At 52.7% G+C, this 65,812-nt stretch overlaps 4 protein-coding genes and 1 pseudogene across 4 annotated transcripts; all 5 read left to right on the forward strand.

The window, feature by feature from the left end:
- Positions 1 to 3,096: 3,096 nt before the first annotated feature.
- IL1RN (interleukin 1 receptor antagonist) lies at positions 3,097 to 8,094 on the forward strand. Its single transcript, XM_004590740.4, has 4 exons — positions 3,097 to 3,296; positions 5,512 to 5,600; positions 6,545 to 6,657; positions 7,444 to 8,094. The coding sequence occupies exons 1-4, from the start codon at positions 3,181 to 3,183 to the stop codon at positions 7,657 to 7,659; spliced, it is 534 nt and encodes a 177-aa protein (XP_004590797.2). The 5' UTR covers positions 3,097 to 3,180; the 3' UTR covers positions 7,660 to 8,094.
- An 8,377-nt stretch (positions 8,095 to 16,471) lies between these two features.
- On the forward strand, positions 16,472 to 17,009 carry LOC101528243 (ubiquitin-like FUBI-ribosomal protein eS30 fusion protein). The gene has a single exon (XM_058667397.1). The coding sequence runs from the start codon at positions 16,573 to 16,575 to the stop codon at positions 16,966 to 16,968; it is 396 nt and encodes a 131-aa protein (XP_058523380.1). The 5' UTR covers positions 16,472 to 16,572; the 3' UTR covers positions 16,969 to 17,009.
- Positions 17,010 to 34,778: 17,769 nt separating this feature from the next.
- LOC131481053 (PH and SEC7 domain-containing protein 4-like) lies at positions 34,779 to 44,083 on the forward strand. Its single transcript, XM_058668318.1, has 3 exons — positions 34,779 to 34,911; positions 41,443 to 42,539; positions 43,844 to 44,083. The coding sequence occupies exons 2-3, from the start codon at positions 41,553 to 41,555 to the stop codon at positions 44,081 to 44,083; spliced, it is 1,227 nt and encodes a 408-aa protein (XP_058524301.1). The 5' UTR covers positions 34,779 to 34,911; positions 41,443 to 41,552.
- Positions 44,076 to 55,706, forward strand: LOC101533352 (PH and SEC7 domain-containing protein 4). The gene is made up of 14 exons (XM_058667638.1): positions 44,076 to 44,286; positions 44,714 to 45,101; positions 47,347 to 47,523; positions 47,960 to 48,040; positions 48,198 to 48,310; positions 48,528 to 48,586; positions 48,744 to 48,833; positions 49,545 to 49,588; positions 49,929 to 50,089; positions 51,126 to 51,196; positions 51,298 to 51,461; positions 51,870 to 52,014; positions 52,206 to 52,349; positions 53,657 to 55,706. Exons 2-14 carry the CDS (start codon positions 44,719 to 44,721, stop codon positions 53,912 to 53,914), a joined length of 1,890 nt encoding a protein of 629 aa, XP_058523621.1. The 5' UTR covers positions 44,076 to 44,286; positions 44,714 to 44,718; the 3' UTR covers positions 53,915 to 55,706.
- Positions 55,707 to 60,529: 4,823 nt separating this feature from the next.
- LOC118760728 (U6 spliceosomal RNA) lies at positions 60,530 to 60,629 on the forward strand (annotated as a pseudogene).
- The last annotated feature ends 5,183 nt before the right edge of the window (positions 60,630 to 65,812 follow it).

The following is a 65,812-nucleotide window of genomic DNA, read 5'->3' on the forward strand; positions in this document are numbered from 1 at the left end:
CCAGCAGTTCCAGCATCCCATATGGGTGCTGGTTCAAGCCTTGGCTACTCCACTTCTGAGCCAACTCCCTGTGATGTCATTGGAAAGCAGCAGAAGATGACCCAAGTGCTTGGGTCCCTGGACCCACATAGAGGATGGGGAAGAAGCTCCTGGCTCCTGGTTTCAGATCAGTTCAGCTCCACCATTGCAACCATTTAGGGATGAAAGATATATGTCTGTTTCTCTCTCTTTTTCAAATAAATAAATAAATCTTAAGAAATAAATGGAGATAGGAAGGAATGGAGGGAGGGAAAGAGAAGAAAGGAAGGAAGAAAAGATAGAAGCTAGATGTGTGGTCAGCACATAGGGGAGGGAATGTGGGTCAGTTCGCAGAGGAAAGAAGGTGGATCAGTATATAGGGAAAGAAGAGTATGTCGATATGCAAAACAGGAAATCCAGCAGTGCACAGCATTGAAGGGGCTGCAACAGTGTGACTGACCTGTCCCCTCTCCCACCCTACCAGGGTTAAAGAGGCATATGCATCCACCATGGTTGGAGATTTCCCACAAGCCAGGGTGAGGGCTCACTACATCACGTGCACTTTCTCTCTTCATCCTTGTTGCAACCCATGACATGACTTATACACTTAGCCCCATTAAACAGACAATGCAACTGCAACCAAGACAGGCTCCACACACTGACCGATGGTGTCCTCAATGATGTGGGAGGATTCAGATGCAAGCTGACCTGGCTTCCCAAACCTAACCTCAAGGACCCCCTTCTTGCCTACCTAAAAACATTGTGCTGGACCAATTCTCAGAGGAAACAGAGGGAAAAGGGCACGGACCCTGCATGATCTGAGAGCTTAGAGCTGCTGCTCTCCTGGAGAAATCTTCAAATCTGGATCATGGATTGGAGAAAGAAATACCTGGGAACCATGATACAAAATATGACCTTTGCTGGACCCCTGTCTGAGGAGGGGGACCCTGGATGGGCCCTTCCAGGCTGCTTGGGTGACCCATTTCTCTCCATCCTTGAGATAGGACTGACTTAAAGCCTGCAGCTAGTTGCAGAAGTAGCTGAAGAAAGACAAGCAGGGTCCTGGCTGCCTTCCCTGTCAGCAGGTATAATGACAACATGATGTGCCTGATGATTAATAACAGTTCCAGAAACTTGAAACCCCAAGTCAACACATTCTGGAAGTGGCAGATCACTCAGTAGGTTCCCATGCAGTGCCTACATCAGCCAGCCCTCACACAAACAAGTGAATAAACAGACGAACAGAATTCCCCCGGGTCTTGAAGGGAAGATGCTGCTTGCTGGATGGGTTTCAAAACAAGCCACTGGATCACCTTGTGAGGAGAGCCCAGGTGTGTGCTGCACGCCTGCCTTTCTCCTTGCCAATCGCCCATGGCATTGACACCATCTTTGGAGGAAAGTTCTGATTGCCATGAAAACGGAGCTCCTTAAAGATTTGGGAAATTTCTGTGGGGCGTTCCTCTCCTGAGACTTCATTTGCAGTCTCTGATATATATATACCTAACATAAATAGAATTCTAAGAAATTCTAAAAAGAAAGCCATACCTCGTTCCTTTTCTCTCCCTCCCTCAATCCCCCTCTTCCCTTCCTTTCTTTTGTTTCTTTAATCTTTGCAAAGATCCAGTTTCCATTTCCTTTATCATCACAGGCTGAATCCACCACTGACCGTAATGTCCAACAAGTAAAAAGTTGAAAGGCCCTTGTTCAGAGGAGTATGCAGCAGGGCTAAAATCAATACTCGAGTCACAACAGCCCATTTCATTAGTAGGCTTTTCATTTTCTTCTTTCCTTCCTTCCATCTTTCTCTCTCTTTCTTTCCTTCCTTCCTTCCTTCCTTCCTTCCTTCCTTCCTTCCTTCCTTCCTTCCTTCTTTCTTTCTTTCCTTTTGGTATTCTGGGTTAACGACCTCATTATGCAGCAGCCTCTGATTGGATAGCTGAGAACAGTCACACTCATTGGGATCAAGTGCTGTAGTGAGAAGATATACGCCCTGACATCTCCTTGCCATCCACTGCCTATGTGACCTTGAGCGGGTCCCTTCTCCTTCCTGGGTCTTTCTGGGTCCTCAGTAAAGCAGTGACTGCGTGGCCAAGGGTGATGGCTAAGTTCCCATCAGCTCCCAAACATCACAGTCTCTTCCACCGTGCTAGCACCACCCAACACAGCAATGATATGGGAACCCCCTCCAAACCTTCTCTATCCCTAACAGAGGAACATTGTGAGGACTGAAGTTGATGTCAGTGGGTGTCCACATGGCTAAGGAACTCTTCCTGCCCCCCTCCTGTCCTCCTTCTTTCTACCTGGTGGGAAGACATGACCATCAACATGTGGAGAAGCAACTTGTTCAGAGTCACATGGTGGAGTCATTGCTATTCACCTCACTATCCCCAGATCATAATGTCTTCCAGAGTTGTGGATTAGTGGGAAGGGAATTGTTTTGAATACACTCTTCAAGAAAGACTTAAGAGCAGAGGTCATGCAGACCCAGATTTCAGGCTGTGCCCTGGTCTCTTCCTGGTTTTGTGTGTAAAGTTGTATTGGCACAAGCACAGGTGAGCTTTGCTGGTTTACAACCCATCTCTGACTACTTTAACACAACAACAGCTACGTTAGGCAATCGTGACCAAGATGCCACAGCCCACAAATTCTAAAATATTTACTCTCTGGTATTTTACAGAATGTTCACATGCTCTCGGGGCACAGTCCAACAAGCTATCCCTTTTTCAAAAAGCAAATCATGACACAAGACTGTCCTGTGTGCTGGGAACCCTGTCATGGGGCCGTTTTCCAAAGGGGCATTTCCGTTTAAATCTGATGGAAAAATCAGGTCCTGGCACCTGTCACGCAAATGAGGGAACTTAGTTTCCATGTGCTGCTCTTCTTCCCAGGAACTCAAGGAAGGAGAAATACAAATCTTGATTTTGGGGAAATTGCACAGAGGAAAAAGGGGGAGGGGACCGGTTTCAACACTCGGTTGCGACACTCAGTGGGGTTGAAGGTGACAACAGCAAGGGTTGCTGTTTTTGGAAATGCGAGGGTATTTCCGCTTGTCAGGCTGGAACAGGACGACAGCAGCTTGGTCTGGGTGAGCGTTTACCTTCTTTATAAGCAGCGAGCCCGGGTCCACAATGGCAGTCCCCTACGCCTTGCTGTGGCAGCAGGATGAGAATCTCCAGGGGCACCCGCAGCCACCTAATCTCCCTACTCCTCTTCCTGTTCCATTCAGAGGCAGTCTGTCGCCCTTCTGGAAAAAGACCTTGCAAGATGCAAGCCTTCAGGTAAGGCTGCCCCACCTCCAGGATGTGGAACGGTGGATGGATGGGCCAGAGACGGAGAGCATCTCCATGCAGGGCCTTGAGAGCCGGGTTAGTCATAAAAGGATGTGTGTGATTGGAGAGGGGACTGCCACTGGCATGCCTTTTCAGGGCTTGTATTTCCAAATACCCCCAGATGTGGCAAGCATGACAGCATGCCTGGCTCACTCTCCTACAGGCTCTGGCAGTTCAAGAATGATAAGGCACATGCCAGGCAGTGGTGCTGGCATTCAGGCCTGGCAAAGAGGGACAGAGAGGGCATCCCCAAAAAGCCCAGGCCAACTATGTTGTCATGTTAGAGGATCTCACATGCCTGGGGTTCATAATAACTCATGGTATAACTTTATTGGCTGAATGAAGACTAAATGTCCAGAGAATCACAGTGTGCTCTAAACTGTAAAGTGGCCTGCAACAACCAGGATTTTAAAATCAGCTCAGAGACAAATGACAGGCTGTGACACAGGGAGAGCTGTGGGTGTCTGCCCTCTGCCTGTGCATGTCGGGATTGCAGTCACCTTGGGGCGCTGTGAGCTTCTCGTCTGAGGCTGCAGGTTGGGACTTGAGTGTGTGAGTGTGGGGGCAGGGAGGGGAAGGGGGTGTCATCCTAAGACAAGTTGCCCTCTTCCCAGCCATATTACTACCTGCTTCACAAAGTTCCCCCCCCCCCCATTGTTTGCTGGGGGCTCCAGGATATGCCCTGGAGGCCTTTGGCAAGGACATTGAGTCCTACAAGGTTCGGGTGGTAAGAATACTGACAAAGGCCCAATGCACATTCAGGCACAGTGCTTGTAGGCTTACGCAAAGTCCCTATGCAGCTCATGTACTGCCCAGGGCCACCCGAAGGTGCCATTAGCTACACTTCACAAGTGAAGGTCAGGGCAGGTTCTCTTGGACACTGGCAAGGGCTCTGCTGACTATAGCTCGCAGTTGCCAACTCCATTGTTAACCAGCAAGGCCCTGCCCAAAGAAGAAAGGATCGGGAGCCATCAGCAGGTTCCTGGGTGAGCAAAGGCTTGACTGCCCTTGCTGGGTGGACAAATTCACTCCAAGTGGCTCTGTGCAAGGAACTTTTGTTGTTGTTGTTGAAGATTTATCCATTTTTATTTGAAAAGCAGATGCACAGCAAGAAAGAGAGATAGAGAGATCTTCCATCTGCTGGTTCACCCCCCACCCTTGCAAATGATCATAATGGCAGGAGCTGAGCTGATCTGAAGCCAGGAACCAGGAGCTTCCTCCAGGTCTCCCACATGGGTGCAGGAACCCAAGAATTTGGGCCATCCTCTACTGCATTCCAGGCCATAAGCAGGGAGTTGAATTGTAAGTGGAAGAGCCCAATGCAATGGTTTAGTAGCTGAATCCTTGCCTTGCATGAGCCAGGTCCCACATAGGTGCTGGTTTGTATCCACTTCCCACCAGCTCTCTGCTGTGGCCTGGGAAAGCAAGGGGAGGATGGCCCAAAACCATATGACCCTACAACTGCATGGGAGATCTGGAAGAAGCTCCTGGCTCCTGGCTTCCGATTGGTTCAATTCTGGCCCTTGTAGCCCCTTGGGAAGCGAACCAGTGGGTGGAGGATCTTTCTGTATCTCCTTCTCTCTGTAAATCTGCCTTTCAAATAAAAAAATCTTTATTTTTTTTTAAATTTAACAAAATTAAAAATAAAAGGAAGTGGAGGAGCCAGGACGCAAACCAGTGGGATGGCCCCACATTGAAATTTCTAACGCTTGCACTGTGGTAGCCACTAGGATCGGGTGGCAACTTACATTGCATTTACATGAAGGAACATAGAAAAAAGCGAAAACCCCAATGTTTGGTCTCACCACCTCCATTTCAGGATCTTGGGAGACCTGTGTGCCTAGTGGTTTGCCATACTGGATAGGAGGTTTGTAAAGCATTTCTGTGTCTCAGGAGTTAAATGGGATTTTGTGCTCTAGGGCATGCCTCATTGAAACAGGTTACTCAAATCTGAGATGAGAGGCAAGGTGAAGAGAGGGATAGTGATAGGGCTGTCCTCACCAGCTGTGGGAATTAAGCCTGGGTCTTAACCAGCGAGGTGTGCTAAAATGCCAGCCCTCGAATAGAGCTGATTACAGACTGGGCAATCTCTGGGGAGCACAGGAAGACAGTGGGCACAGGGCTTGGCAGGCAGCAGTTGTCCATTATCCCTTTTGCCTTTCAGAATCTGGGATGTTAACCAGAAGACCTTCTACCTGAGAAATAGCCAGCTCGTGGCTGGTTACTTGCAAGGACCAAATGCCAAACTGGAAGGTGAGTGGCTGTTAGGAAAACCGGTGCTGTGTGGGTAATAGGTCACTCTGCCTAGGGTGTGGGTCTTTGCAGCCTCTCGCATCTTACTCCCTTGGGTAGTCTGTAACTCTGTTTGAAGCTGAAGACCCGACCACTAGAGGGCAGAACCTCAGGAGGGCAGGGCCACGAGGGAAAGACACGGGTCCCAGGGCCATGGCTGGGAGGTGCAGGAACCAGAAATCAAGATGGCCCCTTCCCATCGTCCTGTGTTGTTCAAGCCTTAGCCCCACCCCCAGGCTAACCCACCATACACAAGGCTGGGCTCTGCCCCTTACTGAACACATCGCAGTCACGTTCTGGTCTATGCTCTAAACAAAGCTGAATGAACTTGCACAGGCTCCACCCACTCAGACGCCTACTTTCAGCTTCAGTAAGGAGAAGGCAGTCGGATAGTGGGAACACATGGCATTCAAAACGCCATCACCTCTCCGTGCTCTCTGTCTTCCCACTCTTTCCCATCCCTGCTGGCAGCTCCCTGTCTCACTCTGCACGAGTCCCAGCCCTACTGCTGGTTTACTGGAGGTTCTCCTAATCGAGGTTTTCACTTCCACACGCCGACAGAGGCCGCTGAGGGTGAGAGGTGGGTTTGGGGTCTCCCAGGCTTCCCTGGAGCTGCATTCACGTCTTGGTGAACTGTGTTCCCTGTGCGTGGGTCTTGCTGACGGGGAACATGGGCGTCCCTGGCAGAGTGAGGCCGGGATAGAAATCCCATGGAGCAGAATCTAGGAAACGTGATTCTTTAGGTGGAACAAGATGCTGTGTTCATTTTGATCTTCTGGTTTGGATGGTCCTGTGCTCCTGGTTTTTGGTTGGAGTTGGGGAGACAGGAAACCAGCCAAGGTTTCTCCAACTTCTCTGCCTCCTTTCTCTTCATTCGCTTGACCCTCCCCTCTGCCCTTTCCCAGAAAAGATAGACGTGGTGCCCATTGAGCTTCGGACCATGTTCCTGGGCATCCACGGGGGGAAGCTGTGTCTATCCTGTGTGAAGTCTGGTGATGAGAGCAAGCTCCAGCTGGAGGTAAGAATTTGCGGCAGGCATCAAACCACCCCATAACCCAGTGGCTTAAAGCAGCCCCCATTTGCTCTTTCTGTTGCTTCTATGGGTTGGCCAGGGGTAGCTGGGCAGTTCTTCTCTGCCCCTGGAGCATGGTTGGATTACACCTGAGGCTTCCTTCTGCAGCAGGGAGCATGGCTGGCCCTGGGCTCCCTTTCCATGTGATCGCTCAGCATTCAAGGATGAGCTTGAGTTTCTTTACAGTGAGGTGGCTGGCTCCCAAGAGAGATGGTCCCCCAAAGACATGTGCAGGGCTTATTAAATTCTATTTGCCTCATCCTATGGGCTGAAGCCCGTCACATGGCCATCTGGTCTCAATATGAGAGGAGACTTGCAAAGGGTGGGAACACTAGGAGGGAGGGGTACCCAGAGGGCTTCACGGTGCCTCTCTCTTGCTCAAGACAGCTAACACACTTGCATTCGCCTTTCTAAAAATATTATTTTTTTTGCAAAGTCATCTGTTGGGATGTTTCTCTTCCACTCTTGGTCTACTTGACCTGATTAGTTGGTATCCCAACCAGACTCCAAGATTCCTGGATTCTGGGCAATAATAATGAGATGCCCAGTCCCAAGAAAAGATGGTTTTTTCTCAGCCACTTGATAGTCAGGAATGATCTCAAATGTGTGTGGCCATAACTGTGGCACTGCCGTTTCCCTCAACTCTTCCTGGAGGGCAACTGCCTATTGCATACTGACAGCCTGGCATGTCCCAGCCCCTCTGCGCTCACCTGGCCATCTCTTCATTTCCAGGAGGTTGACATCACTGACCTGGGCAAGAACAGTGAGCAGGACAAGCGCTTCATCTTCATCCGCTCGGACAATGGCCTTACCACCACCTTCGAGTCTTTCTCCTGCCCAGGCTGGTTCCTATGCACGGCGTTGGAAGCTGACCAGCCCGTCAGCCTCACCAACATGCTGAACGAATCTGTTGTGAATACCAAGTTCTACTTCCAGGAAGACCAGTAATGCAGTCCAGGCCTACTCCTCTCCACTTCCAGCCCCTCAGGGACTCCAGGAACCACCTCTCCACCCCTGAGGAGCAGCCTTTGCACGGTCAGCCACGGGAATGAGGCTCGAGAGCCCTGGACACGGCCTCCTCAGTGTCCAGCCTCCTCAGTGGACACCACCTCCAGGCTGTCTGCAGAACTGTCTCTTTAAAGCACACTTTGCATCTGGGCAGCCCCCTGTTCGCAATGCTTGCCCTTCTGTCTACCGTCTGGGAAAAGCCCAGACCACCTGCCTGGCCTTACACCCTCTGGGTCACTGTCCCAGCTGGCATGCCGCTGACCTGACAGGCCACTCACCAACCTCCTAAACAAGGGCCTCCCTCACCCTGATCCATAAACGGATGTTGGTTCCTGGGGAGGTGTTTAAAGGTCTATGAAAAATGGACTTCTTAGGTTTATTTTTTTATTCATTGTAAAGGAGAAGCTCTCGCTTGGAGTTGGGGCTTTTCTGGGAAGGTTGGGGAACTGCCACACTCCTGCATTGTGAAGTGATACCGTATCGCAAGTGGAAAACAGGGGAAACCTTCTTTTTTTCTTCTTTCTTTTTTTTTTTTTTTTTTTTTGCAATTCTTTTAGTGATGTTCAAAACTCTTTGAGTGAGCAGTGAGCTCACTCTGTCAACTCCTGCATTTTCTTCTGTTTTGGAGCATCTCTGAGCCCCTCTGCCCATGCCCTGACACCATTTTCATTCCACATCTTCCCAGCTGTGTGCAGCCTTCTCCATCCTGATGCCCACACCATGCAAGCTTGGCTCCCCAGGAGCTCGCTCCTGCTCTGCCGAGGTAGAACTCCAGGAAGTGTGCTTTGCCTGTGTTAACGATTCTGAAACTCCCTAAGAGATGGCCATGCTGTTGTCTGGCCCCAAGCTCTGGGGAAAGTGGAATAGGGCCAAGCACCTGGCCTGGCCCTGAAGAAGCACTCCCAGAATGTATGTTGTATGAATTGGGTGGAAAGTTTCCTGCCTCTGTGACTTCAGCTCTGTTTTACAATAAAACCTTCCAAGCACTTGCTGTGTTGGCTCTGTTCTTGGCCATGCGAGGCTCAGGGTATGGAATGCAGGGAAGATGGTGAGGCCAATGGGTCCTTCTCAACTGCTGGGCCAGGCCGTGGCTCCTTCTCCTCTGAGAGTCTTTGTCCTTATGGGTTTCTGTTTCCTTGGATAAGAGAGCAGACTTCCCTGCCAGGAAGCTGTGCAGCAAGCTTTGTCCACAACAGCCGCCATGCAACCATCTCAAAAGAACAGTACATGCACCTTGAATCTGCCTACAACACAGCATTTGATGGCAGAGCAACTGACTGTGGCAGCACTCAGCACAAACAGATGAATCTGGCAGACAAACATAGAACATGATTTCATGTACATGAAGTTGGAAACGGCCAACGTGGAGCTGGATATACAGACATATACAGACAGATGGGCCAACCTAGGGAGAAGCAAGGACAAGCCCACCCTAAAAGCTATGGGGCAGTTGGCTTCCAAGAGAGTGTCAAGCAGGAGCACTTGGGGGAGACCAAAGTCCAGGCATCAGCCTATTTCTTAATATATATATATATATATATATATATATATATTTCATATGTGTGCATATATATACACACACATTTGCTTATATACATATGATGGAAGCTTGAGTCTGGCCCTATAGGCAATCAGCCAACAAACAACAGTACAGCCCTTTCTCCTGCCCAAGCTCTGTTGCATTCTGGACTTGCACATTATACTCCTACAGTGAGGCTCCAGGGGACCCGTGCACCTGCAATTTGCTTTAGGCCAAGTCGTCTCCCACCTTGGAGCCTGTTCCTCTTGGGTTCAAGGGGAGTGGTGATTTAGAAGGGGTTTTTCAAACAGAGCTGCTGAATCACCTCTCTGAGGTCCTCAGAGGTGGGGATCCCAAGAAGGGGAAGGCTCAGCATCGTCAGGCTCCAACTCTCAGACCTGCGCCCACCTCTTGACCTTCCCTGCTTCACAAACTGGACTTCCCATAGGACTTGGTATGAAGAGGCAGTTCTATTGGTAAAAGCAAATGAGTGTAAGCAGCAGACTGCTAAAAGGCACCCAACTGCATGCTCAAAGTCTTGGTTGCTGTAAGGATGTGTAGAATGGCCAACACTTCTGAACCAACCTACCCTAAAGGGATGATACAGGACTGAAATGAGATGAGCAGATGACATGATGGATAAGTGCAAATGGCACAAGGCACATACAGGAGGCCTGGATGATTTTTGACAAAGGTGGCAAGAACATGCATTAGAAAAAAGAATTAATTGTTTTTTCAGGGGCTGGCCTAGTGGCTTTGCAAGCTAACCCTTTGCCTGAGCTGCTGGCATCCCAAATAGGCTGCTTCACTTCTGATCCAGCTCTCTGCCTATTGCCTGGGAAAGTGGTGGAAGATAGCCCAAGTCCTTGAACTCTTGTACCCACAGGGGATACCTGGATGGAGAACCTGGCTCCTAACTTTGGGGAGAGAATCAGCAGATGAAAAATCTCTCTCCTGTGTGTGTGTGTGTGTGTGTGTGTGTGTGTGTGTGTGTGTGTTTGCCTTCTTCTTTCTCTCTGTAAATCTGCCTTTCAAATAAAAATATAAATGTTTTCTTAAAAAATAGTGATTTCAACACATGATGTTAGTAAAACCAGACACATAAATATAGAAAAATAAAAGTAGATTCCAGCACTGGCACAGTGGCTCAACAGGCTAATCCTCTACCTGCAAGTGCTGACACCCCATACGGGTACCAATTTGTATCCCAGCTGCTTTACTTCCCATCTAGCTCCCTGTTTCTGGTCTGGGAAAGCAGTGGAGGATGGCCCAAACCCTTAGGACTGTGCACCTATCTGGGAGACCTGAAAGAGGCTCCTGACTCCTGGCTTCAGATGAGCTCAGCTCTGCCATTATGGTCATTTTGGGAGTGAACCAGCAGATGGAAGATCTCTCTGCCTGTCTTTCCTCTCTGTATACATGCCTTCCTGGCAAAAAAAATGAATTTCAAAAATACATATTTTTTCCATTCATCATATGCAAAAATCAACTCAAGATAGATCAAATGCCTAAATACAAGACCAGAAACTGTTAAATTACTAGAAGAAAATGTGGGGAAAACATTTGAGGACATTGATGTAGGTGATGTAGGGAGAGAGAGGAGGAGAAAGGGGGAGGAAGAGAAGAGGAGGGAGATGGGGGAGGGAGGAGGAGGGAGAGAGGGAGAAGATATGTGGAGAGGGAGGGTTTCTATTCGTTGGTTTACTCCCCAAATGTCTGCAATGGCTGGAAGTGAGCTGATCCAAAGCGAGGAGCCAGGAGCCTCTTCTGGGTCTCCCACGTGGGTGCAGGGTCCCAAGGCTTTGGGCCGTCCTCGACTGCTTCCCCAGGCCACAAGCAGGGAGCTGGATGGGAAGTGGGGCAGCTGCAGTTTGACTCCGCCCCATACAGATGTCGTCATGGTCTGCAGCTTTACCTGCTACTCCAGCACTGACCCTCTTCCCCAAGGCTATCTGAGGGAGGGAGGTTTCATGTCGAGCAAATTGGGAAAACAAGCTATGTCCCTCCGCTCCTTATTTGCAAAAACACCCCCAATTTACTACCTAAATTAACACAATTTACGTTAAATAGTAAAGAGAAGCGTGAAGCTGACAATCTGTTGTAACTAGTCTGTGAGGGAGAAAATAGGAAACCTCCTACCTGCAATCTAATTTAGCACATGCTCAAATCGTGCGGCTGGAGTGGTGCACAGTCTTTCCCAGAAGCGAACAGCATCTCTGGCCTTTGCACTGAGAGGTGCTCTCAGGGAGAAGGAAGCTGCTGGAGTCCACCAGGGGCTGAGGGACTTGACTCATTCTGTCTCCAGCTCCTTTGAAATGCCCATATGGGATACCAGTATCACACGTGGAGGCCTAATGTGCTATGCCACAATGCCAGTCCCTATGGTTAGATTTTTTTTTTAGATTTATTTATTTTTATTGGAAAGTCAGATATACAGAGAGGAGAAGAGACAGAGAGGAAGATCTTCCATCCACTGATTTACTCCCCAAGTGGCCGCAATGGCTGGAGCTGCACTGATCTGAAGCCAGGAGCCAGGAGCTTCATCCTGGTCTCCCACACGGGTGCAGGGTCCCAAGGCTTTGGGCCGTCTTCCCCTGCTTTCCAAGGCAACAAGCAGGGAGCTGGATGGGAAGCAGAGCAGCCAGGACATGAACCGGCGCCCAGACATGATTCATATATGTGGAGGACTTTAGCCACCAGGCTACCGCACCAGGCCATTGCTAGAAAGATCTTCTACCACTGTCCTTTTCTCTTTGTGAAGGCTGGCTCCAAGGACATCCCTACAGACAATCCCAATGTCACCAGTTCTGAAATAGGTTCTCCAGAACGATCACCATTTCCAGATATTACCACTAGGCGGCGCGTGTGTCCCCAGTTAGCACTCCATGCTACCTTCCATCCCTGAGTGAGAAGGTGTGACCTCTGCTCATCTGTTTCAGTGCTTTCTCTGGGCCATTAGCAAAGACCTGGACATCAGACAGGGAGATGGCCATCAGGCAGGACACAAACTGACATCCGTACGGGATGCAGGTGTTTAAGGAAGCAGCGTTATCTGCTTTGTTAAAATGCCATCCCCTATATATAGATTTTTATTAAGATTTATTTTTATTGCCAAGTCAGATATACAGAGAGGAGGAGAGACAGAGAGGAAGATCTTCTGTCCACTGGTTCACTCCCCAAGTGAGCGCAACGGCTGGAGCTGCGCTGATCCGAAGTCAGAAGCCAAGAGCTTCTTCCGGGTCTCCCACGCAGTTACAGGGACCCAAGGCTTTGGGCCATCCTCCCCTGCCACAAGCAGGGAGCTGGATGGGAAATGGGGTTGATGGGATTAGAACCAGTGCCCATATGGGATCCTGGCGTGTTCAAGGCGAGGACTTTAGCCACTAGGCTACTGTGCCGGGCCCCTACAAACACATTTTTAAAACAATAGTTCTGTGAGCTTTGATAAATGCATCCATTCATTTAACCTCCATCCCAATGATAATGTAGGACATGTTTCTATAACTCCTGAAAATTCTTTTGCATCTCTTTCTAATCAAACCAACCCTCTATCTAAGAGGTAAGCACAATTCCTGAGTGCTATTCCCACAGCTCGATGGTGCCCTGGTTCTAGCATCGTATAATCGGAGTCACACAGCGCACACTCTGGGTTTCTCCCCCCTCCATAATGCCTCGGAACGTCATCCACACCGTGGGAGATCAGCAGGATGTTGCTTTCTGTTGCTGAGTAGTATTCCAACCGATGGTACCATCATGGCAGCTTGTCCAGGGACTCGGGGGTTGTTCCCAGCTGTCGTCTGCGGCAGATACATCAGCTATTTGACACAGCTCTTTTTGTGGACATATTTTCTCCGTTTTCTTGGATACCTGCCAATGAGTGGAATGTCTGGGTGCATGTGTCATTTTACTGAGAACTGGCCAAGTTGCTTTCCAAAGTAGCAATGTCGTTATACATTCCCATCAGCAAAATTGAACACTCCACTTGTTCCGCGGTCTTTGTGCATTTGGTATTTCCAGTTTGGGCTGTTCTTGTGAGGAAAAAATTATTTAAAAAATTAGCTTTGCAGATCTTTTTTGCCATGCTGGAATCAGGCAGGAGTCTGGGTCAGAAATGACTCAGAAATCTCCCTTGGCCACATGAGCAGATTATACCTACTGCCAGACAACAGAAAGAGCCATAGAGAGGCAGCCTGAGAGATGGCCTACTGGGCTATACCTTAGTTGGACATGGTTTGACCAGCTGCGATTGGCTAGCACTCAGCTGCTTGTTACTAGTGTGGGTTACAGTGTGTTGACACGTCAAGCTAGGTTGCAGCTCACTATGCCTGGACAAGCCTTTAGAGCAAGCTTAACATTTTTCATGTACTGAGGCATCTGAAGGCCAAGACTTAAACTGGAAGACACGTACCTCACTCTGTTATGAATCTGCACTAATGTTGTATTTGAGCACATTGAAGGTGCTTGTTGGTCACCGTTTATCTTCTAGTATAGAGTAGCTGCTAAATGTTTTGGCCATTAAAGACTTATTTACTGAAGAAGATACAGAGATGCGGTTGAGAGAAAGAGAGAAAGAATATTTTCCCCCCACTGGCTCACTTCCCACATGCCCATCGCCAGATCTGGGCCAAGCTGAAGATAGGAGCCAGGGGCTCTACACTGGTCTGCCACTTGGGTTGCCAGGTCCAAGCATTTGGGCCCTCTTTTATTGCCTTCCCAAGTGCCTTAGCAGGGAGCTGGATCAAAAACAGAGTATCGGACCTGGCACAGTAACCTAGTGGCTAAAGTCCTCACCTTGAACACGCCAGGATCCCATATGAGCACCGGTTCTAATCCTGGCCACACTGATTCCCATCCAGCTCCCTGCTTCTGGCCTGGGAAAGCAGGGGAAGACGGCCCAAAGCCTTGGGATGCTGCATCCATGTGGGAGACCCAGAAGAAGCTCTTGGCTCCTGGCTTCAGATTGCCACAGTTCCGGCCATTGCGGTCCCTTGGGGAGTAAATCAGTGGATGGAAGATCTTCCTCTCTGTCTCTCCTCCTCTCTGTAAATCTGAGTTTCCAATAAAAAATAAAATGAATCTTATTTAAAAAGCTTCAAAAAAAAAAAAAAGCAGAGTAGCTGGGAGTGAACAGGATACTAGAATCACAGGTGGTGGTCCTTGGTCATTATTTTAATCAATTGCCTTATCCTTACTGATTTATGGGAATTGTATGTGTCCCAGACATGATTGTTTCATCCCACGCATTTTTATAAACATTCTCTTCCGAAATTTCTTTCTTCCTAATCTGTGATTGAAATATTCATTTTCTTAATAGGATTTTTTAAAGAACAGGATATTTTGATGAACAAAGCTTTAAAATTAGGGGGCTGATATCATGGTGTTGTACAGTATGCAGTATGGTCACTAGTTTACTCCTAGCTGACCACTTCCCAGCCGGCTCCCTGAGACTGGCCTGGGAAAGCAGCCAAGGATGGCTGAGAGCCTTGGGACCCTGCACCCGCGTGGGAGACCCAGAAGAAACCCCTGGCTCCTGGCTTCGGCTTGGCTCACCTCTGTCCCTCGAGTGCATTTGGGGAGTGAACTAGCCAATGGAAAATCTCTGTATCTCTCCTTCTTTCTGTAAATCTGCCTGAACATAAAAATAAGTGTTTGAAAAAGAATTTTAAAATTTTTAATGGGATCCAATTAATCAATCCCTGTTTTCCTTCCAAGAAATCTAACACAAAGTGCAAAGTTTTTTCCCCTGTTTTTTGCTAGATGTTATTTGTAGCTCTAGTTTTGTATTTGAGTCTGTGAGTCCTTTTTAGTTGATTTTTTAAAAAGATATAGTTAGGGCCTGGAGGCGTGGCCTAGCGGCTAAAGTCCTCACCTTGAACGCCCCGGGATCCCATATGGGCACTGGTTCTAATCCCGGCAGCTCCACTTCCCATCCAGCTCCCTGCTTGTGGCCTGGGAAAGCAATTGAGGATGGCCCAAAGCTTTGGGACCCTGCACCCGCGTGGGAGACCCGGAAGAGGTTCCTGGTTCCCAGCATTGGATTGGCGCGCACCGGCCTGTTGTGGCTCACTTGGGGAGTGAAACATCTGATGGAAGATCTTTCTCTGTCTCTCCTCCTCTCTGTATATCCGGCTTTGCAATAATAATAAATCTTAAAAAATAAAAAAAGGAAAGAAAGAAAATTTTTAAAAAAAGATATATTTAAAGTCAGAATGACAAAAAGAGATCTTCTGTGCACCGGTTTACTCCCCAGAGAGCAACAAGGGACAGAGCTGGAACTCGATTTCTGTTTCCCAGGTATTGGCAGGGGCCTAACTGCTCAGGCCAGCTGCTGCTGCCTTCCAAAGCACGGAGCTTGCTGGGGAGCGCAGCTGCTGCAACTCCAACCTGGGACCCCATGGGATGCTGGCATTATAAAAAAGCAGTGGTTTAATCCACTGGCTCACCACTCGCTCCCACTTTGAGTTGGCTTTTATATATTGTGTATATTCTGTATCCTTATTAATGCTTCGTGTACTTGTTTAGTTACTGAGAAAGCAGTTACGAAGCGTATGACCATGATCCTGGATTTTCTACTTCTCTCTTTGAGCCTGTCAATGTTTGCTTGATGTTTTAGAAATTCTGTCATTTGGTTCATACCTATTTAAAATTATGTCTTCTCAATAAATTTCTCCTTTGATCATTTAAAAGTGACCCATTTATTTCTGGGAATACCCTTATAAAAAAGCTACGTTGTTTATATTTTACTGCATTTTTTTCATTTATCCTTTGTTCTTTGTCTTTCCCCAGTTAGAATTTAAAAAAAAAGATTTACTTATTTTTATTGGAAATTCAGATATACAGAGAGGAGGAGAAACAGAGAATAAGATCTTCTATCTGCTAGTTCACTCCCCAAGTGGCTGCAACGGCTGGTGCTGAGTCAATCTGAAGCCAGGAGCCTTTTCCTGGTCTCCCATGTGGGTGCAGGGACCCAAGGCTTTGGGCCGTCCTCCACTGCTTTCCCAGGCCACAGGCAGGGAGCTGGACGGGAAGTGGGGCCGCTGGGATTAGAACCGGTATCCATATGGGATCCTGGCGTGTTTAAGGCAAGGGCTTAAGTCACTGAGCTACTGCGCTGTTCCAGGATTAGCTGTTTTAAATCATCTGTTTTTAAATCCTCTCCTAGATGTTTTTTCTCTTACTATTATAAAACTTCATGTATAACATAAGAATACATCTCCATGGTGCTTGCGCGCTCTCGATTCTTCCTCTTTCTCGGCTCCATCTTGGTGGCGGCGGCGGGAGGTTCCGCAGTTCGGATTTCACACACGCGCTGCCTTGCTTCGCCAGTCGCAGACATGCAGCTGTTCGTCCGAGTGCAGGAGCTCCACACCCTCGAGGTGACCGGCCAGGAGACGGTCGCCCAGATCAAGGCTCATGTGGCCTCCCTGGAGGGCATCGCCCCGGAGGACCAGGTCGTGCTGCTCGCGGGCACCCCGTTGGAGGATGACGCCGTCCTGGCCCAGTGCGGGGTGCAGGCCCTGAGCACGCTGGAGGTGGCCGGACGCATGCTGGGCGGTAAAGTCCACGGCTCCCTGGCCCGCGCGGGGAAAGTGCGAGGTCAGACTCCGAAGGTGGCCAAGCAGGAGAAGAAGAAGACTGGCCGGGCCAAGCGGCGCATGCAGTACAACCGGCGCTTCGTCAACGTGGTGCCCACCTTCGGCAAGAAGAAGGGCCCTAATGCCAACTCTTAGAGTACCCCGCAACCCTGGCACTAATAAAACTGCTTCGCCCACTCAAAAAAAAAAAAAAAAAAAAAAGAATACATCTCCATTTATATCCCCCCTTATGTGATTTATACGTTGTTATACTAGGGTATTTCAAAACTTTGTGAGAATGAAATTTAAAGATAATCAACATTTTAATGAATTTTTTGCAGCTCTCCCATATATTTTGCCTCTACCTAGGTTATTTATCGCCAAATATTCTACTATTTTTGCCCTAAATAATCAATGAGCTTTTAAATACTTTTAAATAATACAAACAACAAAAACAGCCTTTTACATTTATATGTACATATTATTCTTTCACTGTCAGGTCTCATTTTTATTTGATATTATCTACTTCACTTTGAAGAGTTCATTTACATGTTTTCTAATATTCTTAAATTTTGCTGATTTGAAAAAATTCTGCTTCCAAAAAAGGGTTACCTTGTTAACTTATCACAACTGTGTAGAATAGCAGGAGATAAAGGAGACAGTACATGACTAGGAACAGTAGGCTGATATTGAGCCCCAGTTTCTAAGGGCGTACGTGATGAGGATGTATGTGTTACCTGAACAGCCAGCAGAGCGTGTCAAAGAAGAGAAACCCCAATGGTAGGGTCATGTCTTCCAGCCCAGAGTGTGGGATTCAGGGCAAGTGGGTGTTCAGGCATGGGGTCGAGAGCCTGAGGCGGTTAAAGCCGCTGAGTGGGCTTGTCGCACTTTGGAGGCTGTTCCAGGAGAGCTTACCTGACAGTGCTGCACATGCGAGGGCCATCTCAACACAGTATGGAAAAAGTTGATGGGGCAGGCGTTTTGGCACTATGGGTTAATCCGCTGCAGGGAAGAGCTACTTCCCAGATCCCAGTGCTGGTGTAAGCCTGGGCTACTCTGTTTCCAATCCAGCCTGTGAGCGCACCTGGGAAGCAGTGGACCACCACTACTCATGCTGGAGTTCCTGCCACCCGCTGTGCAGGCTCTATGCTCACTCCTGGCTCTAGCATGGCCCAGTCCTGGCTGCTGGGAACACGCAGGGGAGTAAACCAGAAGATGGAGGACCTCCTGATCTCTTCTTCCCTCCCTCCTTCTCTGTCACTGTAACTTAAATAAAAAATTTCTGCAAAGAAAGCAAAATCGATCAATCAATAAAATAAGAAGAGGTGCGGAAAAGAATAAGTCTGAGACAGTGTTCCGAGCATTAAATAGGTAAAGGTGCGTACTGCAAGCAGGAAGGGCTGGCTGTTCCCTCCTCTGCTACTTCCTGGACACTCCCCTAAGCCCTGATATAAAAGTTCTAGCCAATTACTTCCCAGGGAGGCAATTTTCCTGCTGTCTCCTTTATTTGTCACCAACACAGCTTGACTCTGAGTGACTTTCCTTTAAGGATGATCGCCTGGTGACACCCCAAGCAAATGGACCTCTTATGTTCTGCTATTAAAACCTGCCTGGCCTTCCCACTGGAGAACACAGATGTTATGTCCATTCTGGAGCAGCAAACATGGAGACACCATTCTCCCTGGAGCAGTCTGCTTCACATTTCATCTGGCATCTTACTCAAATGACTATTGGGCCTGGGGCAATCGCTTGACTAGCTAATCCTGCCCTTGTAAGCGTTGGCATCCCATATGGGTGCTGGTTCATGTCCCAGCAGCTGCACTTCCCATCCAGCTCTCTGCTTGTGGCCTGGGAAAGCAGTGGAGGATGGCCCAAAGCCTTGGGACTCTGCACCCATGTGGGAGACCAAGAAGAGGCTCCTGGCTTCGAATAGGTCAGCTTTGGCCATTGAGGCCATTTTGGGAGTGAAATAGCTGATGGAAGATCTTTCTGTCTCTCTCTTTCTCTCTCTGTAAACCTGCCTTTCCAAATAAATAAATAATTTTTAAAAAATGACTATAGTATTTCTGCTGAAATTTTTAATCTCTTAAGCCAGTTTATTTTATTTTTTTAAAGATATATTTATTTATATTACAAAGTCGAATATACAGAGAGGAGGAGAGACAGAGAGGAAGATCTTCCATCCAATGATTCACTCCCCAAGTGAGTGCCAACGGCCGGTACTGCGCCAATCCGATGCCGGGAACCAGGAACCTCTTCCGGGTCTCCCACGTGGGTGCAGGGTCCAAAGCTTTGGGCTGTGCTGGACTGCTTTCCCAGGCCACAAGCAGGGAGCTGGATGGGAAGTGGAGCTGCCGGGATTAGAACCAGTGCCCATATGGGATCCTGGTACATTCAAAGCGAGGACTTTAGCTACTAGGCCACGCCTCCGGGCCCTCTTACGCCATTTTAGCCTCTGTTTCCTGGAGGGACTTCATCACACTTGTAGCTTTTGTTTATAAATCCAATATCTTGGTTATCTGCATTCCAGTGGACTGATTTTTCTGCCTCTTGACTCAAATTCATGATTTCCGACTTAAAATCTCTGATAATTTTTAGTTGTATTGTGTCTATTGTGAGGATTCATTGTAGATGCTCTAGATTCTGGTTTTTGTTTGTTTGTTGGTTGGTTGTTTTTCCTTCAAGAAGTGTCAAGTGTTATTCTAACAGGACATTGAATTGCGGGTGTCCCTTAATCCTAGGTTGCCATCTTTCCCGCTCAGGTGTGGCCATTCTGGGATCTCAATGAAAAGATCGGGGTGTTTTTCAAACCCCTGTAAGACGCGGGACTTAAACTTCAGCTCTTTGTCATTGGCGGTGTGGTTATTCAGGAATCAGTTAAACGGATTTCAAGGGGAATTGTGTGTGATGTTTGATACATATTGGTCGCTAGTTTTCGGCTCCTTCCTTTCTAGAATCTTGCCCTGCCTCGGCACTAATGGATATCACATTACTGCTCTCTCCCCTGCTAGGCTGTGTGCTTTGAGGATATTTGATCGTTTTTCTCTCATATATTCTGCAGTGCCTATTCAGTCCACGGCATACAGACAGTGGACACGCAGTTAATATTGAGAGAGTGAATTCATAAATGACAGGAATGCTGAGCTAGCATCGGGATCCCATCTTTAAGAAGTCTAAGCAGGAGCCAGTGTTTTGATGTGGGAGCGAAGTTGACATTTGTGTTGCTGGCCTGGCATATGAGAGCCTGTTGGGAATCCAGCTCTGCTAATGTACCAGAGAAACAGAGGTACACGGCATGAGTGCTGGAGCCCCTGTTACCCACTTGGAATATCTGAATGGAGTTTTGGGGCCCCGGGCTTTGGCCTGAACCAGCCCTGGCTGGTGTGGCCATTGGGAAGTTAAAGAGAAGGAGCTCTGTTTTCCCTTCTCTCTCTCTCTCTCTCTCTCTCTCTCTCTCTCTCTCTCTCCTCTTTCTCTGTAACTGCCTTTCAAATAGGTAAATTTTTAAAAATGATAGCTCTGGGCCTGGCGCAATAGCTTAATGGTTAAGGTCCTTGCCTTGAACGTGCCGGGATCCCATATGGGTGTCGGTTCTAGTCCTGGCAGTTCTGCTTCTCATCCAGCTCCTTGCTTGTGGCCTGGGAAAGCAGTGGAGGATGGCCCAAGGCCTTGGGACCCTGCACCCACGTGGGAGACCCGTAAAAAAGTTCCCCGTTCCTGGTTCCTGAATCGGCGCAGCACCGGCCGTTGCGGTCACTTAGGGAGTGATCTTCTCTGTCTCTCCTCCTCTCTGTACAACTGCCTTTCCAATTTAATTAATTAATTAATTAATTAATTAAAATTGATAGCTCCAAATAAAAAAGCAATGATTCACTTAAGCATGGCATTTAGATGCCAGCTGTTTGGCTGTGTAAAGCTGGGCAGGTTATGAGACCTCTCTAGGCATCATTTTCCTCATGTAAAAATCTGCCTGGAGTTTGTGGTGGCGTAGCAGGTTAAGTCTGGCTGTGGCGCCAGCATCCCATATGGGCAGCTGTTTGAGTTCCAGTGCTCCAGTTCCCATCCAGCTCTCTGTTTCTTGCCTACAAAAGCAGCAGAGGTTGGCTCAAGTCCTGCACCCGTGTGGGAGACGTGGAAGAAGCTGTGGCTTCCCACTAGAGCTCAGCAGTTGTGGACATTTGGGGAGCGAACCAGATCTCGCTCTGTCTATCCTTCTCTCTCTCTTTCAGATATAATTAAACAAATATTAAAAAAAAAAAAAAAAACCTGTTAGGAGGAGTAGGATGTTCGGGTCGATCACTGTGGAACATGCCTTTAAGTGGTAGCTGAAATTCTCCTGAGAGCGCAGGCTTGGCATCAGATCCACAGGTGGCTGTTGCCCAACGCCAGGGAGCAAAATCAACCCTGGGTATACCAGAACTACGGAAGCATTTGCAGATTACGGCTTTGTGCCGACGCCAGGCTCTGTCTGGGGACTCTTATGCTTAGTTTCAGTTGTAAGTCACAGCTGTTTGCTACCAAGCTAAAATTGTGAGCTCTGACCACGCGTTTTTTTTTTTCCCTTGTGTTTAACTGCTTACTTAAATATTGAGTACATAATGGACTTGTAGGGGACTCAATCCTTGCCCTAATCCAGGCATGCACAATTTTAGATCTGGCCTCGGTTTCCGGTTTATACGCTGGAAAAACAAACTAGAGGGCTCCGGGGCTGCGGCATGCTGGGCGGGCAGGAGGCGCCGGGCCAGCCCGGCCGCGGTCGGACCAGTCGGACCGCTTCGCCCCCGCCCCGCTCCTCCCCGCCCCGCGCGCCGCCGCCCGCCCGGAAACCGAATCTCTCCCGCGAGCGTCTAGGCTGGCCGGGCCGGGCCCCGCGCAGTCGCCGCCCCGCAGCCTCGCCGCCCCATGCCGGCGTCCGGGCGCGGGGCCATGGGGCGCCCGGGCCGGCCAGAGGCCCGAGCAGGACCCCGGCGCGAAGTGGGTAAGGGCACGTGGGGACGCGCCGGGGCCGGGCTGGTGAGCACCTGCGGCGGTGGCAGCTGTGGGCTGCGACGCCCGAGGCAATGGGCCTGCAGCCGCGGGAGGTGCAGGACACGGTTTCGGAAAGCAATCGGGAGACCACCCCTTTTCCCCCAAGAATGCAGCCTCCTCGAGGGGCGGGGGACGGCAGGGGAACGCCATGCTGCACCTTCCAGGGAAGGTTATCCCGGGCGGGCGCACGCGGTAGGCCCGTTGTCTCCTCCCTCTGGACTGCAGGATCTGGGCTCCTGGTCCTGTTGGAGAAGTGGAAGTGCTTACAAAATAGCTCTGCAGTGTTAAAACTGGGCGACACCTAGGGCCTCTTCGCTCCTGATCTGCAGCTGCCCCCGTGCCTCAGTGGCTCCTGGTGGCCGCTCTGGGGACTCCCAGCAATGCAATGGCATGGAGGGAAGCCCACCTGTTCTCCCACCCTCCTGGCCGCTGGTGCCTGCTGATGTCTAGAATATTGGAGAGATTCCACTGACATCACCTCCAGGGGTCCTAGCTCAGGTTTTGTAGGTTGATGGAATCAGGGACTGAACCCCTGCCTTGGGTGGGATTCTCCAGCCTGCCACAGGCTGCGTGCTACCCTAGTCGGTGGGCCCGTGTGTGTGTGTGTGTGTGTATGTGTTTGTAGCAGCAGTAAGCCTGAGCAAGCAGAGCCTCCACCTGCCTTTGAACCCCATTAGCCCAACCACTCCCTGGTCCCAGAACTGATTGGATGTCATGAATCTGTAACTGGATGTGAAGCTCACCCAAGTCAAATTTAGACAGCAGGGAGCACTGAGTGAATGATTCATTCTTTTATTTCCTTTTGGTGGAGGAGGGTATGAGGAAGAGTGGTCCGTTCACTCGGCAGGTATTTCCTGGGTGCTGGCTGCAAACCCTGCATAATCAGAGAACTGGCACTTACCTGCAGATTGTAGGATCGCGGGGGAAATGAGCATGTCAGCGGAGGGGTTGGCTTTTTGCAGCAAGTGCTTAATGCTGAAGAAGCAAAAGTGGGCAGAGCACAGCTGGGGTGGCGAGAAGCCTGACCCTGGAGGGAAGCCATCACACGTTCAGGCCCTGGCAGTCCAGGGTGCTGTTTGGGGTGTCCGCTCTTATCTTGAACAGGATGCTGTAAGCAGTGGATGGGGTCACCAGTGTGTGTTGGATGGGTGCTTTTCTTTAAAAACTGTATTTCTTAAAAAGCTTTAAACCAATACAAAAATAATGCATACTTAAGGGGTGCCGTGTTATGTTTTGGTGCATGGATATGTAGTGTTATGACCAAATTAGGCTAAATGGTGTCTGCCTCCTCCTAAGCTGATCGTTTCTTTTTGGCAAAAGCATTTCGAATTCTTTCTTCTGGCTTTTTAAAGACAAAAATATGCCACTGTAATCTATAGTTACCTTACTGTGCAGTAGAACTTGTCCCTTTAAATTCTAACTTGATAGCTATTCACTAACCTTTCTCTATCAACACTCTTACCTCAGCAGCCTCTGGGATCCCCAACTTTGTAAGAACCCCCATTTTTTGGGAAAGATTTATTCATTTTTTTTATTACAGCCAGATATACAGAGAGGAGGAGAGACAGAGAGGAAGATCTTCCATCCGATGATTCATTCCCCAAGTGAGCCGCAACAGGCCGATGCGTGCCGATCCGAAGCCGGGAACCTGGAACCTCTTCCGGGTCTCCCAAGTGGGTGCAGTGTCCCAATGCATTGGGCTGTCCTGGACTGCTTTCCCAGGCCACAAGCAGGGAGCTGGATGGGAAGTGGAGCTGCCGGGATTAGAACCGGCACCCATATGGGATCCCGGGGCTTTCAAAGCGAGGACTTTAGCCACTAGGCCACGCCGCCGGGCCCAAGAACCCCCATTTTTTAATTTCTTATGGGAGCCAAACAATGTGGTACTTGTCTTTTAGCTTCTTGCTTTCTACCTCTCAGAGTGCCCCAAGCCCACTGAAAGAAAGCTGAAGTGCAAGGCAGGCCTGACTCAAAGTTTTCCTATCAGTGAAGACCCAGAGAACTGGAAATGGGGAGAGAAAGTGGTATCTTCTGGGAAAACCCCAGTACTCTACTCTTTCATCCTTAGAAGAGTTAGATGATCTCATAGCAGGTGTCTTAAAAATGCTGGGGCGGGTGTTTGGCGCAGCAGTTAAGCCACCGCCTGGGACACCTGCATCCCACGTTAGAGTGCTTGGCTTCAAGTCCTGACTGCTTTAGATTCCAGCTTCCCCTTAGCATGTACCCTGGGAATCCAGCAGGTAATGACTCAAATGCTAAGTCCCACATGGGGGGACCTGAGCTGAGTTTCTCACTCCTGGCCCAGCCTTTCAAAATAAATTATAATAAAAAGCCAACAAGTGAACATCTAGCAGTTGGCATTTACTGAACATGCTAAGCTCTTGTTGGGATAATAATACCACAAACAATCCTCGCAGCAAGTCTGGAAGGTATACACTTTTACTACGCTACTCCACAGTAAAAAAAAAAAAGTGAGTCCTAGAGTAAGAACATGGTTCAAGGTTACAGACAAGTAAGTACAGAATCAGAACTTGCCATCCAGTGGTGCAGTTTTCAAGCCGGTGTTCTTAATTGCCATGCCATAGTCATGGCAGAGACCTGACCTTGGACCCATGCTGTTAAACCATGTTACCTACCAAGATGAAGTTGTCTGCTGCCTGAGCTTGGGGGTAGTATAGACTCAGCAAATGAAATTGGCCCCTTTGTGAAATAGTTGTGACCACGTGGCAAATGCTGGTCGCAGGCTGAGGTGAAGACTGTCTAGCATGCCCTGGTTCAAGTTCCAGGCTGTTGTGCAGTGCTGGTGCCCAGCTTCCTGTCCAGGGCCTGACTGCCCTGCAGACGTTGTAGCTCCTCAGCTGTCATCTTGCCCCGCACCCTGCTTCTGCCCTTCCCCTCCCCAGTCCATGTCGGACACCTGCATCATAGAGAGCCATGAGGTTTGGCCAGGAGAGGAAGCTGGTGTCTTGGTCTGTTTCCTGTGGCTGGGACCAAATACCTGAGACTGGGCCATTTGTAAAGCATAGGGGTTTCTTGAGCTCACAGCTTTGGGGGGCTGGGAAGTGCAAGAACCTGGTGCGGACAGGTGGTGGAGGCCATCTTTCCCTATCTTAGCACGGGGTTGGGGTATGGTATGTTGAGACATAGCAAGGCCAGTCTGCATTGACCTGTTAATGCATTAACCTGCTAATCTGCAAATGAGTGACTCCAGTCATGGCCTGTCCTCTGCTGGCACCTCCCAGAGTCTCACCTCTGCGATGCCACCAACATATAGCTGAGGGTTACTGTCTCCAACACAAAAAATTGGGGGGACGTGTTCAGACTATGATTACTGATTGACATTTCATTTGGTTCCCTTGACATGAATCCCAAAGATGGACATGATGGGCCCCTGGGCATGAGCTCAGGGCACTGTCAAAAGGGTCCAGCAAGAGGGGTGTGTGGGGTCACTGAGCTTGCTGAAGGAACGTTTGTCCTTTGGGATCTAGTGCATGGCAACAAGGTTAGTTAGAGGCCACTTGTGATCCACCTCCCTACATGGACTTGTGAAGGCAGCAGGAGATGGCCCAAGTGCGTTTCTTCTGTATGGGAGACCCTGACAGAGTTCCAGGCTTCTGGCCCAGCGCTGGCTGTTGTGGACATTAGGGAGTGAACCAGCAAATGGAAGACTTCTCTCTTCCATTCTCCCCATCATTATTCCTTTCAAATAAATTTAGAAATCTTCTTTTAAATTTATTTATTTTATTTTTATTTGAAAGCAGAGAGGGAGAGACAGAGAGATCTTCCATCTGTTAGTTCACTCCCCAAACAGCTGCAGTGGTGAGAGCTAAGCCAGTCGTGAAGCCAGGAGCCCAGAGCTTCTTCTGGGGTTCTCATGCAGGTGCAGGGCCCCAAAGGCTTGATCCAACCTCTTCTGCTTTCATAGTTCATAAGCAGGGAACTGGATCTATACAGAGGCAGCCAGGACACCAACTGGTGTCGATATGGGTTACTGGCACTACAGGAGGAGGAGGATTAGCTTGCTATGCCACCATACTGGCCCCTTCTTCTTCTTTTATTAACTGGACATACTTAATCTTTCTGCTTCAATAGGTAGGGTGGTGAGATTTCATGTTGTGAAAGAGAGGCGTTAAAGTTACATTTGCGGGCCCGGCGGCGTGGCCTAGCAGCTAAAGTCCTCGCCTTGAAAGCCCCGGGATCCCATATGGGCGCCGGTTCTAATCCCAGCAGCTCCACTTCCCATCCAGCTCCCTACTTGTGGACTGGGAAAGCAGTCCAGGACGGCCCAAAGCTTTGGGACCCTGCACCCGCCTGGGAGACCTGGAAGAGGTTCCTGGTTCCTGGCATCGGATCGGCGCGCACCGGCCCGCTGCGGCTCACTTGGGGAGTGAATCATCGGATGGAAGATCTTTCTCTCTGTCTCTCCTCCTCTCTGTATATCCGGCTTTCCAATAACAATAAATCTTTAAAAAAAAAAAAAAAAGTTACATTTGCTACATGTACTCTGTGTACCTAGCCAGACCACTCTGAGTTAATAGATTGTTTTCCCTTCCTTTGTTGGGATAGGCAGTGATGCAGTAAGCCCACCTCTTCCTGTGCACTCTCCTACTTCTGTGACCCATGGAGCACAAGAAACACAAATGCAGTTTAAAAGGTGTGTGTGCTTGAGGTTTGGCTAGTGCCACCAGCCTGCTTTCCAAAGGTGTGTGTAGTGGTGGATTTTAGAGGGCTGTCCCCACAGCTCCACCAGCTCTATGCATTAGCAGGTGCTTTGTCATTTTGACAAATTTAAAGGAATCTTGCAGTACTTCTCATAGGGACTTATAGCTAATGAATGGCGTAATGAGTCGTACATATGTCCTAAGCCGTCTGCTTTCCTTTGGCCAGTTCATGTCCTCGGCCCCTGTTTTCAGTTGGCTATTGGGTCCTTTCTCCTCCATTATTGGATTCTAAAGAGTCTTATCATTTTTGTCTCGTCCTTAGTCCCAGAGACCGTTTCATGAATCTCCCAACCCGGCCCTTGTAAGCAGCAGCCAATCTGATGCATCCAGGCTAGGGTTAGCTCTTGAGCTAGATGCATTTTAGGAGAAGATATGTTTTGATTTATGTATGCTTGCTTTGTAAAACTCACAATACACTGCATCGTGCTGTAAATCATCATTTTCTTATTCCGAAGTCCACTGCTGTCTTGTTCTAAAGATCTATCGGTTGAATGTATGTAGACTGGGGGCTGTTGCTGAAGGTGTGGAATTACTGTAATAGGCAATGTGTTCTAGGTTGTTCTAGAAAGATTGTGGGGGAAGTGAGGGGTGAGACTTGAGGAAATGAAGAGGACTACATGGATGGAAAGGACCGTAGAGAACGCAGTGAACTCAGAGGACCACAAGAGGATACCTGGCTTGTGAATGAACCAAGAGCTCCTGGAGAAGGCTGGTCTCCAGCCGGAGTGCTGTGTGGTCAGATGTGAAAACGGGGAGTCTCAGGTGCCAGGACTGGACTATCTGGAAAGCAACAGGGGAGAGGCTCTATGTGTGTGTGTGTGTGTGTGTGTGTGTCTGTGTGTGTCTGTGTGTGCACGCACGTACTCGCACACATACAAGCATGCTAGGGATAGGGTCCAAAGAGGGTCCAGTTAACAAAGATTGTCCAGGGCAGGAGAGACCTCCCATGCCCAGAACTGAGACCTCTAGCAGGCAGCAGGTAAGGGAGGAGGGGTTGTGCCTAAAGGTAGGACATCAGGGTCTGCAGGGAGGGAGAACCAACTGGGGCCCCGGACCCTAGGCAGTGCCAGGGTCCTTGGGAAGTGGGGGGTGTGATGCCATCATTGGCAGAGCCCTGGGCCAAGTGGTAAGGGGCAGTCCCAGGTGCAGGGTTGGGAGGGCCTTCAGGGGCGTGTGGCTGCTGGTGGTGGCTGCAATCCTGTAGCACATGCACATCCAGCTGGAGGAGTCCTGGGGGCAGGAGCAGCTGTGGGCTACTGAGGAGCTTATGAACCTTTAGCAGATTTGGTGGGTGGTGGGCATATGGCAGTGAGGGAGACCTGGCTGGCTGGGACAAATGCGCAGAGAGAAGGGGACAACCAGGCTCAGCCAGCCACGGATACCCGATGCATGGCTACTCTCTGTCCCTTCCTGCCTGGATGAGCCCCTTGTCCCCTGGGAATGAACGTGGCTGGAGCGCAGGCCGGCTCCTGCTGCAGCAGAAAGCATTAGTTAGAGAGGCTGGGGAAAGCCAGCTCCTGCCACCCCCTGAAGACTACGTGGCTTTTCCGGTGGCCCGAGACACGTCCTGGGTCTTGTTTTACTGCTTGGCCTGGTAAGAGCACACCTGCTCCCTGTTTTGTGACACAGAGCCGCCTCCTCTGGCCATCGCATACACCCAGATTCCTGTGCAGTGATTACAGGCTCAGCTGGGCTCTCCTGAGCTTGCGAAGAAGACATTCAGTTCCTTCTCCAAAGGGAAATGCCCAAAGGTCCGCTCTGCTGTGCACGGCACCCGCTCATGTACACAGCCCTGCCATGACCTCTGACTTGAGCATTCTCCACTCATTGATTGTAACATTTACTGTAGGTACACATACTACACACAGCAATGGGCATGCTCCACCTTAGCATGTTGCTGAGCAATAACATTACAGCTGTGCTGCACCTGTTGGTTTTTTTTCTCTTAAAACCCAATTGAGATAAATGCCCAACTACTTAAAATGCCCTTTATGTTAACCAGGTACCCACCTGACAAATAGGGCTCTACATTTGGGGGTTCCTGATGCTACCTCTCAACCCTTTGCAGAGGAGGGCAGGGCCGGGGCTGGGAGTGGTCAGTGGGGGTGGGGGGTGGGGAAGCTTTCCTCTCCATCTTCTTTTGTTTAGTGTCTGGGACTCACACAGGAAACTGACAAAAGATAGATTAACCCGAGAAAAAGGTTCATTCCAATGCTTAGGGGAATCAACAAAAGCACTAACTGACTTGTTAGCCATTGAAGTTGAAGGCTTAGAAACCTAGTTCAGTAGGGAAGCAGAGAGGCAGGGTTGAAAGGGCTCCTAGGGACAGGACAAACAGATTTCTTTAGTACAGACTGATGAGCTTAAAGGAGAACATGGAAGAGATAAAGAGTGTGGTGATGTTTGTTTAGACAGCCAGGAGTGGCTTTTCTGTCTCCCAAGGACCCTACGTAAGCTGGGGCCGAAAAAGGATTTGGGGCGTGTCTGACTCTTGCCCTCCCTCCTGGGAGTAGATGCTCCCAGAAGGAATTTATGGCTGCTCTGTTTCCCAGAAGTCACTGCTTTGAGTCACAGAGGTCGACTTTCTTTCCTGTCTCCCTAGGACCCGCTCCAACTGGGTTGGGTCCCCACACTTACATCCTGGAGATCACATTGGTGGCCACCTGAGAGGTGGGAACAGGACAGTGCAGGGTCAAGGTGTTCATGATCACTGGCAGTGGAGACCCTGGGGCTGTCCAGGGCTCTCCTAGCCTTTGAAGTGAGCCCAGGAATTCAATCATTGTTTAACCCAAAGAGTTTAATGTGCTAATATTCTTGTTATATTTCCTGATAAAAGTTAAAAATTAGGCATATCCCAAACTAGCATCAAGAAATTAAAATTACATTTATTACCATTACGTGCATAGATAGCTTCCAATATTTTGATGTTTTGCTGCCTAAATACACAAACAAGATGATGTTTTCAGTTTTTTTTTTTTTAAGATCTATTTATTTTTATTGGAAAGGCAAGGTTATAAAGAGAAGGAGAGACAGAGAGAGATCTGCCATCTGCTGGTTCACTGCCCAAAGTCAGAAGCCAGGAACTTTTTGTAGGCCTCCCACATGAGTGCAGGGACTCAAGGACTTGGGTCATCTTCCACTGCTTTCCAGGGCTGTAAGCAGGGAGCTGAATCAGAAGTGGAGCAGCTGGGACTAGAACCAGTACCTATATGGGATGTAGGTGTTTGCGGGTGGAGGACTGGCCAGTTGAGCCGTAGCTCTGGCCCACCCAAAGTTATTTTTTCTTAAAAGGTAGAATTAGAGATCGTCCATCCACTTTTCACTCCCAAATGGGTGGGATGGCAGGTCAGGGCCCAGCCAAAGCCAGGGACCCAGACTTCCATCCGAGTTTCCCATACGGATGTCAGGTGCCCAAGCCCTTGGGCCATCGCTGCTGCTATTGCCAGGTGCCTTAGAAAGTTGGCTCAGAAGCAGAATAGTGGGATGCAAAACAGTGCCCATATGGGATGCTGGCATCACAGGCCTTGGCTTAACCCACTGTGCCACAATGCTGGGTTCTTAAAACACAAGCTTTTTTTTTTTAATGAGATGTAAAATTTCTTCATTTAACAATGTGCTCTGAGCATTCTTCCCCTTCATGAATCTTCAAGAATCCCCTTCATGAATCTTCAATGGTAGCTGCAGGCTGCCTGTGGTCACCGTATGGCCACACGCCTGCCTTGCTGTTTATCTAGATGCTGTTGTGGTGTGGAGGTGGTGACCATTTATGCCTTCATGATAAGTGGCGTGCATGTGTGATGCAGCAAATGTGTGGCGGGTGCCTTCTGCTGACAAGGGGAACAGCAGACAGGGTGCATGACTAGGTCCATTCACTGCTCATCGAAGAAAGGGGTGGATCCGGATCCAGGACACCAAGGCAGGTGTTCTCTTGGAAAACTCAGTATTCTAAGAGGGTCAAAGTGGGCAGCCCTGGTTAAGTCTGGATGAATTTTCTTTCTTTTTTTTTTTTTTTTTAAGATTGACTTACCTTTTATTGGAAAGGCAGATTTACAGAAAGAAGGAGAGACAGAAAGATCTTCCATCCACTGGTTCACTTCCCAAGTGGTCACAACAACCAGAGTTGAGCCGACCTAAAGCCAGGAGCTTCTTCTGGGTCTTCCACACAGGTGCAGGGTCCCAAAGCTTTGGGGTCATCCTTGACTGCTTTCCCAGGCCACAAGCAGGGAGCTTGGTGGGATGTGGAGCAGCTGGGATAGGAACTGGCGCCCATATGCAGTCCTGGTGCATGCAGTAAGAGGATTAGCCAGTTGAGCCATCACACTGGCCCTTGAGGTGAACTTTCATGCTGGGGTGCATAAGAGGGTACTGGGACCTTGGTGTCCCATTCCTGGACATCTGACCATGCACATACATGGTCCATTCGGGCTGGTCACAGATTCCTGCACCTGCCACAGAACTGGGCAATCAAATAAACAGGTAGAAGCAGCCTTGGGGCTTGTGGAATCACCACCTGTCCATCTCCAGGAGGCAGAGGGGCAGCCCAGGGGTGCACACTTGTGTTGGGAGTTGCTGATGGACTTGGTCGTGGTGGTGATGTGTCTTCCCTTCCCCTCGTTTTTGCCTTCAAGAGCCTTCTCCATGCCTCTCTAAGACTCTCAAGGGGATAACCCCACTCCACCTGCACCCCAGACCTCTAGGACTGGGAATCATGTGTATAAAGAAGTCTGGGAAGTTCACGGCTCACTGTAGTCCTGACCTCTGCCTGTGCTTGGTGTGTGAAAGTACACTGAGCCACCTGCAATGAGCAGCTTCCTCTGGGGCAAACAGGAAGCAGCTTACCCTGAGGAAATCAGGAGGGCCTGGTGCCGCCTTCCTCCAGTCAGGGGAGGAGGCTGGGCGTCCTCTGAGCCTGGGGGAGGGAGCCCCCTGGAGTGCAGAAGAATACACTCAGATCCAAACTCATTGCTGGCCAGCGGAGAGGCTCAGGGTGTCTGTCTTCCTTGCCTGTATCAAGCTGTCTTCCACACCAAGCTTTGCTTATTGCCATGTTGGACAATAGAAGTGATAGGAGAGGGGGTGGAGCTGGCCACTCAGGGCTCTGGGTTCTTCTGTAATCTTGGGGATGGATAAGCAGGAAGCACACCCCAGCCTTACCCAGTGCCCAAGAGCGAATGAGCAGCCTCCACTCTGTATTCATTTATTCAGTGGTCCTGCAGCCCTCAGGAGCTCTGTGACCCGGTTAGCCCTGAAATGCAGAGACCCATCCTTGACTGTGAGCATTGTGTGGCTACAATGACATTGCAGACTGAGGTGAAGGCACCTCTGGTGCCTCCCCTGCCCAGCACCATCCCAGCTGCTGGAGGCAGGGAGGAGTGTCATTACTCATGGTCACCTGACTTCTGCCTCCATCAGGCCCTCGCTTGTCTGGGACCTCCGTGTCACCACTATCAGGGGTCAGCCCCGTTTTTGTCTTATCTTTCACAACTTTCTGAAAGTGTTCCGCCAAGTCTACCACATCCTCCTCTCTTGTCCTTTCTGACCACAAACTACCCTGACATCTCTTACCTTAAACCTTTTGGCAGACTTTTCTCTCCCATGCTCCGTGGCTGCCCACCGTGGCCCGTGCTGACCCCCACCTCTGTTGGTCACTATGCGCATGCAGTCCACAACCTGTTCTTCAGTTGATTGCTTGAGTCTCACACTGATAGCTCAAGGCTGGTATTTAAAGCTCTTCTCCTCCCCTCAGCCTCATCTCACTTCTTTCTTCTTTCAGCGGAGGTCTTTCTTGGCAGCCAGCCTGTTCTAACCAGGATCTGGTTAGAACCACCCCCTTTTAAGTGTATTAAAAGGCAGAGTTAGAAAGAAGGAGAGAGAAAGAGACACACACACACAGAGAGAGAGAGACAGAGAGAGAGAGAGAGATCCAGGCACTCACTGGATCACTCACTGGTTCACTCCCTAATTGGCTGCAATGGCAAAAGTTGAGCCACGCCAAAGCCAGGAGTCAGGAGCTCCACCTGGGTCTCTTGTGGGTGGCAGAAGTCCGGGGACTTGGGCCATCTTCGACTGCCTTCCCAGGTGCATTAGCAGGGAGCTGAATCAGTAGGAAGCAGCTAGACTTGCATCGATGCTGGTGTTGCAAGCAGTACTATGCCAGTCTCCTTCCTCTTAGCTTGCTTCTGCTGTCTGTTCCCAATACTATAGTCAGGTGATCTTCAATGTTAGTGCGTCAAAGCTCCTCGACCTGCTCTTCCCCACTTAAAGCTACACTGTGGATCCGTGGAAGCTGGCTCTTTCCCTCCTATCCCTTCCTCCACACCCTCCCTGGACTGGCACCCCATCGTGCTGTCTGATTTCTGTTCCCTGAATGTGTGGCGGCCTGTCTTGAGTCTGTGCTGACAATGTGCCCCCCCGGCAGAGGCCTCCCCACTGCTGCTCTCTCACTTGTCATCACTGCCTGAACCCCAGTCTTCATCATCAGTGAATTGATGCTACCCCGAGGCTGGTGAATGAGCATACTTCTTCCTTCTCTGAGTCTGCAGGTGGGAGGCATCCTGAGAGCAAGGGTCCCATGTTTTGAGACAGATCAGCAACTTCTGGCCCAGGCCCCACGTGGAGAGGAGCCTGTCCTGGGCTAGCCTGTCCTGGCCACACTCCTGAGGCTCCCAAGAGACCAGGGCAGGGTTGTCATATAGGGTTCAGTGACTTCCAGTTTCTAGCTTACTCAGCTGGGAACAGCTGTGAATGCCCATGGAGGTGGAGTGGGAGGTGGACTCAGCTTGCAGGAGAGAAGGGGCCACCCTGAGTTTGAGGGACTTAGAGAAAAGTCTGCCTCAAAACAAATCCACCTGGGCCCGGTGGTGTGGCTTAGAGGCTAAAGTCCTCGCCTTGAACGCGCCGGGATCCCATATGGGTGCCGGTTCTAATCCCGGCAGCTCCACTTCCCATCCAGCTCCCTGCTTGTGGCCTGGGAAAGCAGTTGAGGATGGCCCAAAGCTTTGGGACCCTGCACCCACATGGGAGACCCGGAGGAGGTTCCTGGCTCCTGGCTTCGGATTGGCGCAGCACCGGCCGTTGCGGCTCACTTGGGGAATGAATCATCGGACAGAAGATCTTCCTCTCTGTCTCTCCTCCTTTCTCTGTATATCTGACTTTGTAATAAAATAAAAATCTTAAAAAAAAAAAAAAATCCACCTGCTCCATCTGATAGATTAGAATGCAAAGTGATAACTTATGTGTGTCCCGAAGTGTGTCTTAGTCTCTTCCCTTCCAAACTGTGTCTCTACCAGTGGCATCCGGGTGTGAGTCAGGAGTTAGCCTTGTCCACATGTGGCTTCTGGCCTTCGACCCCTGCTGGGACCCGCCTCCATGTCTCCCTGCAGCCCAGCCCAGAGTCACACCTGCAAGAGGGCAAGTGACCGATAGTGTCAGTGCAGCCTCCACCCTCAGTCTAGGGCAGTCAGGTAGTTAATGCTAAACAGAGAAGGCAGCCACGCCAGTCCTGGAGCCCTAAAAAGTGCAGAAAGCCGGGTGCCCATAGTGTGGCTGAAAAAAGGGGTGTGGGGCTCCCCGACTCCTCTTCGGGCTGCAGAGGGACTATGACTGGCTGGGCTGGACTGCTCTGAAGGCATGACTGTCATAGGCATGCAGGTGGAGGAGGAGGACACAGTTGGGGTTGGGGTCCCCCTGGGTCTCAACCAAGTGGCTGGTAGGAGCTCAGACTGGAGAAGTAGGTGGTGTAGGGGGAGAAGCCAGCAGTGAGAACAGTCTGGGCAAGGTCCTCCTATATACCATGACCCATGCTTGGAGGGAGAGCCTCTGTGTTCTCACCCTGGCTCTGGGATCTCGCTGCTGGGCCACCCAGAGGCAGTGGCTTGGGCTCTCTGAGCCTATTTCCAGTCTTGGATCTTGTGTCCAGGTTTCCTGGGGTGGACCAGAAGGCTGATGAGATGCCGTGGGGGCATGCTGTCACCCCCAGATGGCCCACAGCAGACAGGGAGTGGGCTGCAGGGTCCTGCTCACACTCCAGGCTGCCACCTTCCCCCTTCCGTCTCCCTGGCTGGCCCCTTTGCTGAACGGGCAGGTTCTCTCTGGGCTGCACTCACAGGGTTGAGGCTCCAGCTCGGGGCCGGGGACCCAGGCGCAGTGGCCCTCATCTTGTGGGCAGGAAGTGTGAGGTACTGGGGAGGCGGCAGCGGGTAGCAGAAGGGGTGTGTGTCACCGTGGTTGGGGCGAGCGGAAGTAGGAAGCTCCAGCCGCCACATTTTCGGGGCAGACAGAGAGTGCAGCAGGAAGTGCTCAGAGGTGGAACCTCGGGGCCAACTCATCCCTTTTGGGGCCTCCTTTGGAGGTGAGTGCGGTGGACCTGGGATGGAGTGGGGCTTGGAGGGACCTGGGACGAGCAGATGACAAGGAGAGTCGGGAACGGCCACAAACTAGTGGGCAGGATGGAGGCCGGGTCTCTAGGCGTGCCCTGTGCGCCTACCGCGCATGCCCATGCGTGGGCCTGGCCTCGCTTGGGCACTGGCCTTCTTCCCCTTCCTTCCTTCCGCCAGGCTGTCCTCTGCCCGCCTGGCCTGGGTTTGATTTCCTTCCATGAACACCCCCTTCCTCACCCTCAGAGCCTCAGCGGACCCTGCCTGCCGGGGACGCCTCTGCTGGGCTCCTGGGGGAGGGAGGGCCAGGTGCGTGGCCCGATTGGGCAGCTTTGGATGGGGTCTGTGCCGCTGGACCTGAATCCGCCACTAGGGGATCCTAGCTTCCAGCGACAGGGGAGGCTCTGATTTAGCAAAGGGACTCTCCCTGCCCTCTTAGCTGCCCTTTAGGCCTGTCCTCCTGGTAGGCCTTGGGAATCCTTTGGGGGAAGTGTATCGGGCCCACTAGTTTACATTGTCGGCTCTGGAGGCAAGCCCTCAACCCTTCCCCTTCCCCTCATCTGCTTGATTTAGGCGTTTAAACACGGTGGATGGAGTCACTTGATTGCTGGAAGGCTGGAGAGAGAGAGAGAGAGAGAGAGAGAGAGAGAGAGAGAGAGAGAGAGAGAGGCGGGCTGTGGTCAGCTGACAGGAAATACACCTCTTGTCGGGGCTTGCAGAAATGGCCCCAGGTGGGCGGGGCTCAGTCGATAAGGAGATAAGGCTCAGGTCCCAGGGATAGGAAATGGGATGCTGGGCTTCCTGGGAGAGAGGCCCAGCCCGCCTGGCCTGAGCTTCCCAGTACTCCTTTCCCTTCCCCCGCGGCAGCAGTTGCTCCCTGGGGGTCCCTTTGTCTGGACCACCCCACCGCCCTGTCTCCCGCAGCCCCAGCCTCTCAGCTGCCTGCCTGAGCCTCAGCTGGCCTCACCAGCGGGTGCTCAGCCTCTTTCTCTGTGGTCTTCTATGCGCCGCGGCCTCCCGCTCCTCCTTGTGGGCAGGATGTGGGGCTGCCCTCGCCTGTTCTCTCACCCTGCTCCTGTTCCAGTTAAGGCAGGGGTGCTGTCCTCAGTGACACATCTATCCCTACAGGCCCCAGGACAATCACCCCCTCCAATACCATCCCAGCCCAAAGTCCCGGCCAGGCCAGGAATCTTGGTGCTTTTTTTTTTTTTTTTTTTTTTTTTTTCCATGTGAGAGGAAGAACCCAAAGCTTGCTAAGTCTGGAAACTAGGGGAGAGAGAGGAGCTGGAAAAGCGACGGCCTCTGCATGGGAGGACACCTCCAGGAAGCTGAAAGCAAAGGGCGTGGGATGGGCCTAGCCCTTAGAAAGGATGCTAGCTTGCTTGTTTGTTTGCAGTTGTTAAACACCAGGGGTTGAGACAGAGAGATTAAAGCAGGACAATTCCAGATGCATTCATTAGACTTGGGCTTTGCTGCCCCATTCCTGGCCCACTTGTGACTACCAGGTACCATCCTACTTCCAGGAAACCAAGGCTGTATCCACCCTTGGCCCTTCATGGGTAAGACTGTCCTCAGCCAGGTGCCTGGTGGAGCTGCCCTGCTGGCCAGGATAAGGGAGGAGAGGACCTGCTCACACACATGATGCCAGTGTTCCCTAAGTGACCACTGGGGCTGTTGTGGTGGAGCACTGTCCCCGCAGCACTGGGCCTCCTTGAAGGAGGAGGTGTTTGGCTCACAGGGTGACTGGTCCCAGTCTGTCTAGACCTTGGTCAGACTGCCAAGCAGGTTCATCTTCTCTCCATCTGGCCCATCTGTTGCCTCTGCTTTCCCCTTCTTTTGACAAACCTAGGGTGCCACCTCGGACAGAACCAAGCAGATAACAGTATCTCTGTTTCATAAGAAAATTGTGAATGCCTGTGACAGTTGATCTGTGGGTGGGAGAAGTGTGGTGCCCTGGAGATCCCCGCTCTGCACTTACTACCAAAGCCAGGAGCCAGGAGTTTCCTCTGGGTTTCCCTTGCTTGTGCAAGGCCCAAGAACTCTGGGCTATTCTCCATTGCTTTCCCAATCCATAAATAGGGAGCTGGGTTAGAAGTGGAGCAGCCAAGGCAAACCGGTACCCATATGGGATGCCAGCGCTATAGATGGAGGATTGTTTGATGTGCCACTGTCTCAGCCCCACTTTCTTCTTTGTAAGCAGAGGATGCAATGGGCTCAGCAGGTAGCCCAGAAGTTAAAGGCCTCACCTTGCACATGCTGGGATCCTATATGGGCGCCAGTTCTAATCCCAGCAGCCCCGCTTCTCATCCAGCTCCCTGCTTGTGGCCTGTATGGGAGACCCAGAAAAGTCTCTGGACTCCTGGCTTCAGATTGGCTCAACTCCGGCCATTGCAGCCATTTGGGAAGTGAATCAGCGGATGGAAGATCTTCCTCTCTTTCTCTCCTTCTCTCTGTATATCTGACTTTCCAATAAAAATAAAAATAAGTCTTAAAAAAAAAAGAATGGGGTACAACCACCTGTGCCATGTGTGGGGTGGCTGGCCCAACAGATGAGCTCTGTTAGACTGTCTAATGGGCACACCACGGGCATCCATGGGCTGGGCTGCTGGATTATAGGAAAGGTCCAGTTACGCTTGATTTTCCAATAAACACAGAATAAGCCCTGTGCCTTGGATCTCAAGCCTTTTATATGACTATTTGCAAAATTTGGCAACCCCATGAGGAAGCTGTGTGCTGTGATAGCATACGGCCTGTGAGGTAAATGTGACTACCTCCCACCAACCTCCAGAAACCTGGATGTCTCCCGGGTGTACATGAATCACCACTCAAGGCTGGTCCCTAACTTGCTAATTCACTTGAACTGAAGGATGACAGGAAACACCCCTACTCCCAGAGCCTCATCAGTGCTATTGGGGTTCTATGTCATTCAGCATTTGACCAGTGAGATCCAATTGTGAATAAGAAGCACACAGAACAACCTACCCACTCAACACTCACATTCCAGGCACAATGGAACCCTGTGTGTAAACCCTGGAATGGGTGCTGTGAAGTCCCAGAGTGAGGGAGGGCACGCAGACAGGTGGAGTTGAGCTGGTTTACAGAATTATGCCACAGCCAGGCCACACACGCCTCGTGTCTCACCAAGCACAGTCATGCGTTGTTTAATAACAAAACGAGCTGCCTTTTGAGCAGTGCATCCCTCGTATTGTTGGGTGAACATTCTGGAGGCTACTTAAGTCCAGCCTGTCACCTGCCATATACCTAAGCTGGAGAGTGTGGTCCCCAAGCTGTGGGTGGTCTGTCACTGGTGGAAATGCCATTTTGCAGCACGTATCTGATGGTGACCAGCCCCTAACACCCATCGCCTCCCAATGCCTGCTATCCTCTCCCTGTCCCAGGCCCTCAAGGCTTTCTAAAGCTTCTCAGGACCCCGAGCTCTGCTTTCTTGTGCTCTGGGAAGTTGTAGCAGCTTCCCACTGAACCTGGCAAGGGACACTGGGCTTCTTCTGATAAGGCAAATTCAGTGCGTCTTTGTTGTCTAAGCATAGTCCACAAGCATGTGCCTCCCTGTATGCCCATAAATACATAGTTGCTTCTGAAATGCTTGTGTGCAAAGAGAGACGTGTGGGAACTCCTTGTCCTGTGACATAACGTGGGGCACCCTTGCCGACCGGCCCTGCCCCCACACGTATTATTAGTGCATGAACTTTTCCCATCCAGTGGACTCACTGATGAGATAGTGAGTTGATGTCATCCTGGAAAAAGGCTCTGACGCCCACAGGGAAAAGAGGCTGGCACACACTCAGATACAATGTGTGCCGATTGTGGGAATGGATGACAAGAACTCATGGCTAGGAGGGAGCCAGCTGGATGCCAAGAGAGCTGAGCTTAACAGGCAAGAGATAGGCAGGAACTGGCGACTGGGAAGGAGGCAGTCTCTGGAGCTGGGGCTGCCCTGTGGGATACCTGTACACCAGGTACTTCTCCTCACCCCCACCTGGTCTGCTGAACAGAGACATCTTCCCATTCCCCACCATCCTTTTGCAACAGTCAGGCCTGAGGGGTGAGGCCCAGGGGTCTGGCAGGGCTTTTTGTAGGCCTGTTACCCAGAGACTTCTGAGCTCTGACAATGGGTACCTGGTTAGACGAGCAGGTCTTGACTTAGTGTGTGGCCTTTGTAAGTTTTCAACCTGGGCTCTGGGGGTGGGAGGGAAGGAGCTGGGTGGACAGGTGGCTTCTAAGGTGTGTGAAGGTGGGATGGCAACAGTTGGAGAAAGATATAGGAGGAGGTTGGAAGGCAGGATCAACGGATCAAGTCCTTTGGATCAGAGCTTCAAACAGAAGATTGGACACATACCTGACCCTGCTGTTTAGGAAAGTGACCTTTTGGGGAGGTTATCATGAAGGACACAAGAGCCCCGAGGGTGGTTGGGGGCCTTTCCGGGGGGGGGGGTCTAAAACATTCAGGTTCTTATTTGCCAGAAAGCAAGCAAGGTAGAGTTGGGACAGGGAGGGTGAAAATCCAGAGGCATTTTATGAAGATTTGATGACTGTGTGTGAAGACCTGCCCGTATGCTAGTCCTAACTTGTTTCTCTCTCGAGCTGTATTTTCTGGATGACAAAGGTGGTTGCCACTTGGCCTTGGTTTGAGACCGCTGGGGGGTTACCTGTTAGTGTCTAGCAGTGGTAGGCTGGACAAGAATTGCCATGGTTATCTCCCGGTTCTTCTCGGAGGGGTGGTCCCCAGGGGCTGAGGCAACTCATAGGTTCATTCAGCTAGAAATGGTAGGGCGGGCTCTCATTCAGCCCAAGCCTTCTGCTGCTGGGAGCTGTCCCTTTATGATTCATTTTTATTTCCTACTATTCTGTAGCATCTGCTGGTTGAGGTCCCATATGCCAGGCCAGGCCATCACCCACAGCCTAGAGGTCTAGACCCTCCCCTGCACTCCGGCCTCAGAACCAAGCTTAGTGGTCGAGGGAGGCTGGTGCTCTTGGAAAACAGAGTAGGGCAGAGCAGGGCCTGTCTCAGCAGCTATGGAGCCTTAGGCCGAACTCTGGCTTCAGTTTCATTGACTGTGAGTCAGCAATGCAGCAGGTGTCCTGCTCACCCGCTGGGCATGAGGTTAGCTAAGCAGTGGTTGAGGACGGCTTTTCTAACCATCTGTGTGCATGCAGGAGTCATGTCTGATATGTGCTGAGAGTGTGTGCATGTGTGTTTATTAGCCATCTTGGTGGCTCAGGTGTCTTAGCACAGCCTCCAAGCACACACTTTCTTTAAGATAGACATGAGTATGTGAAAAGAGCCAGGCAGAGAGAAAATAAGGAAAGAGGTGATGCAGCCGGGGGGTGTGATGAGTAATGGAAACAATACGCTGTGGGTTGGCCTGTGTCCTCTTTCTTTTAGGACTTGTTGCAATGATTTATTTGAAAGGCAGAGCAATGGAGAGGGAAGGACAGAGACTTTCCATTGCCAGGTTCATTCTCTACATACCTGTGACTGGTAGGGCTAGACCAGGCTGAAGCTAAGAGCCAGAAATTCAATCCAGGTCTCCCACATGGAGAGGCCAAGCACTTGAGCCATCTTCCTGTCTCTTCTTGGATGTGTTGGCAGGGAGCTAGATTGGAAGCAGGGCAGCAAGGACTCAAAGTGGTACACAGACTTATCACTGCAACTGAACATCAGCCCAGGACTGTGTACCCAACCCTGCACCTCTGACAGCAGGCATCAACAAGGAAACAGGCTAAACAAGTTTCACAGCATCCATTAGGTCAAAACAAGCCAGTATTTCTGGGGAGACAGGGTCATTGTGAGTGACAGGCATGTCACAGTCCAAGCTTGGTGGGAGAGGTGTGCTGTGCATTTGACTAGCCTGCATCTGATAAGCACCCACCCACAGTGCTCATGTGGGTGTGTAGTCCTGGGCAGACTGGGGCCTGCCCGGGGGTGGAGGGGTAGGCAGTAGGGGCCGAAATATTCTCCCTCCACGAGGTTGGGGCTGAGTTTAGTGGAGAGTCCCTTTCTGCTCCCACTTGAACCAAGATGCCAGCTTGCATAGAACCCTGACTCATGCTGGAGGCAGGCCCAAGCCCAGAAACCTGGGTTGGTAGATACAAGGCAGGCAGGCTGTGCCCTGTCTCACCAGGATGCTGTCTTCTCCCACAAATCCACTTCACTCTCCTGGCCTCTGGTTTGAATGTGTCTGGCTCACCACGGTTTATGTGCTGGCATTCCCAGCTAGTGGCTGCTTCCCCAAGCCAGTAAGAGAATCTCTTGAGGCCACTAGTCTGATTTTTGGTTTGACCTGCTTGTTCTTTTTAGTTAAGCTCCCGGAGACACCTGTAGCCAACAAAAGGGGTGTTGTGGGGCGGGGTGGAGAGAAGGTACATTGTTGAAACTGAGGTCCTGGGGCGTCTTAGCCGTGGACTCTGTAGCACCACCGTCACTCCAGTCAAGAGCCATGAGTGCCCTTTCCTAACCTGCATCTATCTGCTTTGGCAATTTCCAGGGTAGATGTGGATTGCTGGTCCCTACCCCCTGTAGTTGCCCTAGTTTGTGCGATGGGATTGTGACAGCTGACCCTACAAGGGGTTCCCAAGCATCCTCACTCTCTGGACCATGGGTGATGACCGAGTCCCAGACGCCCCTCAAACTGTGGAATTGCTCGACTTTTGTTTGGGTGAGGACCCGCAGCCCCACTCAGGAGAATGCTCTCTGGATCCTCCCAAACCTTCCGAGAACCACACCACCCCGGCTTTGGACCTTCCTGAAGCCACCAGGCACCATGCACTTCCCTGCAGCTCCGAGGACATGGGGCCCACCCACCTGGGAAGCTGCTCCTCCCAGGATGAGCCCAGGCCAATGGCTGCAGCATCCCCGGGACTGCCTGGGAACAGTGACCATCCTCTAGGAAGCCCTCAGCACAACCAGAGCTCGTCCACACAAGTGGTGTTCTGGGCAGGCATCCTGCAGGCCCAGATGTGCGTCCTGGACCTGGAGGAGGAGTTGGAGAAGACCGAAGGGCTCAGGGCTGAACTGAAGTGCTGCCTGCCTACAACCCCTGCAGAGTTCCCAGGGACCACGGACTTGCACCCCAGTCCTGCCATCCAGGAGGACTCGGGAGAAGACAGCAGCGGACCAGAGGAGGAGGAGAAGCAGGCATGGCCGAAGGCAGGAACCCCAGATGCCTCCCCTGAGTGGGGTGAGGAAGAGGAGAGCTTGTTTTTTGACAACCCCCTGTTCCTGGAGAGCCCTGACTCAGAGGCCGGTGCTTCCAGAGAGGGCTTCTCCTGGGAGTTCCCAGCCATTGATGCCACAGCCGCTGTGGATGAAAACGCTGAGCCCAAGGGCCTGGGGACCCTGGAAGCCCTGGGAGCCCTGGGAGCCCTGGGAGCCCTGGGAGCCCTGGGGCTGCCCCCTGCAGGAGGGACAGCAGCTTGGGAGCTGGGGAGTGAGCTGGACTTGGAAGATGAGCCCACTGATCGCAGTGGGCACTGCACGCCTCCATTCCCTGTGCCCACCTACAAGCTGCACACCTGTTACTCCTTGGAGGCCTCCGCCCAGGGAGACACCCCTGCAGTGCCTTCTGGCTGGGAGGAAGATCAGGTAAGCCACACTCTGGGAACCAGCACCCAACCCCACCCTCCACCCAACCCGGGCACCTCAGGGGCTCCCAGACCTCAAACATGCTTTTCTGATGATGGGGGCGTCCTCGTAACTGTTGGGTAACAGAGCAGAAAATCAGACCTAGGGTCACCTTCAGTATAACAGGAAATCATACAGAGGTGCTGATGTCTGCCAACCTCACTGACAATTAAAGCCCTAAGTCCCCCCCACCCCCACCCGCCGCAAGCTCCACAGGATCCTTTCGGAGAATAAGTGGCTCATCCAGCTGCAGGGCACCCAGGCTGTGCCCCCGCTCCCCCCCACACTCGTTCCCCCCCTCCTTTGGCAGCAGGGCATTGCCAGCCAACAGGAGCGACCTGTGACCCTTGCAAAGAGAGGTCTGTTTGGCAGTCCCATCATCTGCTCCCTGGAAAGATGGGCAGACTTTTTTTTTAAGCTTTATTTATTTTTATTGGAAATGCAGATATACAGAGAGGAGGAAAGACAAAGTGGAAGATCTTCCATCCGATGGTTCACCCCCCAAGCAGCCGCAATGGCTGGAGTTCAGCCAATCCAAAGCCACTTCCAGGTCTCCCACACGGGTGCAGGGTCCCAAAACTTTGGACTATCCTTGACTGCTTTCCCAGGCCACAGGCAGGGAGCTGGATGGGAAGCAGGGCTGCCAGGATTAGAACCGGTACCCACGTGGGATCCTGATGCGTTCAAGGCGAGGATTTTAACCGCTACATTATTGTGCTGGGCCCGGGCAGACTTTGTTAAATTCTGCCTCATTCCCTGGTGGTCCTGCCCCTGGCCAGAGTCCCCAGACAGCATCCCTGGGACAACAGCGGGGCTCCCTGAGAGCAGCAGGGGAGAAGGCATTCCAGGAGAAAGTGGGACAGTTTTCCCAGAGAAGGCTGCCTGGGGAGATAAGGTTCAAGATGGCAGCACAAGAGGTAACTTTGTAATCTCTACTGGACACCAGCACGCCCGGGGAGCTGTCATCCTAAAGGGGGACCCCAGGTCGGGTGCTTAGGGCTCTGTCCTGGGCAGGTGTATTCTCCCAGGACCCTGCCCCGGTGCCCCAGGGTGCTCAGGTGAATCATTGGAATTGGCTGCATTCTGTGGTGGCAGAGGCGACCTAGCCCAGGGCCAAGGGTCCTCAGTCCTCCCTAAGACACTCCTTAAGCTGCTCCCCATGGGCCAGGGTGGTGCAGGCAAATTGTGAGGGGAGGGTGTGGGAAAGGGCTGGGAGCAGGTTGCCTCTGGCCAAATCGCCCCTCCTCTCTCTGTCTCTGTCTCAGACTTCTCTCAGGGACCAACTGGGCCCTGACTTCCCAGCAGCACCCAGTGTGGACGAAGGATTGTCTTGGGAGCCAGCAAGCTTCGCATCCGACTTCAGCCCTGCCTCACATCCTGTGCAACCTTGGGCAAGTCACTTCGCTTCTCTCCACTCCACCTTATCCACCTGGGAAAGCCCTGATTCCCAGGGCTCAGACCCAGCATGCTTGGGTGGGAGGTCCTCTGTGGCATTGTTCTTCTGAACGCAAGGCTCAGGCTGGAGTCCACGTACTGCGTTGAGGGGGTGTTCTCCCAGAAGTCTCCCCTCACCCCCCAGGAACTGCTTAGTATCTCCAGAACTCACAGAAACTATCACACCTCTCTCAATAGGACCCACCCAGGCCTGAGAGCTGGCAGACGGAAGAGAGTCCCTCCCAGCCCCAGGTGCCAATTTTTCAGGAACCAGGTGAAATTCAACATGGGCATGGGGCAAATAGGGTTGTGGGAGGTTTTGGAATTTCGAATGGGACCAGAGCTCATTCTTGAATGTGAAGGTGTCACTGGGGAGCTCATTGTATCATCTCGGAGCCAGAGATTTGGGGTGGGTTCCTGCTGTTGTTTCTGTGGTGTGCAGAATCAACATAGCAGCATGCCAAAGGCCCAGTGGTTCTCACATCTGTCTGGGTCTGATGGGTCTCTGCAGAAGTCCCGAGGCCTCAGGCTGCAACTCTGGGAGCCGCTGGCTCTGCGTGGGAGCGGTCACTGCTGCGATCAGGGGACAGGGTGTGCTTGCCCAGCTCCAGGGGAGGAGCCCCAGGGAGGTAGCCTCTGAGGGTGGCTGCCCAGGCCCTCCTCCTGCCCCTGTGCCTTCCTCACTGCCCGCTGTTTGGCAGGTGACATGGAAGTTGGAAGCCCACAGCCGGCTGCTCCCTGCCCCACGTCCCCCAGCGCCTCGGGGAGCCGAGCCTCTTCGCCACAGCCCAGCAGCTGTGGGTCTGAGAGCAGCAGAAGCCCCGCTCCCAGGCCTGGCATCACGTCTTCCCCAGAGGGCAGCCCACAGCGCCAGCGCTGCAGCTCAGATCCTGTGCCCAAGTGTACGCCAGATACCACACATGCTTTGCTCGTGGACACCACGAAGCCGGCAGAGCCAGGCCTTCCTGAGAGAGTGGAGCCAGGGGAGGTCCGGGACCCAGAGGAGAAAGTGAAGAGTGAAGGCACAGTTAGGACTGCAGAGGCTGGAGGTGGCGCCCCACCCAGCCAGCACCTGACCTCTGTTGAAAGGTGAGTCTCCTCTCCCTGGTTCTCTGATTGCTACTGACCAGAATTCTCCCTGGTGGGGTTGGAGCTGAGATACACCAATCAGGGCTTAACATACTGCTATTTATCAAACTTGGGTCCCATGACCTGAAGGTTTAAAGGCACAGGAACCCAAGAATAGACAGGGAGGACTGTCCGCAGCCACATCCCAGGGAATTTGACAAGGGCTGTGTGCCCAAGACGGGGCTGTTGAGCAAGGCAGGCTGACAGCGGGCAGGAGCAGAGCTGATGATATGGTGATTACAGCCTGCTCTGTTTGCCTGGAATAATCCGCCAGAGAACCTGGCACAGATCTCACCAAGGGGAGGTTTGTTGGTTCTGAGGGACTGGATCGTGGGCTCCATACAGGATTATGTAATCTCGGGTTTTAACCGCAAGTGGGAGCAGGCCAACTGGTGTACCTGCACCTGTTAGCTCCTGTGATTTCTGACATGAGAACGAGTTTGGTTGTCTGGTTAGCTGAGCAGAGGTCATAGCAAGGAGACTTCTAGAAGCAGGCAATAGCTTAGGTCATGGATCTAAAGGAACAATAGCTGGAGGGGTGATGGGATGACCCCACTCCCATCTTAATCCTTGCTTGACAGAGACAACAACTCAGGACCAAGAAACCAAAACAGCATCTTCTTTATGGCTCAGAGGAGCCCCAGGGCCCACAAAAGGAGGGTTCATTTTATGAAAAGTTAGTTCATCCAACCCAGAACCTAAGTAAGTAAACTCAGCTAAAGTGAGAACCGTACATTAAAAAAAAAAAATTTGTTGAGTTTGCAACTTCAGTTAGTTTGCCTCAGGTTTCTCCCAAACTGTGGACTTAGTGTAGCCTCAAGAGGAGAAAGCGTTGATGGAGGCCTGAGTGTGTCTGTCTCCTGGAGACTGCTGTCCTCGTGCGATGACTTTTGCTCACCTGCCCAACTCCGCAGGTGTGACACTGCATCAGAGGGAAGTGAGTTTTCCGAATCTCATATTGAACACAGTGGGAGAGGTTTAATTTTCCCAGCGTGAGCTTGCTGGCCCTGATGAGACTGCTTACCTTCAAGCCTGACTTTCAGTGAGATTAAAAAAGGTCATTTAAATACATCATGACCCTGATATCTTCCTGTTCGTATAGTTACATACAGAGAGATAATTAGTATCCCATGCAAATGACATTTAAAATATACAATGCCATGTGAATTTGTGTCTGCATGGTGATTTTTTTTTTCCTGCCAAAGTGTTTCCTTACCTAAATATGAGTGACTTAGTTATATGTTGAATCACTTTATTTATGTACCTATTTGAGAGGTAAGAGACAGGGAGATAAAGAAGGACAGAGAATTCTTATTCACTGGTTTGCCACCTAAAACCCTTCAGTGACTGGGGCTGGGCTGAAGCCAAAGCTGCGACCTGGGAACTTGGTCCAGGCCTCCTGCGTGGGCAGCAGGGACCCCCAGCAATGCAGCCTCTCCGAAGCTCTGCATTAACATGAAGCTGGAACTGAGAGCTGCAGGTGCGCGTTGTCCCCAGGCCCTCGACACAGGATGGGGCAGTCTTAACTGTCATTCTCTAAAATGTAGTTCAGGACTTCTTCACCTGTTGGTGATCTAAGTACTTCTCTTCACATTTTATTTATTTTATTTGAAAAGAGGAGACAGAGGTTTCCCCCCTCCCATCTGCTGGTTCACTCCCCAAGGGCCCCCAGAAACCAGGGCTGCAGCAGGCTGAAGCTCGGAGCCGGGGTCTCAGTCTGGGTCTCCCACGGGGGCGGCAGGGACTCAAGTACATGAGCGCAAAGCTGGAGCAAAGGAGCTGGGACTCCAACCCAGGTGTTCCAACATGCAATGCAGGCACCCCAAATGGCATCTTAGCTGCTGGACCTGTTGCTTTGTTACCGTGACTTTTGCTTCCCCGTACAATTCTCCCCAGATGTGCTGGCTTGGACATCAGATATTCATCATGGGTAACAGACACACCACACCTGGATGTGATGTTGCAAGGGGAGCCAGTAGTCAGGTGGAGGCTGCCTGGAGGAACCTTGGTGAACCTTAGAGTCAGAACCCCCAGGGAAGCACCAGGGATGGCCAGGCCATCATTCAAAGGCTCCGGAGCTCCAGGTGTGACCCTGAGCTCTGCAGGCCTCCACCACACCCCCTACCCTTCCAGCCGAGGCTGCCAGGATACTTGACACAGAACCCTTGCTAGCGTACCCTTCATGGGCTACCAATGACTCTTGCAGGCCTACAGAGAGCCCCATGTCCCAAGCACAGTCCCCAGAGGAAGGCCGGGGGCCGCTGGCTGGAGACAAACTGGCCAATGGTGTCACGACCGACAAGGTGGCCTCCAACTTGGCCTCCCGTCTCTTCCACCTGGAGGGCTTCCGGAAGTCGGAAGTGGCTGCGTACCTGCAGAAGAAGTAAGGGGCTTTGAGCCTGGGCCTGGCTGCAGGCTAAGGCAGGACAGAGAGGAGCTGCCGGTGGGTAGCCTCTCCTGTCCGCCTCTCCCTTCCCTTGTCCTGTGTCCCATCCTTACTCCAGCGCCATTGCCACCTTGCACTGGGCCCGCTCCCATCCCAATGCCTGCCCTGCCTCTGCCTCTCTGCAGCCTGGATCCCTATGCCCATCTGCCTTACCCACCCAGACTCCCCCGGTCCTTCCCATTCAGCAGTGATGGGGTTGCCAGGGACAGACCAGACCCCTCTTCCCCTGCCGCTTTCTGCCCCTTTCTGCCCCTTTCTGCCCCTTTCTGCCTAAGTGGTTCCCACCCCATACATCGATCCCTTGATGTGTTCCTGCCCTGGGGACTCTAGCACAACCTCAGGGCATCAGCCTCATCCCCATCTCTCCTGCCAGCAATGACTTCAGCAGGGCCGTGGCTGAGGCGTACTTGAACTTCTTCCAGTTTGGAGGCCAGAGCCTGGACCGTGCCCTTCGGTAAAACCCTCAGACCCTCTTGGGCAGGGATGGCTGTGGGGCAGGGACAACCCCCAAGGCTTGAATCTAACTGGCTGAGAGGGAGGAAGGGAAGAGGCTGGGGTCTTCCAGGGGTCTGCCAGCCAGGCCCACCCTTTGACCCTCACCCTCCTGGCAGGGGTTTCCTCCAGGCCCTGGTGCTGAGTGGGGAGACCCAGGAGCGGGAGCGAGTCCTCTACCAGTTCTCCAAACGCTTCCATTACTGCAATCCCGGCCTCTTCCCCTCAGCAGGTAGAGAGGGGTCAGCCCTAGGGAGCAGAGCCAGGGAGGTTCGGGGAGGACCTGCGAGTGGGAAGGCATGGGACTGTCCTGTGCCCATTCAGGAGTTCACTGGGCAGTGGCTGTTGGGAGCGTGGTCGGGGTTCATGGAGAAACTGCAGGGACTCACCTGCTTGTCCCGGGGAGTCTGGACCTCAGTGCTGTCTGAGCTCTTGTCTCTCTCGGGCAGATTCCGTACACACCTTGACCTGTGCAATCATGCTCCTGAACACGGACCTGCATGGACAGGTGAGGAAGGGGCAGAGCCCGTGGGATCCCAGGTGGGAGCTGGGCCGGGGGCTGTGACTTGGGGGTGCGGGGGAGAGAAGACTAGAGCCCGGGTGAAATGGAGCAGCCAGCTGGGGCTGTTCAATCAGCTGTCCCACTTCTCTCCCTGGCCACACAGAACATCGGCAAGAGCATGAGCTGCCAGGAATTCGTAACCAACTTGCATGGCCTGCGAGATGGTGGCAACTTCCCAAAGGAGCTGCTGAAGGTACCTGCTGGGCTTGGGACTCCAAGAAAGTGGTGGTGGTGGTGGGGATACGGAGCTGAGGCCTTGCCCTGCCAGAAACACCCCTACTAGGCCAGGGCTGCCTGCTGACCATGGGGCTCCTGGCTGGCAGCATCTGACATCTTTGAGCTTGTCAGCTGTGCAAATGTCTAGGTCCCCATATTGGACCTGCTGCATCAGAATCTCTCAGGCTGGGGCTCCAATGGTGTTTTATTAGGGTTTCCAGGTGAGGGGTGTTGGTTCTCAGAGGGGATGGAGAACCAAGCTTCACGGCAGCATGTACTGCATGAGCAGTGAACATTTATTGGACCTACTGGATACCACTGTGTGCCAGGCACTGTGTTAGGCACTGCATGCATGCTTGAATGGATGGATGGATGAATGGGTGGGTTATGGATGGATGGACAGATGAACAGATCAACAGATGAATGCATGGATATATGGATGATGGATGGTTGAATGTTTAGATGGATACATGGATGGATGGATGAATGCTGGATGGGCTAGATGATGGATGAATGGATGGCTTAGGATAGGTGGATGGATGCATGATGGAGGGGCAGCTATACTGGGGGAACTGGGAGGACATATGCATCTCTCCTACCTATACCAGACTGTGGGTTGAGGTTCCCCATCCCTGTCCACCAACCCCCAGCCCTCAGTATCCTTCTCCCTCATCTGCTTCTGTTTCAGGCCCTCTACTGGTCTATCCGAAGTGAGAAGCTTGAGTGGGCCATGTGAGTGAGAACCGCCTTCCCCTCTCTTCCCAGTCTCCTAGCCCCTGTGCTGGGCCTGTCCTCACCGTCACCCACCGAGAACCCTGGCTGGACAAGGCTCGCTTTGAGTGGGGCAGAGCCAGAAGTAGTGGATGGGGAAGGGGGCAGGAGTAGCAAGGGGGTTGGTGAACAGCATGTCCAAGAGTGGACAGATTGGCTTTGAATTGGGGAGACTCCTTTTAGAAGGTCCTGGGATGTGGCTCCCTGGCAAGAGAGACAATGCTGAGGTCTTGGGGTCACAGGTACCTCCCAGTACTTCTGTGTCCAGTCAGCACCCAGTTTGATTTTCTGATGCATCCAGGGATGACGAGCACTCAGCCAGACCCGAGAAGGTGCAGCCATCTCCCCCAGCTGGCAAGATGGGCAACCCCTTCCTTCAGCTGACCCAGGACACCATGGTGCCCACCTACAAGCAAGGCATCCTGGCACGAAAGATGCATCATGATGCAGATGGCAAGAAGAGTGAGTGCATGCTGCCTGAGAACAGGGCGGGACATAGAGCGCTGTGCCACTCCAGGACCCGGGCCAGCCCATGGGCAGGGACAAATCCTGAAGTGGGACCCCCATGGACAAGGTGTTGTGTAAGGCTCTTGGTTATTCCTGGGCCCTCAGAACCCCCTTGCCGCCCCTGGGTCGGGGAGGGGGTAGGCAAGGCACAGGCATGCCTGGGATCCTACGTGGAAAGAGCTGGACGTGCCAGGAGGGCTGTGTTGCGTCTGGGCATGGGGTGTCTACTTTTGTTGAGGAGCTGGGTAGGGGGACAGGGACCGGGAAGGTTTCCGGGGAGATGCTGAGGGTCTGGATTTTTGAACTTGGGCACGGAGTATCTGCCACAGAGAAAACAGCAGGCAGAGTTGTCTCAGCACCCAGGGAATGTGGAAGGAGTTGGGGGTGCTTTTGAGCTGGGCAGCAGCGTAGCCAGGGCAGGGACCTCAGCATCCAATTGGGAAATCACAGCTTTATCAGGAAGGAACTGGCATGGCTGTGAGAAGCCGCAGGGGCCGAGGCAGAGCCCCTGGCAGTGACAGGAGGGAGTCAGGTCAAGTCTGAGCACACGAGGACAGCACAGGAAGGGGAGCGGAGGTGGGCTGCTGGTGCTGTGTGGGGTGCACAGGGAGACACCCCAAGGCTGGGAGCTGAGCCCTTGGGCCTCTCTAGATGGATACAATGAGATCATCCCACAGGCCCAGAAGGGTACCTGAGTGGAAGAGAGAGTGTGTGTGTGTGTGTGGGGGGGGGGGGGTGTTTGCACATGGGTTACAGTCATGTATTTGGGTTGCCAACGGTCTGTGAACATCCATGTTCACATATAGACCGGTTTGGTTCCCCCTGAGGGGACACCCCGACCCGTGTGGAGTCTGTAATTTCTTGTGTTGGTGTGTAGTGTGTGTGTGTGTACATCCTGGGGCACTTGGGTGAGGGCTGGACCCACAGTTGTGTGGGCCTGGATGCAGATGTGGGTGCCAGCACCCACTCTCATACTTTGCTCCTGGAGCAGCACCTTGGGGCAAGCGCGGCTGGAAGATGTTCCATACGTTACTACGAGGGATGGTTCTCTACTTCCTGAAGGTAGGACAGTGATGGATGGGGGGTGGGGAGGAACCTGGAGGGAGGGTGGCTGGGCAGTTGGTGATCTCTTCCTCCCTGAGAGCTCCCTGTGCCCTGTGCAGGGAGACAGCCAGTGCCTGGATGGGGACAGCCTACTGGGGCAGATGGTGGATGAGCCCGTGGGGGTGCACCACTCGCTGGCCACTCCAGCTACCCATTACACCAAGAAGCCTCACGTCTTCCAGCTGCGCACAGCAGACTGGCGCCTCTACCTCTTCCAGGCACCGTGAGTCCCCGGAGGGTGGGGAGAGGAGCTGGCCTTAAATGCCCCTGTCTTGGTCCCAGCACCACTTCCTGGGGTCCTGCCAGTCTGGTCCTGGAGCTTCTAGAACACACAGCTGGGAGTGGATGTTGGGGGCCTTGGGTGCTTCCTGCTCCTCCTCTTCCCGGTTTCTGCATCCAGCAGCCTCCACCTAGCCTGCCCTTGAGGAAGGCAGGGTTCCAGGAGGGTAGTTTGAAAGCTTTCTGCCTTCCTGCGTTTTCCTTGTTGATCCAGGGCAGAAGTCCAGTAACTTCACAAAGCAGGTGACCAGGCTGCTGGCTCTTGAAGGCCATAGGTGTGTGGGTGGGTGGGTGGGGGATGCTAATACCCACTCGGTGACCCCGGGGACCCATGGCCGCCTCTGTCTCACAGCACGGCCAAGGAGATGAGTTCCTGGATCGCACGCATCAACCTGGCCGCAGCCACGCACTCAGCACCTCCCTTCCCCGCCGCCGTGGGCTCCCAGCGCCGGTTCGTGCGGCCCATCCTGCCTATGGGCCCAGCCCAGAGCTCCCTGGTACGGTCTCCCAGAGTGATGGGTGTGTGCACCCCAGCCCGAGAACCCGCGGAAGGGCACCCAAAGGGGAGAACTGGGGGAGTGCACACCTGACCCTAGTGGGAGAGTCGGGCAGGGCTGCAGCCTGACTCACCTGGGCCCTGGGAGGAGGGGTCCCCGAGACAGCTTCCTCCACCGCCTCCTTCTCACAGGAGGAGCAGCATCGATCCCATGAGAACTGCCTGGACGCTGCCTCCGACGACCTGCTGGACCTGCAGAGGAAGCTGCCCGAACGGCGGGGACGCGGCCGGGAGCTGGAGGAGCACCGCATGCGGAAGGAGTACCTGGAGCACGAGGTGAGGCGCCCGCCCCGTCCCCTGCCGCCCTCTCGTGGCCGCCGCATCCTTGCCGGGGCGGAGAGTGTGTGCCTGTCCAGTGTGAGTGGACCTCTCAGTCCCTCGGCGCCTGTCCCTGGGGTCTGGGGCGGCTGCCTTTCTGCTAACTCTCAGAAGGAGATGTTACTTTTATAGCTCTCCACCACCACCACCCTTCTGAGTGTAGTGGGCTCTTTGTCTGAATTATTCCCTCTGACCACCCACCTGCTAACAGGTAGTATCGATGGAGTTTGTATGACTGGCATGGGTCGTTTCATTGTCCAGCACCTCTTGGCTAAGCACTGCCATCGCCACCTTAGAGGGGACAAGGACACAGGCACAGCGACATCAAACCTCTTGTCCAAACACTCACATGCAGCTCTAGTCTCCTGCCTGCATCATGTTTGGTCTGACCCGAGGCGAGGCCTCCAGAGCCTTAGCATCAGAGGGCCCTCTATCACCTAGTCCTCTGCCTGACCACACTGCTTGGTTGTGTGGCTTTGGCCCCCATTCGGTGCACACATCCCATCACCCGGGACCTGAGACCCCAGACAGGGGGCAGTTAGAGTAGCTGAGAGGCCGTTTGAGTGTGGAGGGTTCTGAGACCAGAAGGGGGCACCTGTGCTTGCTACCTGTGCTCACTGGGTCCACTTTCCTGTCTGGCCAGCCTTCAAGGGCCTGGTTCATCTGCCTTGGCTTGCTGGGCCAGGTCTGTGGCTGTGGACTTGCCCCACTGCCCCGCCAGGACTGTTAGCAGTCATTAGCTCTCCACCAGCCTCATTTCCTTCCTTGCAAACTGGCAGTAATGGTTTGCGCTGCAGGTCTGTATGGGATGTACTATTCAGAGTTATAGGAGCCCAGTGGAGGTTGGAGGGGGGTCCTGGGGCATCCCCCTGTAGATGGCGGTGGCAGAGGGAGGCCTCTGTATGTAGTGTGTGAGGACATTCAGCACAGAGCTGTAAGGATTCAGTCTGTTAGTGCCCGATGGCACTGCATCCAGGCTCAGTGCCACACTGGTGGCAGGTGGAATGGTGGCGCATCATGTCACATCTGGAATGTAACATGGTCTAGAAACATTGATCACAACAGCAAGGGGTTGCTGACAGAGTAGGCTGGGGTTGGCGTGTGTGGTGTTATAGGGTCCAGGCACCCAGCTTCCTTCTGTAGCAGTCATGGTCCCTGGGGCTTCTTAACATCTGGGAGTTGCACCATGGGGAGGTCAGCCTCCTGTGGGCCCCCTGGAGCTGGCATGGGGCTGAGAAGGAGGGTGGCATGCCTGTGTGTTGCAGAAAACCCGCTACGAGACGTATGTGCAGCTGCTGGTGGCCCGGCTGCGATGCCCAGAGGGAGACCTGGCGCTGTGGGAGGAGCAGCTGGGGAAGGAAGCTACTGGTGTCCGGGAACCCAAACCCAGCCTGAAGAAGTCCCACTCCAGCCCGTCCCTGCACCAGGAGGAGGCCCCCACCACAGCCAAGGTGAAGCGCAACATCTCTGAGCGTAGAACCTACCGGAAGATCATCCCAAAACGGAACCGCAACCAGCTGTGAAACCTTTGGGGTGGAGCCTGATGCCCGTGAACTGCCCGGGTGCTGCCAGCCCCGACCCGTCTCCTGGCTGCTCCCAAGGCAGAGGGAAGTCCAAGACTTGGCTCCCTCTTGGGACAATCATCCTTGTACCCCCCAGAATCCAGAGTGGCCTTATTTCATGGGCACCCTGGGGTGGGGGACCAGCCTTGTGGTATGGAACTGGTTGGGACAGCTGCCTTTCATGGCCGCCCATGTCCCTGCTGCCGCATCTGTGTGGAACATGTGTGCCAACCCAGGGTGAGCCAGAATCCACCAGTTATGGAGGCATGCACAGGGAGTAGCTGTTTCTGCCCCACAGATCCAGTTGCTGCTAGCTAGCAGAGCGGAGCCCAGCCCAGGGGCCAGGGCCTCTGTCCGGGATGCAGTGGCTTTGTCTCCCAGATCAGAGAGGTGTTTCCCTGGGTGCAGAGCCCTGGGCCTGCATGATGACCATTGCTTTGAGGGGCAGGGGAGCACCAGCCTTGGAGGGATGTGTGGGATGGAAAGCAGGCAAGAGCTAGACAAGTGCGCTGTGTGAGACCCCCCCACCATGCACCCCTGCCCTTAAGGCTGCATTCCTGCCATGGGTGGGCTCCAAGGGCTTTGGCAGCCCTGCGCTGGTCAGTCTCCTGCTCCTGCCCTCTGGCTGCCTCCCAGCTGGACCTGTTCTCTAGGGGGAGAGTGTGTGTGTGTGTGTGTGTGTATGTGTGTGTGTGTGTGGTAGGGGGAGGTTCCGGGGACGTGAGCTTGTGGGAAGGAGTCTGGGCTGCAGGGAGCAGCCTCCATTGTGTCTGTTCAGCCAAGTGTGTCCTGGAGAGGAGGCTGCTGGCCAAGAGGGGCCTCCATGGTGGCTGCTGCCCCGTGACGCACGGCCTCCCTCAGCCTTCCTCCTGGGCCACCCTCTTACCCCTAGCCATCCACCCCCATAATGTTTAGAACCAGCCCTGGGGCCTGGGACTGCACTGTCCCCACGGCTGCACAGTACACAGAAGCCATGAGGAAGGATGTGTGTGTATGAGACAGGCAGAGGGAGCAGTCTGCAGGCTCCTTTGCCCCCTATGTCCGTGTATATGTGAAAACACGAGGTACACAGTGATGGCCTGTCCAAGCCAGACGGGACCTCAGGATCACTTCCTCATGAGCCACTGGTGTCTTCCACAAGAATGTCAGAGTCCCAGTTACGGACCAGATATGAGGGGTTGTGTGTGAGGATGGTCCTGCCTGTTGCTTCCCTGTGACTTGCCTTGGCTGGGGTGCTCACTGCAAAGGCATGTCATGCGGCCAGTCTGTGCAGAGGAGGACAGATGCGTGCAAGGCTCCTGGAGCAACTAATGGGTCACAACAATTAGCAACCACTGTGGGATGGAGCCAGTGGTCTCACTTGATACAGGTGGATGGATGTGAGCTGAGGTTAATGAGGTCAGGTGGCCTGGACCAGGTCCCAGAACCTCCCTGGACGTGTGTTATTTTTATTTATTTATTTGCGAGGGAACTCCCATCTGCTGGTTCACTGCCCCTCAATACCCTACGGTGGTGAGGGCTGAGCCAGACCGGGGCTGGGGAGCTCAGTCCTCCATCCAGGTCTCTAACGTGGGTGACAGGAACCCGACCACTTGAGCCATCACCTGCTACCTCCCGGGGTGCACAGTCACAGGAATCCAGAATCAGGAATCTAACCTGAGCTCTCAGATGTGGGAGATGGGCAGCCTAACCAGTACCTTAACTGCTGGGCCAAACACCTAAAACCGGAATAAAATGTGGTGGTCTTTCTGTATACGTGTGTGACACTTCCTATACGCCTTTTCTCATGTGGGAACAGGACATTCCCTTCACTGCTGAAGCCTGCCGGGCCCAATAATGCTAGCTGTGCAACCTCGTCAGGCACCTGCTGGGAGGGTATTTTGGGAAATGGAGACTGGGTTTTCAAGGCTGCAGTTGTGATATATGACCACTGGGGGGCGGGCTTGCATATTCCTATTTTGTGCTGCTCAGGTGTGCCGCTGCAGACAGAAAGTGCGTCTGCGCCCCTGTGCCATCCAGCACCCGAACCAGAACCTTCCACTTCCCTGGATCCACTGTGGTTCAGCCTAGACCCTCCACCACTTTGTGGAGAAACCTCTCCTAAGCAAAGGGTTGGGATGCCAACCTCTTCCTGCAGCCCTCAGGGCTGGTCTAGGTGAGGCTGCTGAGTGAGCCCAGGCTCAGTCCCAGGATGGGACAGGTGAAGCTATTCCAGATCAATGTGTCACCTGGTCTCCACCCTTAGAATGTTCTTTCTCTTTGCAGAACTGCCATGCAGCTGAGGCAGCCATGACCAGGGCGTTTCCAGACTGCTCAGCTGTCTCCCTGGGTGCAGAGCCCTGGGCCTGCATGATGACCATTGCTTTGAGGGGCAGGGGAGCTGCAGGTCACTTTGGGCAAGATGAACATATCACAGTTGGGGGGCTCAGGGTCTTCTGGAGTTGGGCACACGTTTGCGGGGGTAGTGGCGGCTGGGCTGAGGCCAGGTCTGTGAGGACTTGGAAGGCAGCCACAGCTGCAGCGTCTTGCTTCTTGCTAACGTGCGGTACAGATCGTAATACAGAACAGCACACTCCCCTGCCCCTTGCACCAGAACCAGCCTAGGGCATTTTGCTGAGGAGGTGAAATGAGTATGTAATGCCAAGAGGTGGGGTCAGACTAAGATGAGGGCCTGGAAATGCGCTGTGCTACTGGTGCAACTTCCATGTAAATCTCAAAATCATTTCAAAATAAAGAAGAAGAAAAATGGAGTGGGGGGAGAAAAGGGCAGTGGTGTGGAACCGTGGACAACATGGTCACTCCTTCCCCCATCCCAGGCCCTCCTGCCCCACCCCGAGGTGCGTGCTCACAGCTGCACTACGGTTTCTAGCAGACTCCCCTCACCCTCACCCATCTCTCAAGCCCCCTTGCCTCCCTGCGCTTTGCCAACAGCTGCCCGCACAGTGCTCCTGTGTGTCTGTGTCCCAACTGTGGGACCTGCAGATGCCTTCCCCTGTTCTATTCCTTTTGGCCTTCGGTGCCAGAACAGGCGCAATCTGCAGGCCTGTGACTGAAGGGCCTGCCCTCCCTGCACCTAAGCACCACCTCCAGTTCTGCCAGGGGCCTCTTTTCCGCAGGGGTTCCTGAACTTGCCCTCTACCCCTGCGCTTTCCTCCCTTGTAGGCTTCCCAGGAAGACCCCCCAGGGTGTGTGTCTGCACCAGTTCTTTCCTTCTCTCAACTTTGTTCCCACTCATACCTGGGTTTCGTTCATTCCTTACACACGGGCTTCCACCCTTCCCGGCAACATCAGCCCCAGAGCTCCTGACATCATCAGGTCCAATGGCTCAGCCTTCAGACCCCCTCCTTCTCAGCTACCTTTGACTTTGGCCAGCTGTGTGACCTGCCTGAACCTGCACCCAGGTCCAGCATGACCTGGTCGCAGCATGGCCAGATCATGGAGTTGGAGTGTCTGGGACTGATTGCGTGCCAATTAGGCTCTTTGCTTCAGTTTGTTTCTCTCTAAAATGGGACATAATAGCCCTGCTTACCTCACAGGAACTGCGTGAGGAGCAGGTGAAGTCACACAGGTAAACATCCCTGAGAACAATGTCTGGCACAGTAGAGTCTGGCGAGGTTAACTATTAGTACACAGCCCTGCTGCACTCAGGCGGGCACCCTTCCTGCCTTCGCTGGGCTCCAGCTTGGGTTCTGCCCTCAAGCACGCTTTCCTATTTGGAAGTGCAATTTCCGCCTGAAGTTGCCCATACGCAGTCTGAGCACAAGTGGGCTTTAGCAGAAAAGGATGCTGTGTTGGGGTCAGGTGATGCTGAGCCCAGGTTTGTAACCGGCTCCAGGGCCCTGGTTCTCCCTGGCCTGTCTGAGGCTCCACTTGCCAGGCCTAGGAAGCAAAAAACAAACCCAGTGGTTCCCAGGTGACCCCAGCAGTTCCCGAGATCCTCCTTCTGGGTGCAAGTCTCCAACAGAGAACTCTCTGCTTCCTGCAGATTCCAAACTGCAGAGTGGGAGTCCCTCTAAGCAGCCTTCCGTTGGGGCTGCATGCCCATGTCTGACCTGTTGCTAGGGCAAAGAAGGCAATCAGAGTTCCTCTTTGGGAAGGAAGGTCACTCAGAGGCTGGGGACAGGGATGGGCTGCTAAGAGACTCTGGGTGGTCAGGAGACAGGGGTGATAGGGAGAGACCAACCAACATCACACGCCCCGCCTCCCTGTGGCCTTCCTGCCCCTTCCTGCGATCACACCAGTGCTGACTCTGGCTCTCATATGGGCACAGAGACCCAAACACCCAGGCCAGGCCATCTTCTACCAGCTTCCCAAACACATTAGTAGGAGCTGGATCAGCAGTGCAGCAGCCAGGACTTGAACCAGTGCCCAGTTGGGGTGTCAGTGCCGTGCGTGAAGGTTTAAGATGCTATGCCACAGTGCCACCTCTGTGTTATCCCCTGTTACTCCTCCCACCGTGACCTCAGTCCTCCCACAGAGTAGAACTGCAGGGGTTCTTACCTGGCGGATTAGGGCTTGCAGTATATCTCTTGGGAAATATCCCCTAATGTTCAACTCGTATTTCTAGATCTGGAGTCTGGGTCATGTGTAAGATGTGCCTCCTGGAGACTCAGCCTGGATATGCTTAATTTTAGTACCTGCAAGACTGACCTGGTGCCACCTGCCCCAGACCTGAGCCCCCTCTTTCTGCTAATGATCCTGTGATGCCCTGTCCACTCCTTTCAAAGAGGCACACCAGGGCAATCTCCTCTATAACCAAGCCATGGTCGTGGCCTTGATGAGCCTTCCACTCGGCCACCAAGAGACGCAGGACCCACAGGCTCAGCTCCATGCTGCTGTGGCCTCAGACCCACTTACACTGCCTTGGTATGATTTCTGTAGCTCGGATGTTTAATTTCTCATTTGTGTCTTGCTAATGTATCACATGCATTTCCTGTGAGCTGTCTCAAATCCTCCTGGAATGAGGTGGGGAATACATTAATATTTAAAGCAAAATAAACAAAATGTGTGTGTGTGTGTGTGTGCATTTGTGTGTGTGTGTGGTGTGTGTGTGTGTGTGTGTGTGTGTGTGTGTGTGTCTTAGGCTGGAAATTCCTTAAGGGCAGGGACCATGTCTGTTTATATAGCACCTGGCACAGTGTCAAATTGAGGCTTAACAAATGAATTTTGATGAAGAAGAGACAGAAGCTGCAGACCCAGGCTTAAGACCCCAGTTGATAATCCTCTGCATGCTTTTTTGGCGGGGGAGAGAGGAGAAGGGATCCCCTTCCTGGTGCCTGACGCAAAGCCCCCAGCCCAATTCCTGACCTTCCAGGCTGGTTCCCACATTCCCATCCTGCCCACCCACTCTCCACAACCCTCCTCTTGCTCTCCCTCACTCTCCCCCTGCCCTGGTCACAGCCATGCCTTGTGTCCTCAACCCACCCTGCCACTCTTGACCCCGGCAGCCAGCCATCTGTGAGCTTAGGACATGCCACCGGCAGCGGGCCGCGTTTGAGGTGCTGTCCCCACGCGTGCCTTAGCCCCACGGGGGCCTCCAGCCAGGCGGGGACCTGGCAGAGGGAGGGTGGGGATAAGCGGCTTCAAAACTCCAGATGCAGCAGTTAAAAAGAGGACAGAGGCAATGATCCTTCAAATTGCCACATCTGTATAATCTGCCTTTTATTTTCTGCTTCATGAAGTTTTATTTCCTATTATTTATTCACCTCCCCGCCCTCCCCTCCCCCGCCTCCGCGCCTCCTTAGCGGCGACATGCTCAGATGGGCCCTGAGCCCTGGCCTGGGTCTGCACGTCCCTCCCCAACACTCCCTCCCCAGGCAGGCTTCCCCACCCCAGCCCTTCCTCCCTCTCCCTCCCATGGGACACACTCTTTCCCCACCACCCCCAGCACGCATACACATCATTGGATTTCCATCTTTCATCTTCCAAGTAGAAACTTGTACGGGCAGAGGGGACAGTGGTGTTGAGACCTGTCCCAAGGCCTCTGTTATCACCTTCACCATGAGTGTTGAAACTCAGAGTCTGGGGACACTCCATGCACACTCCTGGCTCCCTGCACCCCTACTTTCCATGCCTTTTATCTCTCTCTCCACTGAGCACTCTTTTCCTTCCAGTCCCTCCCATCCCAGGGGGCTGTAGTCAGAGCACTGGGTGAGGGCAGGCTGGATCCAGGCGGGAAGCAAAGGCAGAGAAGGGAGATTAGGGTTTGTTTGCAGGTCCAGGTGAGTGAACAAAGAGGTGATTCAGAGAGAGGCGGAGGCCTTCCGCTGCTCTTCAGTGAGTCTGGGGCCAGGCCTGGGATTGGGGTGGGACAAGGCCAGAGAGAGTGGTTAGGATGGGGTGAGAGGCTGATGCTTGGATTCTCCCTTACCTGCTACCCTCTTTGTCCCTCCCTGGGACATAGGTGCACAGGAGAGCAGAGGGAAGATCGTACGTTCAGGCCCAAGGTTTAGGGCTTCCAATTAGTTTTCCTAGCAGCTGCCCCGTGGTTAGAAAGGGATGGAAGAGATGGGCCCAGGACGGGCACAGGGACTTGGCAAATATTGTCTGAAATCCTGTAACAACATTTTTGATCTCGTGCTCGCTTCGGCAGCACATATACTAAAACTGAAACAACACAGAGAAGATTAGCATGGCCCCTGCACAAGAATAACATTTTTTATCTCTTTATTTATTTAAAAGGCAGAGTTATGGAAAGAGAGGAGAGACAGAGAGATAGATCTTCCACCCACTGGTTCACTCCCCAAATGGCCATAACCAGGAGCCTCTTCCTGGTCTCCCATGTGGGTACAAGGGCCCTAGGAGTTAGTCATTCTCTGCTGCTCTTTCAGGAAGTTGGATGAGAAGTAGATCCCCCAGGACTCGAACAAGTGCCCGTATCGATGCCAGTGTTGCAGGCAGGAGCTTGGCTTGGTGTGCTGCAGCACCGGCCCCAGTCCCAGTCTCTTAGATGCTGCCTCAGGCTCCCATCTTCTCTGTGTATTCATACAAGTCTCCTTTCTACACTCCAAGTTTTCTTTTTGAGGGAGGAGGAGTTCCTATCAGGCTCATCTTATTTTCTCTGAGGTGCCCGTGCAGGCATTGGCCCTGTGGTACGTGGCTCATGAAGTGCCTCTACGAATGAGTGAGTCAAACGAACGCAAAGCTGACTCCTCCCCGCCCTGTGCATGCACTGGGGGTCACTACAGCCCCTCTGGCTTTAGCCCCATCCTGGGGTCCCTCAGAAGCCTGGCTGTAGCCCTGCAGGCTGTGTCAGAGCCCAGATCCCATCTGGCTGCGTACTAGAAGGCACTCCAGCCTCACTGCAAACAGAAACCAGATTCCAAATATGGAAATTCACCTCAGCTAGATGGAAAATTCCCTGGGGAACTCGGGAGATGGAGGGCTTCATGGCTGAGCCACTCAGAACAAGCCCTTCATGCTTCTCACTGACCCAGGGAGCTTGTAGCTAGACAAGGTTTGGGGTGTGGGGTGGGGGTAAAGCCATGCCTCTCACAATGTAGGGAATGGAGTGGTCACCAGGACTACTGGCAGGGAGGGGACAGAAACAAAGCCATATCCTTGTTGGTTTCTGTCTTGGGGGGTTGGGACAAGCAATGGTGATGACCAGAACCTATTTTCCCCATCAATCACCTGCAGTCTCAGCCCCTGGTATAACAGACAGGGCAGGCCCTGCCCCTCACTGGCAAAAAGAGTGGTTCTGAGAAAGACGAAATGGCCCCACGTTTGCAGGTGGGAGCCTCCTCAGCCTTTGTCAGCACTCAGGATCAGCGGCAAGAGATCTTCTTTCATTCCCTTAGCCCTGGGGGTGCAATGAGTTTCGGTCTTGACCAAACTCATCCACTTTATAGACAGACAGTTTCTTTCCCACTGCAAGTGAAGTCTCTTGGGTGCTGTTAGCTCCCCCAGAGGACAGCGGTTGAGGGCAGGGAGTTGCGGTGATGATGCACCCAGCTGGAAAACTCCGCGCTGGACCCCCACCCTGGGAGGAGATGAAAAGGCTGGTGGAGAAAGATGAGGTTGTCCTGGGCTGTGGGTCCCCAGTTCACGCTCTTGGTGATACCCGGAGCTGTCAGTGGAGTTTAGTCCTGCTGGCCCCAGCTCATCTGAAAGAAGCAGAAAAACCTCAGAGCAAGCAGCAAACAAGCTCTCTTTGGAGACACACGCAACTCTGGTTTAAGAATGGCTGCTGGAGTCTGGGCAGTGGGTAGGCAGGTGTGCGTGGGCATGGTCGTGTGCACATGGGCGTGGGCTCTGGTGCCTGGAACTGGAGGAGAGGGTGCCTGGAATGGAGGGTGGGCAGAAGGCACTCTGATAGGAGAGACCGCAGAGGAGGAGGAGGAGGGAAGTGGGGGGTCTGGGGCGCACTGGGGGGAGGGTGTTGCCTTCACGCTGTTCCTACTTTGATTTATCCCTAATGAGTTCTCAGCACTTGGCTGCTCCCGGCTCACTCCAGGGGCCAGCGCGGCCTCCCGCGGGCCCCAGCCTGCCCGACTCTGCAGCAACAGCCGCCGCTTGCTCAGAAAAGAGCCAATTTCCACACTGCACAGTCCGCTTCACTCAAGGGGAAATCACATTTCCCTGGGCGAGCCGCAGGCAGCGCTCCACTCCATAGCCTGGCCCGCTGCCACCCGGCACAGATGCATGGGGGCTGGGGTCCCACTTTTTCTCCCAACCCCACTACCCCTCGTCCCCTGGATCCCACCCAGCCTGAGCCCCTGGTCGCAACTCTCCCCAGCCAGGGCTCAGCCTCATGGTGTGGGGAGCCGGGGGTGCTGGCCAGGTGGCAAGAGAGAGCTCTGTCCTCCTGGCTACCTCTAGAATCTCCCAGGAGGAAGGGATATGAAGGTGGAGGAAGAAGAATGCTGAGATAGGACTGTGAGGAGCCTGGGGAGTCAGGTCTGTGGTCTGCCATCTGTGTCCCACAGGCTCCTGAAGAGCCAACAAAAGGGGTGGCAGCAAGAACAGCGAGCAGCCAGAGAGCGGGAGGCACAGACAGGAAGCCCAAATGTCTTCTGGAGCTTCCTGACCACAGGTAGGGAGCTCTTAGCTTTTCTCACTTTTCCTTGCACCTGACCTTGGCTGGAAGGAATCATTGCTTCAAATCCTAGGGAAAAGAACGTGGTATAAGATACAGAAAGAGGTGAGAACAGGAAGAAGGAAGGGATGAAAGAAAGAGTAGGGGTAAGGGAGTCTTTTTTGGCATGGCTGGGTCCTTCCACAGAACTATAGCCCTGATTAGTGCGGTCTCTTGTGTCAGGATGTGACATACGTTTGGACAGGAGCAGGCAGCTTCAGGCAGATGGGCAGACTTTACTGCCCCATGGGCTGGAGAGGGGATGGAACATCAGGGCCATGGGTGCAGAGGAGTTGGGATTCGTCTGGCACATCTCAGCCCTGGCTGCTGCCTGCTTCTGCTGCTCTCGGCCCTCTGTCCGGGCTTCAGGCCAAGCCCGGAGTGTGTGGCAGTGTCCTAACTGGCCCACCTCACAGAGCCAGGGCTGGCCTTCCTCAGAAGCCTGGCCAAGGCCAATAATGTGAGGCCTTAGCTTCTTTTGATGCACAGGAGGCCTCCGACAAGGAGCTGGGCTGTGGTTTCAGCTTCTCTGCCATTGTCATCTCTTGGTCTGAGTTTCCCCATGTGCAAGCCAGGGCCAGTGTTCAGAATGGAGGAAACCACTCCTAAGTAAGGGGCTGTGAGAGCCTGAAACGAGGGGCTGGTGTGGTGTGGTGGGTTAGCCACCACTTCAATGTATAGGTTCAAGTCCAGGCTGCTCCACTTCCAATCCAGCTCCCCGATAATGCTCCTGGAAAGGCAGTAGAAAATGACCCACGTGCTTGGACCCCTGTAAATCATGTGGGAGACTCAGAAGAAGCTCCTGGCACCTGGCTTCAGCATGGCCCAACCCCCAGGCACTGTGGGCATTTGAAGAGTGAGGCAGCAGATGAAAGATCTCACTCTGTCTCTCTCCTTCTCTCTGTGTCACTCTTGAGTTTCAAATAAATAAATCTCTATTTTTTAAAAAAATCTAAACAAAAATCAGTGCTGTGATGCAGTGGATTAAGCTGATGCTTGCAACAGACAGAATTTCATATTAGAACTCCAGTTACAGTTCCAACCTCGTGGCTTCCAACCCAGCTCCCTGCTAATATACCTGGGAAAGCAGCAGAAGATGACCCAAGTGCTTAGATCCCCGTCACTCACGCAGATGGAGTTCCAGGCTGCTGGTTTTGGCCTGGACCAGCCTTGGAGTCAATCAGTGAATGGAGGATCTTTCTCTCCTCCTCCTCTCTCTGGTCCTCTGCTTTAAATACATCGTATTTAAAATGATGTAAAACCTAACTTGAGCTGAGAAGGCTGTTCGGTAGAGGGTGCTAGAGGGGCCTAAAAGGGAACCACAATGCCTGCTGCCCTCCTGGGTTCCTGAGGCTGAAGCACAGGCCCCCTGATGCTGGCTCGGAGACTTCTAGGTTCCTCTTTCCCAAAGAACAAGGATATTGTGAATGGTCTTAAAGGGGACTTGTGTTGTTACTGATGCAAAGTGGAGTGTGTAATTTAACATTCAGAAGTGGTAGACTGATGGGGTCAGGTGGCAGTAGGAGAAGCTGAGCATGTTCAACCTTCCTGGCCTCTCATTGCCAGTCTGTGCAGTGCAACCACCTCTCACTAGCGTTGAGTGTATAGCCGACGCACAGTAGGCAGAAAATACATTTCTTAGTAGTCGTCCATGGCAATGATTCTGGAGAAGTGAGGCAAGATGAGAAGAAGGGGTAGGGCTGGAGCTTGCCTGGGTGAGGACTCCCACTTCCCCCTTTTCTTACCTCAGGAGCTGTGGGATAGGCGCCGGGAGATTGCAAGGGTTCCTCTTACTAGTGGCCCCCTAGGCAGGGTCTCTACACTCTGTGGTCCAATTTGAAACTTGAGCAGGGCCTGCCTGGTCCTCCTGGCACCCTGGGAGGCCTGGCAGGTCCTAGGTGGGCACAGAAGCCATGATGAACCAGGGCAAACCGTGAGGAAAGCTAGGGGTCTCATACTGGTCAGCAGCAAAAGGAACTGTTGCAGGTGCAGTAGGAAGTTGGGAGGAGGTGGTTGAGAGGGGCCTCGGTGTCTGAGGTGTGTCTTTAGTTCGTGTCTTACACCCAGTTCTGCCGTCAACATCAGCACCCATAGGCCCTACAGACACCAGCCTCCTCCCCGCCACTGCCCTGATCCCTTGCCACACAGATGCCACCCTGCATTCTTTCCTCACTCCCCAACACAAAAGTGGCTACCAGCTCAGTCTGGCACACCATCTGCCACCTCATCCCCATCCCTGTTCTTGTCCCTTGTGGACTGTGACCCCCTCCTGGACCACCCCCACTGTCTCCTAACATCACGTCCCCCCATACTGGAATATCCCAAAGGGTCTTTGTCACCCAGTGCCTAAGTATCTGTGTTTTCCAGTGGATCATGGATGAGGTTTGACTGGAGAATGGCAGGTACAAGCCAGGACCCATGGTACTTGGAGACCCACCATGGTTCCAAGACACCCACTTTGAACAGATTGGCCTAGGGTGCTCTGCTCTGCTCAGAGAGAGGAAGGGAGTGAAGACCAGGGTCACAGCAGTGAAAGCACATCCCCAGTCCTTCTGTCACTGGGGGCTGGAGAAGGTTTTCCAGGGGAGCAACATTACCAGAAGGCTTCTGGCTGCCAGGCTGCAGCATGTGGGCTCAGAAGCAGGTAGTGTGGTCTTGGGCACTCAGGGATGCCCAGGTTTGGGGCCAGAAAAGCTGCTGGAGGCATAGGATGCTGAGTCCCCTGCCACATACACAGCCAAGGGCAGATTCTGTTCTTACAAATCCAGTTGCCTTGCAGGGAT

Source organism: Ochotona princeps, chromosome 8 (assembly GCF_030435755.1).
Source record: "Ochotona princeps isolate mOchPri1 chromosome 8, mOchPri1.hap1, whole genome shotgun sequence".
Lineage (NCBI taxonomy): Eukaryota > Metazoa > Chordata > Mammalia > Lagomorpha > Ochotonidae > Ochotona > Ochotona princeps.

Excerpts from the sequence above, each read along its gene's own strand:
- IL1RN (XM_004590740.4), top strand. The coding sequence starts at position 3,181 with ATGAGAATCTCCAGGGGCACCCGCAGCCACCTAATCTCCCTACTCCTC. Across the intron at positions 3,297-5,511 it reads TGCAAGATGCAAGCCTTCAG|AATCTGGGATGTTAACCAGA; the intron begins GTAAGGCTGCCC and ends TTTGCCTTTCAG. Across the intron at positions 5,601-6,544 it reads ACCAAATGCCAAACTGGAAG|AAAAGATAGACGTGGTGCCC; the intron begins GTGAGTGGCTGT and ends GCCCTTTCCCAG.
- LOC101528243 (XM_058667397.1), top strand. The coding sequence starts at position 16,573 with ATGCAGCTGTTCGTCCGAGTGCAGGAGCTCCACACCCTCGAGGTGACC.
- LOC131481053 (XM_058668318.1), top strand. The coding sequence starts at position 41,553 with ATGGGTGATGACCGAGTCCCAGACGCCCCTCAAACTGTGGAATTGCTC. Across the intron at positions 42,540-43,843 it reads CTGGCTGGGAGGAAGATCAG|ACTTCTCTCAGGGACCAACT; the intron begins GTAAGCCACACT and ends TCTCTGTCTCAG.
- LOC101533352 (XM_058667638.1), top strand. The coding sequence starts at position 44,719 with ATGGAAGTTGGAAGCCCACAGCCGGCTGCTCCCTGCCCCACGTCCCCC. Across the intron at positions 50,090-51,125 it reads TGATGCAGATGGCAAGAAGA|CACCTTGGGGCAAGCGCGGC; the intron begins GTGAGTGCATGC and ends CTCCTGGAGCAG. Across the intron at positions 52,350-53,656 it reads AGGAGTACCTGGAGCACGAG|AAAACCCGCTACGAGACGTA; the intron begins GTGAGGCGCCCG and ends TGTGTGTTGCAG.